The sequence below is a fragment of the Stegodyphus dumicola genome, chromosome 2 (assembly GCF_044657685.1).
Source record: "Stegodyphus dumicola isolate Sdum_Otavi_A_Nest chromosome 2, ASM4465768v1".
Taxonomy (NCBI): domain Eukaryota; kingdom Metazoa; phylum Arthropoda; class Arachnida; order Araneae; family Eresidae; genus Stegodyphus; species Stegodyphus dumicola.
The window spans coordinates 263,366,315-263,438,403 of NC_140769.1; the positions used below are offsets into that span (position 1 = coordinate 263,366,315).

The 72,089-nt window shown below is 33.8% G+C and overlaps 1 protein-coding gene across 1 annotated transcript; it reads left to right on the plus strand.

Annotated features, from left to right (window-relative positions):
* Positions 1-26,059: 26,059 nt before the first annotated feature.
* Positions 26,060-54,321, plus strand: LOC118184920 (uncharacterized). Its single transcript, XM_085812110.1, has 7 exons — positions 26,060-26,292; positions 35,093-35,357; positions 40,830-40,967; positions 45,648-45,731; positions 45,816-45,865; positions 49,683-49,821; positions 54,032-54,321. Exons 1-7 carry the CDS (start codon positions 26,204-26,206, stop codon positions 54,125-54,127), a joined length of 861 nt encoding a protein of 286 aa, XP_085668236.1. The 5' UTR covers positions 26,060-26,203; the 3' UTR covers positions 54,128-54,321.
* The last annotated feature ends 17,768 nt before the right edge of the window (positions 54,322-72,089 follow it).

Here is a 72,089-nt window from a genome sequence, read left to right on the forward strand (position 1 = left end):
GAGACGAATGGACTCGCCGTTGAACAGTTCCAATGAGAAACAAAATGTCACTTATTTGAATAGTCAATTTCAACACATGAATATTTCATAAGTATTTTTTCCCTAAAGCGTAGGGAGATCGGATCAGTAGTTTTTCCCTTTTCATCGTCGAAAAAGATTGGGAGGAAAAATCTTTCTCAGCTCTCTCAGAAAAAATTTTCAGCCTTAAAAAAAAAAAAAAAAAAAAAAAAAAAAAAAAAAAAAAAAACTTTTTGTTAATTTTTATCATGTCTTAGACATGATAAAAATTAACTCTACCCCCTTTTTGTCTGGGAATGTTGTCTCACACTTTCTAAAAATAGACCATCACTCCTCCTTTCCTAAAGAATAGAATTCCAAGAATGGGATCTGGTCTATTTTTAGAAACGGTGAGACCCTATTCCCAGACAAAAGGCGGGTAGAGTTAATTTTTATCATGTCTAAAGTTCAGGGTCCATCCATCTTCTTATGTGAAAGGGTGACCCTGACGAGATCGAGATAAACAAGTCCTGTGAGTTGTTTTGTAATCTTGACGCGATCCAAGAAAGACTTTTTATTTTTTTTTTGGAATAGGCAGGGGGTGGGGAGAGAAAATATTCTCACGACCCTCAGATATCTTTTCATAAATATATTTTTTATCAAAGTGTTTCTTTCATTCCGATCCTTTTAAGAGGTTGGAATGACCCTGACATTTAGATGGGGTCGCGATCCCGACAGATGTCGCGCGAGTATAAAAGTGTGTGTCCTCCACGAGATTTCTTCAGAGAACAGAAGAAGACGTGAACTGAGCTGGTAAGTCCCTTTGGTCCTATGAATATGGTTATCTATAAACTCGATTTGATTCTTTGTTTCTTTTTTTAATAATCATAATAATCATAACTTCATTTAAAAAGAACTCTCTTCTTAACCCTTTGAAAAGAAAAATGTCTCTTTCAAGACGACGACTCTAAAACGTTTTATTGTTTCCCCCCCTTTCTAGATCTTCCCTGTTATACATATATACCTTTTCGATTCTTTTTTTTGCTCCTGTTTGTGGAAGACATCACCGTATTCATCGCCATGGCGTGTTCAGAAAACTTTATCGTGCTCGATCTAGAGGGTTTCCAGTCCTACAACCACAAGAAGGGTGAATTTACCTACGTTTTAAAAGAATTGGGCTATGCGACAAAAGATTTTTTGACCGTGGGATCGTTGACGTTTGCTCCTCCTCACCCCTTCCACCAACTGAACGAAAAAAACCAAAAGACGAATGCCTGGCTGACGAGAAACCGGCACGGACTTCGTTGGAACGAGGGTCATATTCCCTACAACCATTTAGGACGCATTCTCCAATCGCTCACTCACAGCTTCTGCACGATTTATGTGGTGGGATGTCAGAAAGCTAAATTCTTTGCTAAAGCCTTGGATTAGCAAAAACCCGTGACGGAAATTTATGTGCCAGATGGAATCGTTTGGAAGTATCGGGAAAAATGTGCCCGACATCATCAAAGGATGAAATATTTCCATTGTGCCGAAAACAAAGTGCGCAACTATCGATGGCATATTACGGAAGGAGATTTTCATATCAATCACGTCTATCCAGACGGAACGGAGAAAGAGGAGAGGATTCAGGAGGAAGCAGACAATCCTCTGCAAGCTTTTGATAAGGCCTACGATCAGTTAGAGAAGGATCCGTCCCCAAAAGCGTACGATAACCTCATCCAGAAATGGGATAATCTGTCCTGTTTCCAAGTGATGGAACATCCGGCTGAGCATACGCCTTTAAACTTGATGGGCTCTTCTTCTTTGTCGTCAACTTCCTCCAATAACTCGAGGAAGACGGAGGGTTGGGGAGACATACCTGAAAATATTCCCCATTACGATCCAGCAGCCTGTTGGGACGAACCTTCCAAAGAATCTCATGAGACCCCCAAAATATCTTCAGAGGATCCAAAGACAAAATCCACTGAGTGTTGGGACAATGAACGGACGACTCATGCTCTAAAATCCACTAAGACTATGTCCACTGAGTGTTGGGACAATGAACAGACGACTCATGCTCCAAAATCTATTGAGACTATGTCCACTGAATGTTGGGACAATGAACGGACGACCCATGCTCCAAAATCGACTGAGACTATGTCCACTGAGTGTTGGGACGATGAAACCGAAAAGACGACAGAGAATTGGGATGACCGTTCTCAAAAGTATTTGAATTGATATATACATAAACTCAGGAGAAAAAAAAAATAAAGAAAAGATTTTTAGAAATAAGTAGAGAAAGGTTCTCCGCTTTCCCTATATTTATGGAAATGGACTGACGAGAGAGAAAGAGAGACGAAACAGGAGACCAAAAAAAATGGGTCTTGGAAGGAATGAGTGCAAATGCATTCGATTCCTTCCGAGACCAGTTTTTTTTGGGTCCCTCTCTCATCCAATCTTGGAAAAGAACTTTGTCCCATTTTTCTAGGTCCATTCAAAAAGAAATGAATCTATCCATAAATTTTCTTAAAAGAAAAAAAAACAAAAAGATCCTTTACCTCATGACGGTCCAAAGTCGAGAATCTTGGAAAAAGCCATCCACTCTCCATCCAGTCAAGCTTCTCTGTAGAAAATCTAGTAGGTGCATCTGCATTCTTGAACACCCGGCAGTTATTATTGGACGCGAAACGTCGAATGCTGAAATAGTTAACAGTGAGCCCATTCTTAAAGAAACGGGGATGTTTTATTCATCCAGTCGAGTGCGGAAAAATTTCTGAGAGCCGGAGAAAAATTTCTCTGACTGAAGAAAAAAAAAAAAAAAAATACCCCCCTTTTAGTCTGAAAATTGATGTCTTCAATTTTTCGAAAATTGAAGACATCAATTTTCAAATTTTCAGACTAAAAAGGGGGGTAATTTATTTTTCAGAAACTTTTCCCAGCCTACTCGATGTGAATAAAACTTTACTGTTTGTTAAGAATGTTATTTAATGGATCGATTTCAACCTATCGAGTTTCGCTGGAGTTCCGGCCGTGCTGTGGGCCCACCTGGATACAAGTTTTCCCCTTTTGGAATAGAATAAAACTTTACTGTTTTTTAAGAATGTTATTTAATGGATCGATTTCAACCTATCGAGTTTCGCTTGAGTTTTAGATGTGAATAAAACTTTACTGTTTTTTAAGAATGTTATTTAATGGATCGATTTCAACCTATCGAGTTTCGCTTGAGTTCCGGCCGTGCTGTGGGCCCACCTGGATACAAGTTTTCCCCTTTTGGAATAGAATAAAACTTTACTGTTTTTTAAGAATGTTATTTAATGGATCGATTTCAACCTATCGAGTTTCGCTTGAGTTTTAGATGTGAATAAAACTTTACTGTTTTTTAAGAATGTTATTTAATGGATCGATTTCAACCTATCGAGTTTCGCTTGAGTTCCGGCCGTGCTGTGGGCCCACCTGGATACAAGTTTTCCCCTTTTGGAATAGAATTTCCGTCAAGTTAGGCTACTTTTCCTCTTTTTGCATTTTTCATGTCATTTCATTTGTATTACAATATACTGAATACGGGCGTTCGAACTGATTTCTAGGCTATTTCTATACAAATGGAGCTCGATCCAAGAAAGAAATGATGTCTTTTTTTTTATTTTGTGGACTGCCAATTTGTATTGGAATATACTGAAAACGGGTGTTTGAGTCGATTTTCAGTATATTTCAATACAAATAGAGCTCGGTCCAAGAAAGAAATGATGTCTTTTTTTTATTTTGTGGACTGCCAATTTGTATTGGAATATACTGAAAACGGGTGTTTGAGTCGGTTTTCACTATATTTCAATACAAATAGAGCTCGATCCAAGAAAGAAATGATGTCTTTTTTTTTTATTTTGTGGACTGCCAATTTGTATTGGAATATACTGAAAACGGGTGTTTGAATCGGTTTTCAGTATATTTCAATACAAATAGAGCTCGATCCAAGAAAGAAATGATGTCTTTTTTTTATTTTGTGGACTGCCAATTTGTATTGGAATATACTGAAAACGGGTGTTTGAGTCGGTTTTCAGTATATTTCAATACAAGTGGAGCTCGATCCAAGAAAAAAATGATGTCTTTTTTTTTATTTTGTGGACTGCCAATTTTGTATTGGAATATACTGAAAACGGGCGTTCACGTCGGTTTTCAGTATATTTCAATACAAATGGAGCTCGATCCAAGAATGAAATGATGTCTTTTTTTTATTTTGTGGACAACCAATTTTGTATTGGAATATACTGAAAACGGGCATTCACGTCGGTTTTCAGTATATTTCAATACAAATGGAGCTGGATCCAAGAAAAAAATGATGTCTTTTTTTTATGTTGTGGACAGCCAATTTTGTATTGGAATATACTGAAAACCGGCGTTCACGTCGGTTTTCAGTATATTACAATACAAGTGGAGCTCGATCCAAGACAAAAATGATGTCTTTTTTTTATTTTGTGGACAGCCAATTTTGTATTGGAATATACTGAAAACGGGCGTTCACGTCGGTTTTCAGTATATTACAATACAAGTGGAGTTCGATCCAAGACAAAAATGATGTCTTTTTTTTATTTTGTGGACAGCCAATTTTGTATTGGAATATACTGAAAACGGGCGTTCACGTCGGTTTTCAGTATATTACAATACAAGTGGAGCTCGATCCAAGAAAAAAATGATGTCTTTTTTTTATTTTGTGGACTGCCAATTTTGTATTGGAATATACTGAAAACGGGCGTTCACGTCGGTTTTCAGTATATTTCAATACAAATGGAGCTCCATCCATGAAAAAAATGATGTCTTTTTTTTATGATATGGACTGCCCTATTTTGTATTAGAATATACTGAAAACGGGCGTTCACGCTGGTTTTCAGTATATTCTAATACAAGTGGAGCTCCATCCAAGAAAAAAATGATGTCTTTTTTTTATGTTGTGGACTGCCCTATTTTGTATTGGAATATACTGAAAACGGGCGTTCGAGTCGGTTTTCAGTATATTCAAATACAAATGGAGCTCTATCCAAGAAAAAAATGATGTCTTTCTTTATGTTGTGGACAATCAATTTTGTATTGGAATATACTGAAAACGGGCGTTCGAGTCCTTTTTCCGAGTATTTCTACACACATTCCACTATATTAAAATGACGTCATGGTTGAGTCCAAACAGAGTCGTCCGCGGACAGAGTCGTCTCCGGACAAAGTCGTCCCCGGACAATTTTATACCGAATTTGTATAGAGATATACTTAAAATGGGCTTGGAGGGAGGGCGCTTTCTAGTATATTCCTATATACATTCGGTTGCATTCAGAAACAAAAAGAATGTCTTTTTGATGGACAAAAAACTTTTTGTTAATTTTTATCATGTCTTCTAGACATGATAAAAATTAACTCATCCCCCTTTTGTCTGGGTATGTTGTCTCACCGTTTCTAAAAATATACCAGAACCCAGTCTTTTCTTGGAATTCTATTCTTTAAAAGGATGAGTCATGGTCTATTTTTAGAAAGTGGGAGACAACATTCCCAGACAAAAGGGGGGTGAGTTAATTTTTATCATGTCTAGAAGACATGATAAAAATTAACAAAAAGGTTTTTTTTTTTTTTTTTTTTTTTTTTTTTTAACATCTCAGAATTTTTTTCTGAGCTCTGAGAAATTTTTCCTAGCCGATCCCATTTCGTTTTTCGACTTTCACTTTCAACTCTTCACTTTTCCTATCCACTGTCGTTGGAATTGTGTTCACTGGAGGCTATTTCTTTTTTTGCAATCTCGCTTTTAGTTTTCTCTGAGATTCTTTAGAAATGGCTATACAAATTTCACCATCTATATAGAGATGATGTCCAAACAAAGTCGTCCCCGGACCATCTTGATGACCGAATATGTATAGAAATAGTCTGAAAATGGGCTTGAGGGCCGGTTTCTGGACGATTCCTCTACAAATTCGGCCGCATCCAGAAAAACAAAAATACATAGTTTCTTTTTGGGTGGACAGGAGATGATAAATTTCTTTTCTCTCTCTCTCTCCCAATATTGGAGGAGAGAGTGGCCCAAAAAAATGGGTCTCGGAAGGAATCGAATGCATTTTGAAATGCACTCATTCCTTCCAAGATCCATTTTTTTGGTCTCCTGATTCAACTCTCCAGTCTATGGAATAGGGAAAGCGGAGAACGTTTCCCCTTCTTTAAGCGACTAGAGACCATATCGCATCATCATCATCATCATCACCATCATCCTTTTTCTGATACTTTTCAACGAAGGCTTGATGTCTCTGGATGATTTTGGGGAGATGATGGATCCCGAATTTAGTGATGAAAAAGAGAGGACTCTTTTTCCTTTCTTGTTCGTCTTGCACAGTCTCTCGGATGGTGATATAAGTTTTCCCGTCCTCCTCAATTTTCGTCAGAGGCCTCATGAATATTTTACACATCCAAGGGAAGAGCGACTTGTTATGCAGGGATTTCGAAGCGACGAAGGCCGCTTCATTCGAAGTGAGGACAATCTGGTTCGGTTGACCCCATTCTTTGGAGTAGTTGTCCAAATCGCCTAGTCGAAGAAAATGGTGTCGATTAGGAAAAAAGACTTGGAGAACACTCGTCGTATGCGAGACGTTCGTAGGCAAGAGAGTCAAGATATCTTTGGCATTCCAGTACAGGAGTCCTAGATCCACATACGCGTGCACGTAATAGTCATCGTTATATTCCAGTTTGAGCAGCATGGCTTTTGTATTTTTTTTTCCGTTCTCAAGGCGAAATACTCGTCTGATATGAAGAAGAGCTCGCTGGCGATCCGTTTATATAGACTCCTCAGAGAGAGAGAGGGAGAGGGGAGGAGGAGGAACAAGGTTGATGAATTCTAAAATAAAAAAATGATAACGAAATGAGATCGGCTAGGAAAAATTTCTCAGAGCTCAGAAAAAAATTCTGAAATGTAAAAAAAAAAAAAAAAAAAAAAAAAAAAAAAAAACTTTTTGTTAATTTTTATTATGTCTTCTACACATGATAAAAATTAACTCACCCCCCTTTTGTCTGGGTATGTTGTCTCACCGTTTCTAAAAATAGACCAGAACCCAGTCTTTTCTTGGATTCTATTCTTTAAAAGGATGAGTCATGGTCTATTTTTAGAAAGTGGGAGACAACATTCCCAGACAAAAAGGGGGGGTGAGTTAATTTTTATCATGTCTAGAAGACATGATAAAAATTAACAAAAAGTTTTTTTTTTTTTTTTTTTTTTTTTTTTTACATTTCAGAATTTTTTTCTGAGCTCTGAGAAATTTTTCCTAGCCGATCTCATTTCGTTTTTCGACTTTCACTTTCAACTCTTCACTTTTCTATAAAAGCATTCCACGTTTCTGTTCAGAACAGTGTCTCTCTCTACCCAAATCTGAAACCCTAGTCACGAGAGAATATGAGACTAGAAAAATAGTTTAGCTTATTGATCTAAAAAATGTCCCATGCTAGAACTCAGAATTATAATCAGAGCGGGGCTTTCCAGTATCCACTTCCAAGATTTTAGATTTGTCATGGGTGACATGTTCCCAAATTCATAAATTCTTCAATTATAGTCCCCTTCTTTGACAAATGGCTAAGAAATTCTTAAAGAATATCATGATAAAGATTCAGCTATCTATATATAACATTATGTTTTCTTTTCAAAAAAAAATCCAGTCTTGATCGAAATGGACTTTACGCACAATTTATTGTATCCCCACCTTTCCAAGATTGGTTTGAAGAAGTGATCAAAAAAAATGGGTCTGGAAAGAAAAGGGTGCATTTCGAGAAAAGAAAAGAGGACCCTCTTTTTCTCGCAATGCACCCGTTTCCTTCCAGACCCATTTCTTTTGCCTCCTCAGAACTCTCTTTCTTTTCTCCTCCCTCTCTCTCTTAAGAGGGATTGAAAGAAAGAGGCTAGATGGAAAAGTTTCTTTTTTTTTTCTTTCGAGAAGATAAAAAAAAATTTGGAGGAGGAGCAAATTTTTTTTGGGTGGTGGTGGTTGTTTTTTTTTAGAAGGTGATAACTTTAGTGACATTTAAAGAGACCACCAGAGGATCCGTTTGAGTCTCGACGACCTTTTCTTGACGGGGGTCTGTCTGGCAATAAGCGCTGGCATATTGTTTAGGGTAAGTAGAAGAATCCGTCATGCCTGGATGAGGCGGTATGTAGCGCACTCCCAGATTAAAGAGGGTGATGAAGGGAAATTTCTCCCCCGGATAGAGCAGTCGGTAAACGGATTGATTGGGTACAACTCGAACCAGCGGCTGAGTTAAAATGCTATACACCCAGGCCAGAAGCTGATTATTTTTAGGATTATTTTCGGCCAGATGTAACATTGCTTCGCTGGAGAGGACATATCCCTCTTGAGAACTGCCGAGACTCTAAAGATCTTTTATTTTCCTGAAAACGTGGTGTTCGTCGAAAAACACGGAGAGAATGTCCCAGGTTCTTTTACTGGAAGTATGAATCAGAGGCAAAATGTCCGTAGCGTTCCAAAACAATCTTCCGTCATCCACATAACAGCGAATGCTCACAAACTCATTATATAAGACGCGGATCATCATCTTGAGTAGAAATATGGATACGCACAGCAGTCTCTCTCTCTGGGAAATAGAGTCTGTCTTCCACTCGCCTCTCTATATATACGAGAAGATCACGTGATGGGCGACGTGACGGTTGACTTCTAGGAAAAAAAATCAACTTTGTCTATCTCTCTCTCTCTATGACCTTCTATTTTTTCCTAAAGAACACCCCGTCACCTTTTCAAAGGTCATGGGATTGAGAGGAACGAAAGAAAAAAAAACAACCATCCTTTGTATACTACCTATGACCTTCTCCTAGAGACCCCTGTCATTTTCTTCTCGAGAGCTACGTGATGAAAGCTTTTTTTTTATTCTAAAGTTTATCAACTTTGTAGACACATGACCCCGTCACCTTCTCAAAGGCCATGTCGTATGGAATGGGACCCTTTTAGTTTTTTCTTTTGAGAAAATAAAAAATAAAACAACTCTATAATCATCTCTCTATGACCTTCACAAACACTCATGTTTTATCATTTTTTTTTATTTTAGAATTCATCAACCTTGTTCCTCCTCCTCCCCTCTCCCTCTCTCTCTCTGAGGAGTCTATATAAACGGATCGCCAGCGAGCTCTTGTTCATATCAGACGAGTATTTCGCCTTGAGAACGGAAAAAAAAAATACAAAAGCCATGCTGCTCAAACTGGAATATAACGATGACTATTACGTGCACGCGTATGTGGATCTAGGATTCCTGTACTGGAATGCCAAAGATATCTTGACTCTCTTGCCTACGAACGTCTCGCATACGACGAGTGTTCTCCAAGTTTTTTTCTTAATCGACACCATTTTCTTCGACTAGGCGATTTGGACAACTACTCCAAAGAATGGGGTCAACCGAACCAGATTGTCCTCACTTCGAATGAAGCGGCCTTCGTCGCTTCGAAATCCCTGCATAACAAGTCGCTCTTCCCTTGGATGTGTAAAATATTCATGAGACCTCTGACGAAAATTGAGGAGGACGGGAAAACTTATATCACCCTCCGAGAGACTGTGCAAGACGAACAAGAAAGGAAAAAGAGTCCTCTCTTTTTCATCACTCAATTCGGGATCCATCATCTCCCCAAAATCATCCAGAGACATCAAGCCTTCGTTGAAAAGTATCAGAAAGAGGATGATGGTGATGATGATGATGATGATGATGCGATATGGTCTCTAGTCGCTTAAAGAAGGGGAAGCGTTCTCCGCTTTCCCTATTCCATAGACTGGAGAGTTGAATCAGGAGACCAAAAAAATGGGTCTTGGAAGGAATGAGTGCATTTCAAAATGCATTCGATTCCTTCCGAGACCCATTTTTTTGGGCCACTCTCTCCTCCAATATTGGGAGAGAGAGAGAGAGAAAAGAAATTTATCATCTCCTGTCCACCCAAAAAGAAACTATGTATTTTTGTTTTTCTGGATGCGGCCGAATTTGTAGAGGAATCGTCCAGAAACCGGCCCTCAAGCCCATTTTCAGACTATTTCTATACATATTCGGTCATCAAGATGGTCCGGGGACGACTTTGTTTGGACATCATCTCTATATAGATGGTGAAATTTGTATAGCCATTTCTAAAGAATCTCAGAGAAAACTAAAAGCGAGATTGCAAAAAAAGAAATAGCCTCCAGTGAACACAATTCCAACGACAGTGGATAGGAAAAGTGAAGAGTTGAAAGTGAAAGTCGAAAAACGAAATGGGATCGGCTAGGAAAAATTTCTCAGAGCTCAGAAAAAAATTCTGAGATGTTAAAAAAAAAAAAAAAAAAAAAAAAAAAAAACCTTTTTGTTAATTTTTATCATGTCTTCTAGACATGATAAAAATTAACTCACCCCCCTTTTGTCTGGGAATGTTGTCTCCCACTTTCTAAAAATAGACCATGACTCATCCTTTTAAAGAATAGAATTCCAAGAAAAGACTGGGTTCTGGTATATTTTTAGAAACGGTGAGACAACATACCCAGACAAAAGGGGGATGAGTTAATTTTTATCATGTCTAGAAGACATGATAAAAATTAACAAAAAGTTTTTTGTCCATCAAAAAGACATTCTTTTTGTTTCTGAATGCAACCGAATGTATATAGGAATATTCTAGAAAGCGCCCTCCCCTCCAAGCCCATTTTAAGTATATCTCTATACAAATTCGGTATAAAATTGTCCGGGGACGACTTTGTCTGGAGACGACTCTGTCCGGGGACGACTCTGTTTGGACTCAACCATGACGTCATTTTAATATAGTGGAATGTGTGTAGAAATAGTCGGAAAAAGGACTCGAACGCCCGTTTTCAGTATATTCCAATACAAAATTGATTGTCCACAACATAAAAAAGACATCATTTTTTTCTTGGATAGAGCTCCATTTGTATTTGAATATACTGAAAACCGACTCGAACGCCCGTTTTCAGTATATTCCAATACAAAATAGGGCAGTCCACAACATAAAAAAAAGACATCATTTTTTTCTTGGATGGAGCTCCACTTGTATTAGAATATACTGAAAACCAACGTGAACGCCCGTTTTCAGTATATTCTAATACAAAATAGGGCAGTCTACAACATAAAAAAAAGACATCATTTTTTTTCTTGGATCGAGCTCCATTTGTATTGGAATATACTGAAAACCGACTCGAACGCCCGTTTTCAGTATATTCCAATACAAAATAGGGCAGTCCACAACATAAAAAAGACATCATTTTTTTCTTGGATGGAGCTCCATTTGTATTGAAATATACTGAAAACCGACGTGAACGTCCGTTTTCAGTATATTCCAATACAAAATTGGCTGTCCACAAAATAAAAAAAGACATCATTTTTTTCTTGGATGGAGCTCTACTTGTATTGTAATATACTGAAAACCGACGTGAACGCCCGTTTTCAGTATGTTCCAATACAAAATTGGCTGTCCACAAAATAAAAAAAAGACATCATTTTTTTCTTGGATCGAGCTCCACTTGTATTGTAATATACTGAAAACCGACGTGAACGCCCGTTTTCAGTATATTCCAATACAAAATAGGGCAGTCCACAACATAAAAAAAAGACATAATTTTTTTCTTGGATCCAGCTCCATTTGTATTGGAATATACTGAAAACCAACGTGAACGCCCGTTTTCAGTATATTCCAATACAAAATTGGCTGTCCACAAAATAAAAAAAAGACATCATTTTTTTCTTGGATCCAGCTCCACTTGTATTGTAATATACTGAAAACCCACGTGAACGCCCGTTTTCAGTATATATTGCAATACAAAATTGGCTGTCCACAACATAAAAAAAGACATCATTTTTTTCTTGGATCCAGCTCCATTTGTATTGAAATATACTGAAAACCGACGTGAATGCCCGTTTTCAGTATATTCCAATACAAAATTGGCTGTCCACAACATAAAAAAAAGACATCATTTTTTTCTTGGATCCAGCTCCATTTGTATTGAAATATACTGAAAACCGACGTGAATGCCCGTTTTCAGTATATTCCAATACAAAATTGGTTGTCCACAAAATAAAAAAAAGACATCATTTCATTCTTGGATCGAGCTCCATTTGTATTGAAATATACTGAAAACCGACTCAAACACCCGTTTTCAGTATATTCCAATACAAATTGGCAGTCCACAAAATAAAAAAAAGACATCATTTCTTTCTTGGATCGAGCTCTATTTGTATTGAAATATACTGAAAACCGACTCAAACACCCGTTTTCAGTATATTCCAATACAAATTGGCAGTCCACAAAATAAAAAAAAAGACATCATTTCTTTCTTGGATCGAGCTCTATTTGTATTGAAATATACTGAAAACCGACTCAAACACCCGTTTTCAGTATATTCCAATACAAATTGGCATTTCACAAAATAAAAAAAAAGACATCATTTCTTTCTTGGACCGAGCTCTATTTGTATTGAAATATACTGAAAATCGACTCAAACACCCGTTTTCAGTATATTCCAATACAAATTGGCAGTCCACAAAATAAAAAAAAGACATCATTTCTTTCTTGGATCGAGGTCCATTTGTATAGAAATAGCCTAGAAATCAGTTCGAACGCCCGTTTTCAGTATATTGTAATACAAATGAAATGACATGAAAAATGCAAAAAGAGGAAAAGTAGCCTACCTTGACGGAAATTCTATTCCAAAAGGGGAAAACTTGTATCCAGGTGGGCCCACAGCACGGCCGGAACTCAAGCGAAACTCGATAGGTTGAAATCGATCCATTAAATAACATTCTTAAAAAACAGTAAAGTTTTATTCACATCTAAAACTCAAGCGAAACTCGATAGGCTGAAATCGATCCATTAAATAACATTCTTAAAAAACAGTAAAGTTTTATTCTATTCCAAAAGGGGAAAACTTGTATCCAGGTGGGGCCACAGCACGGCCGGAACTCCAGCGAAACTCGATAGGTTGAAATCGATCCATTAAATAACATTCTTAACAAACAGTAAAGTTTTATTCACATCGAGTCGGCTGGGAAAAGTTTCTGAAAAATAAATTACCCCCCTTTTTAGTCTGAAAATTTGAAAATTGATGTCTTCAATTTTCGAAAAATTGAAAACATCAATTTTCAGACTAAAAGGGGGGTATTTTTTTTTTTTTTCTTCAGTCAGAGAAATTTTTCTCCGGCTCTCAGAAATTTTTCCGCACTCGACTGGATGAATAATACATCCCCGTTTCTTTAAGAATGGGCTCACTGTTAACTATTTCAGCATTCGACGTTTCGCGTCCAATAATAACTGCCGGGTGTTCAAGAATGCAGATGCACCTACTAGATTTTCTACAGAGAAGCTTGACTGGATGGAGAGTGGATGGCTTTTTCCAAGATTCTCGACTTTGGACCGTCATGAGGTAAAGGATCTTTTTGTTTTTTTTTTCTTTTAAGAAAATTTATGGATAGATTCATTTCTTTTTGAATGGACCTAGAAAAATAGGACAAAGTTCTTTTCCAAGATTGGATGAGAGAGGGACCCAAAAAAATGGGTCTCGGAAGGAATCGAATGCATTTGCACTCATTCCTTCCAAGACCCATTTTTTTTGGTCTCCTGATTCGTCTCTCTTTCTCTCTCCTCAGTCCATTTCCATAAATATAGGGAAAGCGGAGAACCTTTCTCTACTTATTTCTAAAAATCTTTTCTTTATTTTTTTTTCTCCTGAGTTTATGTATATATCCATTCAAATACTTTTGAGAACGGTCATCCCAATTCTCTGTCGTCTTTTCGGTTTCATCGTCCCAACACTCAGTGGACATAGTCTCAGTCGATTTTGGAGCATGGGTCGTCCGTTCATTGTCCCAACATTCAGTGGACATAGTCTCAATAGATTTTGGAGCATGAGTCGTCTGTTCATTGTCCCAACACTCAGTGGACATAGTCTTAGTGGATTTTAGAGCATGAGTCGTCCGTTCATTGTCCCAACACTCAGTGGATTTTGTCTTTCGATCCTCTGAAGATATTTTGGGGGTCTCATGAGATTCTTTGGAAGGTTCGTCCCAACAGGCTGCTGGATCGTAATGGGGAATATTTTCAGGTATGTCTCCCCAACCCTCCGTCTTCCTCGAGTTATTGGAGGAAGTTGACGACAAAGAAGAAGAGCCCATCAAGTTTAAAGGCGTATGCTCAGCCGGATGTTCCATCACTTGGAAACAGGACAGATTATCCCATTTCTGGATGAGGTTATCGTACGCTTTTGGGGACGGATCCTTCTCTAACTGATCGTAGGCCTTATCAAAAGCTTGCAGAGGATTGTCTGCTTCCTCCTGAATCCTCTCCTCTTTCTCCGTTCCGTCTGGATAGACGTGATTGATATGAAAATCTCCTTCCGTAATATGCCATCGATAGTTGCGCACTTTGTTTTCGGCACAATCGAAATATTTCATCCTTTGATGATGTCGGGCACATTTTTCCCGATACTTCCAAATGATTCCATCTGGCACATAAATTTCCGTCACGGGTTTTTGCTAATCCAAGGCTTTAGCAAAGAATTTAGCTTTCTGACATCCCACCACATAAATCGTGGAGAAGCTGTGAGTGAGCGATTGGAGAATGCGTCCTAAATGGTTGTAGGGAATATGACACTCGTTCCAACGAAGTCCGTGCCGGTTTCTCGTCAGCCAGGCATTCGTCTTTTGGTTTTTTTCATTCAGTTGGTGGAAGGGGTGAGGAGGAGCAAACGTCAACGATCCCACGGTCAAAAAATCTTTTGTCGCATAGCCCAATTCTTTTAAAACGTAGGTAAATTCACCCTTCTTGTGGTTGTAGGACTGGAAACCCTCTAGATCGAGCACGATAAAGTTTTCTGAACACGCCATGGCGATGAATACGGTGATGTCTTCCACAAACAGGAGCAAAAAAAAGAATCGAAAAGGTATATATGTATAACAGGGAAGATCTAGAAAGGGGGGGAAAAAACAATAAAACGTTTTAGAGTCGTCGTCTTGAAAGAGACATTTTTCTTTTCAAAGGGTTAAGAAGAGAGTTCTTTTTAAATGAAGTTATGATTATTATGATTATTAAAAAAAGAAACAAAGAATCAAATCGAGTTTATAGATAACCATATTCATAGGACCAAAGGGACTTACCAGCTCAGTTCACGTCTTCTTCTGTTCTCTGAAGAAATCTCGTGGAGGACACACACTTTTATACTCGCGCGACATCTGTCGGGATCGCGACCCCATCTAAATGTCAGGGTCATTCCAACCTCTTAAAAGGATCGGAATGAAAGAAACACTTTGATAAAAAATATATTTATGAAAAGATATCTGAGGGTCGTGAGAATATTTTCTCTCCCCACCCCCCGCCTATTTCAAAAAAAAATAAAAAGTCTTTCTTGGATCGCGTCAAGATTACAAAACAACTCACAGGACTTGTTTATCTCGATCTCGTCAGGGTCACCCTTTCACATAAGAAGATGGATGGACCCTGAACCTTACACATGATAAAAATTAACTCTACCCGCCTTTTGTCTGGGAATAGGGTCTCACCGTTTCTAAAAATAGACCAGATCCCATTCTTGGAATTCTATTCTTTAGGAAAGGAGCAGTGATGGTCTATTTTTAGAAAGTGTGAGACAACATTCCCAGACAAAAAGGGGGTAGAGTTAATTTTTATCATGTCTAAGACATGATAAAAATTAACAAAAAGTTTTTTTTTTTTTTTTTTTTTTTTTTTAAGGCTGAAAAATTTTTCTGAGAGAGCTGAGAAAGATTTTTCCTCCCAATCTTTTTCGACGATGAAAAGGGAAAAACTACTGATCCGATCTCCCTACGCTTTAGGGAAAAAATACTTATGAAATATTCATGTGTTGAAATTGACTATTCAAATAAGTGACATTTTGTTTCTCATTGGAACTGTTCAACGGCGAGTCCATTCGTCTCATTCTTTGGGGTAGGGGATGAAAGTATAGCGGTTTGTTGAAATCGATGATAGTTTCCTCTTTAGTCGGCGGAACTGTAAATCTATCCCGTCTTAACTCTTCTAATCTCTTTGAAAGTCTTTCCACTTGCTCTGCTAAGGTTTCCTCGGTACTCATGGTCTCTCTTAGTTTAGGGAAGTCTTGACGTATTGGCTAGAGAACAGAGGGTCTTTTTCTCTCTATACATATATCATGTGGGAGCGTGTGATTTATAAATCCTTGTGAAATCTTTCTGCGTCTTGTGTAACTTGGAAAATTCGTCTTCTTCTCGTCGATTGGGGGGGGAGTTATAGAAAAGAAATGGGATTGAAAGAAATCAACATATTACAAAAAAAGGAACTTTTTTTTTCTATTTTTTTTTCTCTAGGGATTTACATACCATTTCATTCATGAACATCCAAGGGTTCTCTCCAAGACCAAATTTTAGAAGAGGACCACAAAGAGTACACTTGAGGATCCTCTTTCAGGTCTAGGTGAGATAAGGGTTGAGACCAATATTCTTGGGTCTCTAAAGCATCCCAACTTGGACATTTATTATTATTATTATTAGAAAGTTCATCCTCCTCCTCCTCCTCATCGTCGCACGAGTTCTTCTGGGGAGATTCTTCCGCCTCCTCTTCGTCTTCGACAGCTTTGCTCTCGGAGGGGTAACAATGTAATTTCCGGAAAACGTAACTACCCTCCATCAAATGGTATCGAAAATTTCTCACCTTGTTCTCGGCACAATGAATCATCTTTTGGAAATATTGGTGTCGCGTGCATTTCGACTTGTTCCGCCACTCGGTTTTCCCTGGGATGTAAAACTCGTAAACGGATCGCTGGCAGAGCTTGCTGAAAAATTCGGCTTTATCGTATCCATTGACGTAGATCACCTCCACATTTTCGGTCAGCATTTTCAGGATCGTAGGAAGATGCTCGTAGGAAAGACGACCCTCGGTCCATTGCAGGCCGTGTCGGTTATTTGTAGTCTGGTTGACCACAGCTTGATTGCGGGACGATAAGTCATCGTAATGGACAGGAGGGAGAAAAATCATGGATCCGCATAAGGTTAAATCGCAAGTGATGTAGCCCAGTTCTTTCAAGATGAAACATATATCTCCCGTCTTTGGATCATAACAGTGAAAGTATTCCATGTCCAGAACAATGTAGGAATCTTTGAGAGGTTCGGCACTCAAAATGTCCATCTTCTTCAATTGAGAAAAAAAAAGAAAACAAAATTCTCTCTCTCTCTCTCGCTGTGTGTCCTGAAGGAAAAAATGGATAGCGTTCTCTCGCCGTCTCCTCTTTTATAGAGAGAGAGAGAAAAGGTTGCACTTGACAGGTCGTATGAATTCTGGGAAAGGTCACATTCGTATATGTATTTGTTTTTTGAATAATATCGTGCGTATCTCAATACACATCCATCATCATAATAATAAAGGTCACCTTGGAAAGAAAAAGAAATAAAAAACATGGAACTCGTGCTCGAGTTTGAAGGTTTCTACGATTCTCAAGGAGCCTTTATTGTGAAAGAATTGGGTTACGTCACATTGGACGGTACTTCTCGAGGGGTATTTGTTTTTAAACCCCCGTTTCCATGGCAAATGCTCACCGAGAAAGAAAAACGAACCGCTATGTGGGCGAGTGATTATTATCACGGCTTGTCGTGGTACGAAGGAGAAACTCCGTACAGTTATTTTCCATGGGTGTTAACGATGTTGACGGAACCTTTTTCCATGATTTGGGTGCGAGGAGAAATGAAACGGCGGTTTTTAGAGTAATGGTTGCAAAGATCCATTTATTGCATTTCGGGATCGACGCAAGAGATTCTCAAATACAATGGGATCGAACACATGAATTGTCCTAACCATACAAAAGGTTTTTTCCATTGCGCTCTACAAAAAGCGGTTCGGTATCATTATTATTTAAAGACACAGAGAAAAAATTCGCAAGGTCGATCCTGCACAATTCAATCTTGACAGAACTCATTAAAAAAAATACATATATCATGTTACTTCTTCAACAGCACAGATGGTTCTGAAGCGAAACTTGGAATTTTGAAATAATAGATCAGGGAGAAATCATTCTTAATAAAATGGTAAAGTCTCGAATCGGCTGGGAGAAAAAAAAATTTCTCAGAGCTGAGATAAAAATTCTCTAATGAGAAAAAAAAAAAAAACTTTTGGTTAATTTTTATCATGTCTTAGACATGATAAAAATTAATGACCCTCCGTTTTTGTCTGGGAAGGATGTCTCACCCTTTCTAAAAATAGACCATGACTCATCCTTTCGCTAATGGCAATCATTCCATGAATGAATCACGATTTGTTTATCAAAAGAGTGAGACAACATTCCCAGACGAAAAGGGAAGGGGGGTCGTTAATTTTTATCATGTCTAAGACATGATAAAAATTAACAAAAAGTTTTTTTTTTTTTTTTTTTTTTTTTTTTTTTTTTTTTTTTGAGTTGTAGAATTTTTCTCAGCTCTGAAAATTTTTTTCCAGCCGACTCAAGACTTTACCATTTATATTTACGAATAGTCTTTGGATTATTTATTTATTTTCTTTTAAAAAGAAAATTCTGAGCTAGACCTATCTATTGGCTTAACATTCTGGTCATAGAAACAGTCTAGAATCTCATTTTATTTTTCGAGGCTAATGCACGGGTTCTCCAATCAAAAGGGTTACTATAAAGGGATTGGTTTGAATGCATTTATCTGCAAATGTTGTAGGATTCTGTTGTTGAGAAGGGGGTTATTATTATTATTATTATTATTATTATTATTATAATGATGATTGTGGCAGATTCGTTTTCTACATGGAAGTCTAATCTCCTCCGAAGACCTTTTCTGGGGATCGTCGATAGATGGTTTTTCAATAGGAATCGTTTCCCTCGGATCCTCAAGAGATAGAAGGGGATCCTGTCTTGAGACATGGAACGGTCTCTCCTCCTCCTCCTCCTCGAGCAGTCTTGAGAAAGGGAGAGGATTTTCGGTTCCCTTATACTTGAGGGGTCTTGAAAAATTGAGAGGTCCCTAAAAAGAGGTCATGGAGATAAGATTTCTTGGAAAGAAGAGAGAGAGAGAAACAAAAAAAAACAAATAAAACGGACGTCATAGAGCCTCTATGTGTGTCTGTGTGTGTCTATATAGATATATAAAAAGACGAGAGTACTGTGCGAGATCATTTCTTTTCCATTGGGAGCCATGTCGCTATTAGACGTTTTTCCAACTCAACGGATTTCGAACGGGGAGGATTTGAAGACGCTAAAGCCAATCTCCAACTTGAAAATTTTTTTGGCGTGTCATTGTGCGACATTTATTCCGCATTTACCACCTCATCAAGCGATCGTTTCTTTCAACCAAGATGTCGAATCCTCCAATCTGCTCGTTCAGAATATATACAGAAATTTATTCGAATCGCAACAAACGAAAGAGGAATCTCCCTTCTCTTGGAATCGGATGGATCGAGATTTGAGACGGCCCATTCAAACAGACCGGCGATATACAGATCCGCGCACGAGTTTTCGGTGGAAGAATATTTTTCTCACGAAACGATATTTTACCTTTGGAGTGAAAACGACGGCTGAGGACGAAGTTCATATTGTTCAGACCACAGCCGCTCCTCTCGCCTATTACGAATCATCGTCCCCCAATCTGAAGGAAAGAAGTTTTAAAGTCAGCGACAGGATGAAATATAAGAAATATATTCTAAGACCTTTTCTAAACTATGTCGTTCCCCCGAAAACGCAATATCTCATCGTCACAACCCAGAAGAGTCTCTTTCTCGTCGATCGGTGCTCGTACTCGCTTTGGAAACAATTGAAAGAGGAGATTTCTTTCCAATCGCCGATGATGTTTCAAGAAAAAGAAGAAGAAAACCCTCCGCCACCTTTACCCATCCCTTCCTTAGATGATAAGAGGAGCTGGACCAAACCATCGTCATGGCCCGAAACAAAATCGACCCGGCAACGGAATGAAATTGAAGTCATCACAATTGAAGATGAGGAGGAAGAAAAAAAATTACCTCTTAAAAAACGGTCGACTTACCGGAACCTACCTGGCGTGCAAGATCCGCTTCAGATTCCAGAAGCTTCTTCTTCTTCTTCTTCTTCCCCGACTTGTTCAAACAGGCAACCTCTTTCGGACTCCTCACAGAAAGAACCTCTTCTAATATCCTCTTCTTCTTCTTCTTCTCCAACCTGTCCCGACATCGTAGAGGTAGAATGTCAGACGGGTCCACAAGCTTCAAAAAGTCCCGACATCGTAGAGGTAGAATGTCAGCCGGGTCCACAAGTTCCAACAGGTCCAGAAATCATGGAGGCAGAATCACAGCCGGGTTCACAAGTTCCAACGGGTCCAGAAATCATGGAGGTAGAATTTCAGCCGGGTAAACAAGTTCCAACGGGTCCAGAAATCATGGAGGTAGAATCGCAGCCGGGTCCAGACATCCTAGATCCCTCCACTCATCCCAAAGAGACTCCAAGTGTTTCAAGACAGCCTTGTGAGGATCCAGCCCTTCCCGTATGGAATGATTATATGGACTTACAAAATTTGGTACAACAGGAAGGAGAAGAAAATAATCATACGGATGGGTGGGTCAAAGACTGTTTAGATCATTTAACCTCGAATGAAATTGAACTGTTATGGAATTGCATTTCTGAAATCACATCGGAAATGGGATAAAAACCAAAACAAAAAAAACAATTTTTTTAATAAAAAATGGGAGGAGGGTCATGATGTCAATTAAAAAAAATATTATATAGAGTCCAATCTTGGTGGTTCACTTCAGTTTTCCAGCATGAGGTGATCCACGTTTCCCGAAATATGGATCCCATTCCAAGAGAGATTGTGTAGAGCCTTCACTTCAGTTCTTTTTTTTTCTACCAAGAGGAGAGGGTCCCCAAAGGGTTACCCATGTCCAAAGAGAGAAAGTGTAGAGCATTCATTTCAGTTTTTTTTTTCAAGTTTAGGGGAGGGAGGTCTCAAAATGACACCCCCCCCCCATTTTCAAAGAGAGATGGTGTAGAGCGTTCATTTCTGTTTTTTTCCAAAGTTAGGGAGTTTTTAAATGGCTACCCATTTCAGAGAAAGAGAGAAAGAGAGAGAGAGAGAAGGTGTAGAGCGTTCATTTCAGTTTTCCAACATTAGAAGGTCCCAAAATACCTTCTGAATTCAAAGAGAGATCGTGTAGAGCGTTCATTTCCAGTTCTCCAAGATCAGAAGAAGAGGGTCCGCTTTTCCCAAAAGGGCTTTCCGCATTCAGAGACAGCGAAATGCAGACTTCAGTTTTCTCCCTCCCCAAGAATAGAGGGTCCCAAAATGGCTTCCCATTTCAAAGAGAGAGGGAGAGGCGTTCATTTCCATTCTCCAAGATAGGGTCGTCTGCTTTTTCCCAAAATGGCTTCCCAATTCAAAAAGAGAGAGAGAGAGAGAGAGTAAAAGGGTGTGTAGAGCGGTCATGTTCATTCTCCAAGATAGGGTCGTCAGCTTTTTCTCAAAATGGCATCTCCCCATTCAAAAAGAGATCGTAACCAATTTTTTCCAGTTTTTTCCAAGATGGGGGGGAGAAGAAAACCTAGGATGGAATAACACGACACACAGAGAAAAAGAGAAAAAAAAACGCCATCTTGTCATTTTCTGATAGGGTACCGGTGTTCGAATACTTTTGTGACCGACTGTACAGGAGAACTCCCGGCCTTGAGAACGAGACAATGCAGAGGATATTCGCGAAAATTTTCTTAAATAAATGAAGATTTTCCGGAAAACACCTTTGAAAATTCAGGAGCTCTTCCAAGATCCTGCCTCCATCGTACGTGATCACAGCACCCTCCCTTGGAAACTGTTCTTAAAGTTGCAAAAACAATTACAATGACGGTTACATTATGTCTCTTAACTGCTGAGTCTGAGAGGCAGGATCAGATCGTTCCAGCAGGAAACTGCTTTGACTGCGTGAAATGGAAAAAATGTGCCCTTAGGCATTGGTTTTTAGGTAAATAAAGCGAAAATCGCCGCGCCAACCAAGGAGAAGCTCTATCCAGTACGAAAATTGAAAAGGTGACCATTAAAAATTCTTCGGGTCTAGCCGTCCAAGCTGGACAAGCGGCTAGACCCCCAAAACTCACTTTTGCTCATAACTGGTTTTTTCTTTCTTAGGAATGTGAAGAAGGGATTTTGAGCATAGGGAATAGCGTTGTGGAATTAATGTGAATATCTACTCAGAAAATATTACCGTGTCTTCTGAAATTATAAAATGGCTTGAATTTATTCTTAACTTTTTGGTTTAGACAGAACTTCTAAAATTTAAATATTCTGTCTCTTCTTCATACAATTACAATGGCAGAATCTGCATTTAAGATAATAACACGAAGCAACTGTGAAAATTAAAGAAGCTGTGCAGAAAATTTAAAAGGTTTATTTCAAAGAATCTCTTTGTACAATCTGTTAATGGCTGCACCACCAGAATGTAAAGAACGGAAATTATTTTTTTTCACGCATTCCTCATGAAGCTAGAGCTTAGTTATTCATTTAAAAGTAGTTTTCTTTAACTTACCCCAATAGAATTTTACATCTGACATTTAGAACTTTACTTTGAGATTTATTATCGCTATATTTCAAAGCTTGGCTTTAAAAATAAATCTGGCTTTCATTCTAGCAGACGATGACATGTGAATTTTAAAAGCAACTAACGCATGACTAATTTCATTAAAATTACAGCATGGAATAATTCATGGGAAAAAATACCGAAGCATTTTCATTTGTAAACAGCTCAAAATCTAAAACAAAACGATATTTTTCTTTCACGCTCTTAATAGTATATTGAAGTAAAACACATTATTATCTACCGATTTCGCAAACATCCGGAATTTAAGATTAAAATTAATCATACTCCTCAGAACACTGAATACAAGGCAAATATATATAATTTAATTAAAGAATATTTTAAACAGTCTTCTTATTTAATTCCACGAATAAAAAAACATAACAGATACCTAAAAAAAAGTAAATTTAAGCCTAAACCGTTTTTCAAATGTTAAAAGAAATGTAAAATCGAACATTTGATTACATTTTTTTTAAACTTCAATGATTTTTATATTTCAAAAAACGTTTTTAAAAATTTAGTGATAAGAAAAACTTAATCTGTAGGGGGCACCCGGGTTTGAACGCGGCCTTCGAGAACAAGGCCTTACACCTCAGAAATTCAAATTTGTGTTTTTCACATTACTCTTTTTTCAAACATTTTTTTTGTCATATTTTCAAAATTATTGTGAAAATTGTAATTAATATTATATTTTAAAAAAATATATAAACAAAACTTACACCTCAGATATTGTTACACCAGTTGCTCATAAATCTTAGAATTGTTTTTTCCCTAAAATTTTGCTGTTACGTTTTATAAATTAAATTTCATACATTAGCAAAATGCTAAAATTTTGAAAAGCTATAGAGTATATGATAATTTAAATGGATACAATAGAATAAACAATTAAAAAATATTAAATATACTGGGAGAACGAAGTGCTTTGCAAGGAACGTCCGGTATCCTATACCATCATTGCACTTTCCTGATATGATATAGGGTCTACCACGTGCGCTTCGGTAACGAGATGTGGGAACCTCGGCTAACTGCCTTAATTTTTTAAAATTTAAAACATAATTCTGCAGTGTGTTCCTTTCAAAATGTTGTCTAGTAAATTTTCAAAGAATTATTTTTTTTCCCCTTTATAATTCCTTAAGGATACATACAAGTGATCCAAAAAATCAAAACACACACATAGTTACAGGCACAACTTTCGATCTAGAGAGCTACGAAATTAACTATTATGATCATAAATTCTTACTTGGACATATCAAGATTTCGCTAAAAAGTAAAATATAGAATAGAATACTAAGAATTCATATCGCAATTAAAAAAGTGTTTAATAAAGACAGTCGGCAAAATTAAAGTAAAATGATTTTCTGTGGCAATTTAAAAATAGATCTTTGGTTTTTATTCGGTAAGAATCTGTATCACTACAAGTTTAATAATTATTTTAATAATAACAATAACACCATTTGACAGTTTAAAACAATGTTGACATTAAAAGTTACTATTAAAAAATAAATTTTAATGTATTTATATCCATAAATAAATGATGAAATATCCCATTTTAATATTAAGTTTTTTTATAAAAGATCTAAACTAAATTTGTTTAAAAAATAAATGTAATAACCGAAAATGCTAGTTTTTTCATTTTATCGCCATACTGAAGAAAATTATATATTATTTAAAAAAGTCTGTAAGAAAACGTTGGTTCTTGAAAAATGCTCTTTTTATTCATATTTTTCATGTTTACATATGAATGAAAAATAATATGCAATGTTTCGTTTGCAGTTCGAAAGCTTAACATTTTCGCGTTAGGAAGTGTTGGAAAGTTTATCCAATCAATGGAAAATAAAATGAGACTAATATAAGTAATTATTGATAATCCAGGTGAAAATTTTTATCAAGTGTTAAGAAAAATAAGCTCAAATATCTGAAATCTTAAAGCATGATATACAAGGAGGTTAGAACTCATGGAGATGCCCTCCACGCAGTCCAAGTGAAGCCAAAAAAGGGGGGAAGCATGCCCTTAGTAGTCGTGGCTTAGAAAGATTGACGTGCTCTAACCACACCCAATTTTGTTCCTGGTACTCGTAAAGGATAGCAGATTCTTCACGTCCTCTTTCCCTTACTTTTCTCGCCATTTCATTTTATTTCTACATTATGTAATTGAAATAATTTCTGCATTATGCAATTGCATCCTGTAATTAATGAATGCTAGCATTAAAAGTATTGTGAACACAGAACACTAACTATGTACTCAAACTATTATTTGATTATAATTTACTTATTCTATGTATATATAATTCTCAACTTTTACATGTTATAAATATTCCTTATGTTTCGAAAAAACTTAATTTGAATAAACAATGATAGAAATATGTAAACTTTACGTTGTTATTTTAAAACTCACACGACAAATGTGACTAAAAATCAAATTCAGTTATTATATATCTACTTGAGCACAAAATAAAATGTAGTTAAACACATAAAAGGTCAGACTGTAATGTAATTATGATCAGACATCAAAGTAAACTGTTTTCTTTTAGATGGAGAGCTAGCCACTTCCCCTCCCCTTGTTTACTTATCGTTTAGCTATCACATATAAGTTAATTACGAATATCGCTTTTATTATTATTATGAAAAGGTAAGTCTGAGAACTATATGTGTTTCCTCGTGTACTTTACACAAAGAAAATACTCAAACTCTTTCTTGAAGGCCATTGAAACACAAGTTTCGATTATTCTACTTGTATATGCACGTTCTAAAACATTCTTTTACAGGGACATGAAGTCGGAAATGTAGACATAATTTCGCTGTAACAATTCAGTGTCTTTTATTCCTTTCAGATCTAAGCATACAAAATCAGAAACACACTGAGAACTTGAAACCAGCTGCCGTTTTACCTCACCTCGCTTAGTAAGGTAATCGTTTTCTTGCCCTCACAAGGCGTGGCTTATTTTCTTTCCCCTGGCTTCACTTTCTTCCTACTGCAATAGCAGAGACGCCATCTCCCTGTATTCTAACCTCCTTGATGATATATAATAAATGTTAAGATAGTATCATTTACTTAATCTCCTATTTACTTTACATCAGAGTAACATAAAATTAGTTTCTCTGCAGGGGCGTAGCTAGAGGGGGGCAAGGGGGCATCTGTCCCCGGCGCAGAAACCAAGGGACGCCAAACTGATTTTACGACATTTTAGAATTAAATGTTTTCCATCCTTGGCAAGCAGTAGGGGGCGCGAAATCTTCAGTTGTCCCTGGGCGCTGAAAACCCTAGCTACGACTCTGCTTCTCTGATAAATTAGCGCGTTGTGGGTTCACTTAAGGCTCCTATATATTAGAGGAGCCTTAGGTTCACTCGCTTCGAGCACAGGAGAGAGATTTCTTCGCACTCCTCATCGTGACGTCACGAAAGAGCTGGACGGCCTTGTTTCTCGAAGGTCACGGTTTGAACGTAACCGTAACGGTAGAACCGTCAGTCTCGATGGTTTCGCAGATCATATTGCGCATGCGCGCTGCTAGTGGCTGTAAGCTAGAGGTTTGTGATTGTGAGCTCTTAGACGAAATCCCTTTTCCCTATCTCATTCGGAATGAGGTTTGGGATCTAGACGCTTCTCGCTACGGTTTGCACTACAGGGCGGGAAAATTAGGCGAAAATCAAGCAGTTTGCCTTTGTGATATTTGTAATAATTATTAAAAATGTTGGTTCGAGGTTCTTCTGATCAGACAATGAGAAGGAATAAACGTAAATATACCAGGAAAAGGCAAAGAATCTCTAAGGGTAGAAGGTTTGTTGATCAATTTTTGAAACATTTTTTTAGTGGGCTGAAATTAATCAACACTTTCTATGAAGAATTAAATTATTGGAAAGCGCACAAAAAATTCATGCTTTTTTACTTAATATTAAAGTTTGGAAGTAGTACAGGTTTTTTTTTATCTATATTTATTAAAAATAGGACAATATTAATAAAACATGAGTTGTATTGTATGTATTTGAGTAAAAACGTAATCTCAAAAAACTATTCGAATACTTAACACTTATGACGAATCATCAGCAAGTATTATTGTTAAAATAATTTTTATTTTCTTGTCCTCAAAGTAGTTCGTTAAATGCTAAAACGCCGCTAAACTTTTCTTCCTCTGAGACTTGATTTTGCTGCATCTCGCTTGATTTCGTCCTGCATTAGTAATTTCGTTAGCTGTTTTAAGAGAAATATTTTGTATTTGACTTGCGAAATATATTAGATAGACTTTAAATTTAAGAGGGAAAAGCCCTAAAGGGGGGGTCTATATTTAAAATGTTAAAGTTTATTGTGAAAATAGACTTTTCAAGAATCAGTCCTTAACTTATGTTTGGCACTAAAGACATAGGCATACATGAAAATTATATAAACTCAGAATCATGATTGTTCTTCCATTATATTCCACTGTTAAATTTCTATTCTTGAAATCCTTCTTTGGATCGTCCCTATAATTTAAAGTGATCATTCTAATTAAAAACAATAATTAACCCTTATTCCATTCTTCATATTTTTATTTCTCATAGACTTTCAGAAAAAAATTCTAAGTTTTTTTTTTTTCTGTGCACTGTCATGAAATATATTTCTTGTAACATGTGTAGTGAGTTAAGTAGATCAGTTAAAGTGGTCTAATAATTTCTATATGGAAAATCCATATAATACATGAAGTTCTGAATTCACCAACTTATTTTCACAAATAATTACTATTAGCTAATCTTATTATACAGAAGCTTGTAGAAAAAAATATTTTGTTATAAAAGTCACTTATCAGGAGCAGGTTGGTGACTAATCAAGAAGATTGCCAAGCTATCAATTTTTATCGTAACTTAGCAAACTTTATCAACATAACAGAAAAAAGCAATTTGAATTGTTAAATAAGAATTATATGTAATTATACAGAAATATGTTAAACACTGCATGTTATATGATACTATCCGTCCCCCCCCCTCCATGTATACAGTGATTTGTTTTCATGTAAAAAGAAAATTAGAAAGACTCAGCATTGTGCACCAGTAAGTAAGGTTACCAGTTAAATATCACCATTTAACAATGAGATCACCAAATTAGGCCTGCATCTTATACAAAAGACCCTTGTCTAGTTCAGATTTGCAGAACATGATCTCATATTTTAATAGGGTTAGAGTAGATGATACATCTTGTGTTATCGTCAAGTTGTTGTTTCATTTATGGTAGCTTGAGTAGTTGAATGTGATGGAAACCCTATTATGATGTAATCTGTTGCATGATGGCGGTAAATTTGTAAGGGCTTGTGGTGTGTATGTTAGTTAGGAAGTTTTGTTTTGTGGTTTAGATGGGAAAATTGCCGAATGTGGTAAGATTAATTTGAAATTTCTGTATGATTTGGAAAAAAAGGAGAAAAGAGCATTACTTGACTGGTGTGTAAATGAAGGTTTACTTAGTAGCCATTATTAGGTGTCCTGTTTGTAGGAAGGAAATGCGTATGGTTGAAACATCGGACGATAATGGCGCTATGGAGGATATTTTTTACTCTTATTTTGTGAATTTAATGTGGCAATGCCAGTATACAGATTCTAGTTCAGATAATTTTAGATTAGGTTAGGTTATATAATTACGGCAAAGCCTGGAGGGCTATGCCTAAGGGGAGGGATGCCTTTGTGGACGACTTTGTAAGGGAAACTGGCTCATATACACCAGATAATTTTAGGAAGTTTTTGGATACTGTTAAGGAATTTTGTTTGGCTGAAGACATGTTAATTCATAAATAAGGTAAGTGGATATTTCCTTTGTGTAGTGCAAAGATGAATTTCCTTTTTTATGTTATTTCATTGTTTGATTTAAAATGTAGTTTATTGAGATTATATATTTTGTGTTGGTTGCTCCGTTGAGTTTTTAAATGAATATAGATCTATGTTTACATGGACAAAGTCGAGGGAGTGCATAATGCCTAGTTTGTGCAATTCTCTAATGTTTTTTTAAGTGAAGATAGGTTGATGTGTACATGGATAAAGTTAAGGGAGTGTGCAATTCTCTGATATTTTTTTTAAGTGTTTTGAAGTGTCAATGTGTACATGGATACCGGTTTTGTGCAATTCTTTGCCTTGTTACTTTGGCTTTGTGTAGCCATATCGAATATGTGCGATTCTTTGTTTTGTTATTTTGGATTTTTGTGCCAAATATCGCTGCTACAGAAGCCAAAATAGCAAGGTCAAAGAATTGCACAAACTCAGTATACACATACCACCAAAAATCGCCAATTTTCGCAAAGGAGCACACATAAATATATTTTTACCTTTAATAGTTATCATATTCACTTTAATTTGCCTAATGCTAGAATTTTGAGGTACTTGTGTCTTAATGATGGAAATAGTCCAAATTTACCAAAAAAGAGTGATTAGTTGCAAACATTTTCCACCATAGGGTTGCAGCAAGACGTCATTTGAAATTGCACTTAATGGAATTGATTGAGGCGGTAGAAAGTTGTAGTTCAGTAAAAAACCGTCGAAATCTATTTTAAAGTTATTGCTAAACATTTTCCACCCAAAATGAGAAAAAACTAATTGCATTAAATTCCTTCCAAAGTTAGGCAAGCTTTCTTCGATAACATCTAAATACCAAATTTCGTTCAGTGTTATGCAGTTCAGTGTTCATTTAACCTGTAATGGTTTCACCTGTGCAGTCTTTTCATATAGCAATGAACTTCTAATTCTAGTTCTGTAGTGGTTCTTTTATACATTTTCTTTTTTATTTATTTATTTATTTTATTATTATATATATATATATGTGTGTGCAGTCAATGTTGATAAATCCCAAAACATAAATAAAAGTGTTTTTTTTTTTTTTTTTTTTTTTTTTTTTGTGTGTGTGTGTGTGTGTTTGTGTTCATAAATTAAAACTAAATATTTAAAAGCTAAATAAAAAGCTGATCATATTTTCCCCATGAAACTAATAAATTCCCCTCCCTCCTAGTTGAGAACCCTTGCTCTAGTGGATATTTTATATATGTGCAGTACTTTTGATATAGCTATGAATTTCCTTCACTGTAGTGGTTCTTTTACTTTTATGTACTGTTTTAATGTAGTTATTGATTCCTAATCATGTAGTGGTTCTATTTATTACATCTGTGTGCTTTTTTAAAATGGCTAGAAATTTCCAAGCCTTGTAAAGGCTTTTCCTTGTACTTATTTAATTTCTTGTACTCTTTAATTTCTCATTATGATTTTTTTATAGCCTGAAACAACATATGTTGCAAGGTAAGTAGTCAGTAATTCTTGGTGTGAAGAATTTTTTGGAGTGCAGCTAAATATCACAAATGACATTTTGGTAACCCTTATGAGTTTATCTTTAACTGGCTATTTGGACAAATTCTGTAAGTTATACGTGCTCATCATTATTAAATAAATGCTAAAAGAGTAGTAGAGTAAGTAGAGGAAAAAAAAAAAAAGGTATTGCAGAAAATGTATTGTACTAAAAGCTCAGGGGGGGAAAAGTGAGAATATTTGTTGCCAAAGAGGTCTCTTTTACAGGTAAAGTAGAGATAAGAAACAGGTAAAGGTTAGCAAAATGTCACTAAAGATGTTTTGTCATCAAAAGAATTATCACCAAGAAAATGTCATCTTTGCTTGCTGGTTGATAAATACCAATTTAACCTTAGGAAAACATTTTGCAGAGTCTATTGGATGTTACAGAAATTTCTGTAGAAGTTTGTAGGCAATCCTTTATAGAAATCAAAACAGAATTCTATAGAAATGTTGCTTTGCAATATTATATAAGAATTTTATAAAGGTTTTATACAGTCAAAAGTCGTTAATCCGGACTCATCGGGATTTCGGCGATTTCGGATTATAGATCATCAGTTTAAATCTGGTAAAATGACATGCAGAAATTATAAAATTAAAAATATGAAACCGTAATTTACGAAATAAAGAACAATTATGATCTAAAGGGTATCAAAATTTACAAAAAAAAAAAAAAAGCTAATATTTATTTGTTTACGTTATTAAACATTTCTTTCAATGTAAGTTCTTTAAGTTGCTTCGTTTTTTATGTGATAATACATTTCTTTAATTCTATAAACAGACATAATTTCTTGTTCAGTTACAAAGTTCCGCTGTTCAAGTCCTACAATTGCTGTGTCGAGAATACCGACTAATTTGTCAATCGAAATTTTTTGTTTTCAATAACCTCTGTCACTTTCTTCGCTATCGGAAGCGAATTACAATGACGAGACATTTGATTTAAATCGTATCAAAGACGGAGTACATCGCAATGAAATACTACATTGAGTAAGCAATTATAAGCCAAATGAAATAAAAACATCTGCCCTTAAGATAAGGATAGTGCTGACAGATCAACTTCCAATTCATTGCACGCCGCCCCGGCATTAAAGATAAACAAAGTTTAGATAAACAAAGGATATGTCTTTATCCATTTTTTGCAGCAATTCCACTTTTTGTTTAATGGACTCCGAAAGATACTTTCGCTTTGTATATCCTTTACATATTAGTAAATATATATCGGAAATTCTATTTGACATAATCGAAAGTTCAAGCTTACTTTTATAAAATTGCTCTAACAGTCTGCAAAAAATAATAATCCGGATCCAATTCGAAGATTAAGGAACAACGCAATCTGCAACATTAACTGAAATAGATAATTAGATAATTTTAGCTTAGCTTATCCCGTCCGTTATACATTAAACGCGCTTTCGTAAACGTATTTTGCGCACGCGTACATGCAAATTCGCAGCGGTAAAGGTCTTACGCGCGTGCGTCAACGTGACGCATGTGCAGAAAGTTTGTAGCTTTGATTATAGATCATTCCGGATTATGGGTGTCCGAATTAACGACTTTTGACTGTAGAATAGTATTGTATAGAAATGGGCAAGTTACCAAACTGTAATCAAAGCGAATTTTCAGTTTCTGATGTACTGATATAAAAAAGATTAACTGAGATATATCGTAGAATACAGAGATATACAGCAATAGGATAGGATATACAGAGATTGATAGGAATAAGTGGGATACAGAATATAAAGAAGATAGTACATAGAAGAGAAAAATAAACACTTTATTCATAAGTATTGAATCACTTTTTAACGGAAATTTTTTCAATTTTTCCTCTTGTATAACGTTTTTAGCTTAAAAGTTTATGTAACACTTTTCTTATACTATAATACAAAAATTAAATCTTGTTAAAGCATAAAATCAATTTAAATCTTAAAATTAATGGAAAGATTAAATATAATAATGTATGTATACTATTAAATATAAAATTTTAATTCCTGAAATAAATGCTTTTAATTATTGTTTGTGTACTCTTGGGAGAGAGATTTCTTTTAAATATTAGACTTACAATTACTTTAATTGTATTTCTTTTTATTTAAATATTTGGTACTGATATATTATCCTGTCGACCATTAAACTATTACCAAGCAGTGCGATTTAGTGCCAGTTATGGGTAAGCATGACATTACAATACATTCATAACATCTGTGCTTTCTTTTGATGTAAGTTAGATTGATTCTTGATGGGCCATGTTTTGTTTTTGATAAACAAAGGATGTAAATCAATAGTTACTTTTCTTGCATTTTAAGGGGATGGAAGTGATTAAAAATTGGAATTTGTGTTTTTCAGAACAGCAAACAAAGGATTATTTTTAAAGTCATGCAAAGCTACCATAAAAAAAAAAAAAAAGTGTGTATTAGCGGATATAATATAGTCAGGGTTTGATAATCCTTTCAGGATGTTTCTACTCATATCGTCCTAAACAGAACTTCCATTAAAATCGGAGGGCCTAACAAAATAATAAAAATCAAAGAAAGCCTCTTTGCAAAGCTCAAAAAACAAAAGCAGGCGCAATATTTATTGTTTATTATCAATTGAAGAGGAGTCTGTTTCTTAGTCAGCAAAACCTTGGTATCTCCACTAACTCTCATAGTTTGATGGTAGCCAACTTTTAATGTTGATGAGATAATATGCAAGTATCAATTTTTTAAAAAATCAAAATGATACTGATATTTATAAGGGGGAAAAATCATATTTGTTCCAAACACTTTTTCAACAAATCATTCCATATTTTAAATCTAAAAGTTTTTTTTTTTTTTTTTTATGTTGCTTTAAAATGCTCAAAAGCAATCTGTAAATCTGTAAGATCTTTTGGTACTGTTCTGCTGTCAGGAGTGGATTCAGAAGTGTTTGTATGTATGTATGTGCATATACATGTGTGTATGTACACAATTACATATGTACAAACACATATACAGTCAAAAGTCGTTAATCCGTACTCGTCGGGACTTCAGAGATTCCGGATTATCGATTTTTCCGGATTATAGATCATCAGTTTAAATCTGGTAAGATGGCATGCAGAAATTATAAAATTAAAAATATGAAACCGTAATTTATGAAATAAAGAACAATTATGATCTAAAGGGTATCAAAATTTACAAAAAAATATTTATTTGTTTACTTTATTAAACATTTCTTTCAATGTAAGTTGTTTAAGTTGCTTCGTTTTATGTGATAATACTTTCTCTTTAATTCTATAAACAGACATAATTTCTTGTTCAGTTACAAAGTTCCGCTGTTCAAGTCCTCTAATTGCTGTGTCGAGAATACTGACTAATTTGTGAATCGAAATTTTTTCGTTTTCAATAATTCACTGCATGCTGCGGCGTCCTCCCCCCCCCAGCCGCAGAGCAGCGTGAAATTGATAAACAGATTTCCGAATGGTTAGAGAAACAAAGGATATGCCTTTATCCGTTTTTTGCAGCAATGTTTTGTTTGATGGACATCGAAACATACTTTTGCTTTGTAGATCCTTTGGGAGTTCCAGCATCAAAAATTCTATTTGACATAATCGAAAGTTCAAGCTTACTTTTATAAAATTGCTCTAACAGTCTGCAAAAAGTAATAAACCGGATCCAATTTGAAGATTAAGGAAAAACGCAATCTGCAATATTAACTGAAATAGATAATTAGATAATTTTAGCTTATATCATCCGTTATACATTAAACGCGCATGCGTAAATGTATTATGCGCACACGCATATGCGCAGCCGTAAAGGTCTTACATGCATGCTTAAACGCCTGTGCGCATGCGCCGCATTGACGCATGCGCACAGGCGTCCCGTTGACGCATGCGCAGAAAGTTTGTAGCTTTGAGGTCTGGATTATAGATCATTCCGGATTAACGACTTTTGACTGTACATGCATATGAACACATCCATGCATACATACATTTCTGGACCCAGTCCCAGTAACAGAACAGTACCATCTTTTATAGAAAATGCAAAGCAAGAAGACTTGTGTGGAATTATGGCTCCATTATATATAAAATGGATTTGATATTTTCAGTAGAATTCTATTAACTGATTGTATGCACCAGAGGTTCTTAAGCTGTTTTGTCCTATCTACCTCCTTCCCTTTCACTAGAAGATCATTCCTCCCCTCCCTTTCAAAAATTTAAAAAATACATATATACATTTATTTACAAGAATATAGTAAAATAAAATTAAATTTAAATAATTCTCTTGCACCATTTTTGCAAGGAATGTAATTTAAACATATATTCTCTAATCGTATAAAGCTATTATAAATTTTTAATTTAATTAAGAAATTTTAATTGCAAAAATAGAAACTAAAATTAATTATTGCTGCAAACTAATTTACAATATCATTTAAATTCTAAGAGCATATGTAAATTAGGTGCACGTATCTAAAACCATGAAAAAAATTAATCTAAAAAAAAATTTTAAGGAGTTTTTAAGACCAAATTAAATTGTGTAAGTGAACAACTGTTGAGCAGGCAGAAAAATTCCTTAAAAAAGTTTTTGAGATTAATTTTTTGGAATATTATATATTTTTTATGGCATGAGATATGTGTTCTTAATTTACATATGCTCTTAGAATTTAAATACTGTAAATTAGTTCGCAGCAATAATTAATTTAAATTTTATTTTTTATTTTGCAATTAAAATTTCTTAATTAAGTTTTAAATTTATACTAGCTTTATACGAGTAGAGAATATTTATTATATACGTTATTTTAATGTATTTAATAAAATAAACAAAAGGTATGCAAAATGTTGATAAACGCCAAAACTTGAATAAAAGTAATTTTCTACTTTCATAAATTAAACCTAAATACCTAATAGCTAAATACAAATTTGGCAGCATTCCCCCTTAAACTGTTAAATTCCCCCTTGGTTGAGAAACCCTGCTTTATAAATTATATAAGATTTAATATGGGAGACCTTCAGAATTGTACAAATTGTTTTGAAATCTCTTCACAAATCTGTGTAGAATATCTATACATATTTCTATGGAATCTATAAAGGTAATTCTACAGAAGGTATGTCTAAAATTTTATAAAATTCTATAGAGTATCTCTCACCTAATTTATAGAAAATTAAGCTATAATTCTGAAGGATTCTAAACAAGTTTAACACTGGATTTTTTTATAGAATTCTATAAAGCATTTTCATAAGGTAACATCTGTCTATATGTTGTATTTAATGATGTAAATCTTTATTCTTTTTTTAAGCATAATTAAAAGAGTTGTTTTATTTTATCATGATATTTTAAATCTAGATACCCTGACTGTAAAATGTTTACATGGTTAAAATTTACAACCACTGAATTAGAAGAAGCTTGGAAATATAAATTATCAAGTAAAGATATTTTTGCTTGTAAGCAGCATTTGCATAATTGGCCTCATCGGAAGCTGTTACCTGTTCTAGCATCATTACCATTAGAAATATTACCACATCTTCCTCAAGAACTGTCTGATAGAAATTTATCTTCTGCAAAAGAAAACTTGGAACTTCTACAAAGAAAAAGCAGAAGAAGGCGTAAGGTAAATTTTTTTTAATATTTATCACTTCTGCTATTACTGTCCTTAATTTCAAATAACATTTTTATCTTTTCTTATATTTCTGAATGGCACCATTTTAGTTCAGTTCAAAAGGATTCTAAATATCTGGATCAGAACCACAGGTCGCCCAGGCAATAAAGAAAACTGGAGATAACTGTGTTTTATATATATACAGTCAAAAGTCGTTAATCCGGACTTGTCAGGACTTCGGCGATTCCGGATTATTGATTTTTCCAGATTATAGATCATCAGTTTAAATCTGGTAGGATGGCATGCAAAAATTATAAAATTAAAAATATGAAACCGTAATTTATGAAATAAAGAACAATTATGATCTAAAGGGTATCAAAATTTACAAAAAGAAAAAACTTAAAATTTGTTCACTTTATTAAATATTTCTTTCAATGTAAGTTGTTTAAGTTGCTTCGTTTCATGTGCTAATTCTTTCTCTTTAATTCTATTAAACAGACATAATTTCTTGTTTAGTTACAAAGTTTTGCTGTTCAAGTCTTATAAATGCTGTGTCGAGAATACCGACTAATTTGTCAATCGAAGTTTTTTCGTTTTCAATAATCTCTGTGTCACTTTCTTCACTATCGGAAGTGAATTATAATGACGAGGAACTTGATTTAAATCATATCAAAGACGGAGTACATCGAGATGAAATACTACATTTAGTAAAGAATTATAAGCCAAATAAAATAAAAACATCTGCCCTGAAGATAAGGATAGTGCTGACAGATCAACTTCCAATTCATTGCGTGCCGCATCATTTCCCTCCCCCTGCAGAGCAGCGTGAAATTGATAAACATATTTCGGAATGATTAGATAATCAAAGGATATGCCTTTATCCACTTTTTGCAGCAATTCCACTTTCTGTATAATGGACTTCGAAACGTACTTTCGCTTTGTAGATCCTTTACATATTAGTAAATATATATCGGAAATTCTATTTGACATAATTGAAAGTTCAAGCTTACTTTTATAAAATTACTCTAAAAGTCTGCAAAAAATAATAAGCCGGATCCAACCTGAAGATTAAGGAACAATGAAATCTGCAACATTAACTGAATTAGATAATTTTAGCTTAGCTTATACTGTCCGTTATACATTAAACGTGCCGTAAAGGTCTTATGCGCACGCGTAAACGCCTGTGCGAATGCATCAACGCAACGCAAGCGCAGAAAGTTTGTAGCTTTAAGGTCCGGATTATAGATCATTCCCGATTATGGGTGTCCGAATTAACGATTTTTGACTGTATATAATAATTTTTTTAATTTATATTAGCTTTATATGAATAGAATATTTGTTAAATTCATATATATATATATATATATCTGTTTAGCCAAATATTTAGTTATGTGATGCAAATCTGGATTTACAGTTCTAAACATTTTTATATAAAACCAAATGTGTCACTATCTTTTCAGATTTTCTGAATAATATTAGATTTCTAACAAATATAAAAAAGGGTACTTAGGTATTGACACAGCCACCTGAGTAGAAGTCGCCAGATATCTAGCATCCATGTTCATAACCATTCATCCACCAACATTGCACTTGGATGAATGTACTGATGTAACGAACTTTGTACAAGTATTAGTTTACATACGTTTCGAAGAAGATAAACAAATTGCCAAAGAGTATTTATTTTGCTAATCTCTTCATGATAGAGAAACTGCGAATGAAATTTTCAATGTAATTGACAATTTTATGTGTGAGAACGATTTTCCTTGGAATAAGTGAATAGCCGTAAGCAGTGATGGACGACGTGCTTTAACACGAATACATTCCAGCATTATTTCTCAAATAAAGAAAGTCACACCAGAAACTAAATTTACTTGCTGCTCCATTAATCGCTAATTTTTTTTTTTTTTTTTTTTTTTTTAGTAGCCAAAACAATCTCCGAAAACCTGAAAATCATTTTGAATCAAGCTGTGAAAATTGTTAATATAATTAAAAACCGAACTTTAAATTCAAGCATATTTACGATTTTATGCCAAGAAATAGGCAGTGAACATGAAACGCTTTTGCTATATTCCGAAGTAATGGGGTTATCCAGAGGCAAAGTTTTACATCGTCTTTTTGAACTCCGGCGATATGCCATAGATGGAGGGAGAACATTCTAGAAGAAATTCTTACCAGTTTACCACAGAATGTTCTCGAAAGCAGGTCAAAAGCTACATGAACCCTGTCTGTATGCGGAGTAGCAGTGTATCGTCAGTTTATCGTGAAGAGTATCTTGAGTGTTTTGAAATCCGAGAGCGATCGACTGAGTTGGGAGCTTGTATTTAGTGTTTTGCCATGAAGCTTTCTTCACCATTATACCCTGCAGGCTTTCTTGCTGATTGTTTGAGAGTGTTTATTGCAGTTTTTTGAAGACTGTAAACATGTTTTTAGGGACTGATCTGAGTAATACTGGCTAATAAATTGTGTTGTGATCCTTCATCAATCACTAAAAATCCATAAACTCATAGAGTGCAACAATATTTGAAGTTTTTTACCACTTTTAGAAAGTTATCTAAGCGAAAATAATTTGAAAATAAAAGAACTAGCATCCGACATTAAAAATCATTGTTTTTCATTCATAAATAATTTCAACGTGTACTTTCCAGAAGATTATGAAAACGAAAATTGGATTAGAAATCCATTTTGTTCAAATGCACCTGAAATTTTACCTGAAACATGCTGTTTATTCCAAAATGAGTCAGCACTTATGAATAAAAATGTTTATACAATACAAAGTCCATTATCCGGAATGATCTATAATCCGTACCTCAAAGCCACAAACTTATGCATGTGCATTTATAATGCGCGCATCCACTTCGCTTGCACGTTTAATGCGCATAAAGCATTTACCCATGCGCGCTTTTGATAGAAAAATAAAGTAAGCAAATAAATAGTAAGCTTTTTTTTGGGGGGGGTAAAGTTTGATACCCTTTAGATCATAATTGCTCTTTATTTCATTTCATAAATTACGGTTTCATATTTTTAATTGTATAATTTCTGCGTGCCATCTTACCAGATTTAAATTGATGATCTATAATCCGGAAAAACCCCTAATCCGGAATCGCCGAAGTCCCGACGATTCTTGATTACGGACTTTGTACTTATTTGCTTTTCTGTATACCATGTACTATGTCAGAAACTGAAAATCGCTTTGGTTATGGTTTGAAAAATTTGCAGACTTATATAATATATAATATATATTCTTCTATTCTATTCTATAGACTATTCTTCTTCTTTATATAATAGACATTATATAAAGCTTTATAAAAATGTTTATATGATTTTGTAAAGCAACATTTTTGGAGAATTCTGTTCTCTGCAATCTTTATAAAATTTCTATAGAATTTTATAGAGAATTATTTCAATAGAGAATCACCTATAAAATTCTACAGGAATTTTTACCTTGTACTATCAGCCTGTATGAAGTTTTTCATAAGGGTAAGTACAGTCTGTCACTGCAAAACGAGACTGGTAAAATTAGAAAAAAAGTGCATGATGCCAAGTGATGATAATTGAAATAACACACTATTTTTAGGTGATGTCAAAAAATGAACTTAAGAAATGGCACAATGCATTGTAGTCTTCAATGACTGTTTGGTGTGTACTATACAAATTTAGTTTGAATTCTAAAACTCTACAATACAAGCCATATTTAGTTCTTATACAAATGATGGGAAGTTTAAACCGGGTTAAAACATATGTTAAGTAGACAGTGAAATGATGGGACACTTTTATTTGCAGTGATGGGGCCTAAAATCTCACTGTTTGTTAGGTGATAGTCACTACCATAAAGTATTATAAAGAGAAGTTTCGTATCCTGATTACATTACGCTGTCCATGGAATGTCCTGTTAGTGTCATGATGTAGGATTTTATGTCATAAAAGGTATAGGCAGAGTTTGTGAAATTATTAAGAATCTAAATGCCAAAAATATGTAGAGGAAATACTCAAGCACAAAGTGAAGTCTTCTGACTTCATTGAACGCTTCTAACATAATGAAGTATTTATACTTGAACAGGATTTAACTTCATCTCGTATTGCTACTGTGTGTAAAAGTGGTTTAAAGATAATAAATATAGTGCCCGCCACTTATTAAAATAACTTCTGTTCCAAACATATTTCAGTTTATTAAGCGACTTTAATAAACGTGATTTGTGTATTGGAAATCTCGATATCAGTTTTAAACTTTTCAAGTAAAATAATAGCTAACAACTAATTCATTAATTAATCCTAAAATAATAATTATACTAAACTTTTTATGTAATTCTAAAATTCATTTTTTAATTTTTATAAAAAATATTTTTATGATAATATTATTGATGAAATTTTATCTCTTACAAAACTGTATTTTCTCTCTACTTGTTTTCTATTAATAAAAATTTTTCATTTATACTGTCAATTTTATAAAACTGCTAGTAGCTTTTTTCGATCAGCACCTTTTGGTTCAAGAGTTTTTTCTCGAAACTGCAGTGCTTTTCTAGATTTGATCGACATTGGCGTACCCCTCTTCTCTCTCTCTCTCTCTCTCTTTTTTTTTTTTTTTTTTTTTTTTTTTTTTTGTTGTTGTTGTTGTCAATTTTTGCATACATTGATTCCAAATTTTTGGGAAGTGACACCTATGATAAAAATTCTTCATAACACCTATGATAAAAATTCTTCATAACTTCCCACATTTGATGTCTCAAACATTAAATATAACTTGCAATTTCTCTCAGGCTTCTTCTACATAAAAGTCACATTTTCAAAAACAGTTAACTGATTTTAAGAGTCTGTGATGATTATGATATTATTATTAACTTATGCATTGTTTATAATATGCATGGCTTGTAGCAGATATGACTTATCTTCTTTGAAGTGCTTGCATTTTTGCAAAATTCAATTCTGTTCATCAAGAATTTATAAAAATTATTTAAAAATACAAATTTTAAAAATAAATCATAAGAAATTATGTAATTTTTTAAAAAATGAACCTAAATTTTGAAGTATGAAAGGGAAAATAAAATAAGTATAATAAAAAAAGATATTAACAAACATGTATCATATTCGATTAACACTGAGAAGCTAAAACTTTGAGAGCTAATTTATAAAAACTACTTGTGCGAATTTCACAAAACTTGGAGTTTGACATAATTTAATTCATAGAATCGAAATATGGAAAAGAATTGGCATGTCATTTAAAAAAAGTCCGATTATGTGTTAAAATACCTATTTTAGAACAATGTATATATAAATCTAATACATATCCTAAGTCGCACTTTCGAGACATGAAAAACGCAAGTTGATTTTCATCAGTCGGCCCAGTAGAATGGAAGATATAGAACTGCCCCCCTTCTTTTTTTTCATTATACATGTATGTTCCTTGCCTTTTATAATTATTTACTTTATGGATTCAGCTGCACAGATAAGTGAAAAACATCGCTATAATATGTGGTTAATATTCCTTAGGAAATTAATTATCGAGAAACCAAATCTGATGAAGAAAAGGAATCTGATAGTGAATATCAACCATCCAGTGAAAACTCGAATTCCTCTGTGAATGTAAAACATAAGAAAATACTAAAGAAGAAGAAAGAAATCCCTGAGGTGAGTATCTGTTAATTAAGCTGATTAATTTTCCTTACTTTAATCTTAGCTTAAAATGGTGTAGAAAAGTAAGGTATTACTCAAGTATGTCTGTTTACAAATGCTTGGCTCATTCATTATCTTTGGCAGATTTTTTAGATGGTGCTGAATTTTTCCTCTCTGTCATTTAACCTGGGTTTGATCACGCTGAATACGTCATACCCACCCCCTCCATTTTTTCGCTGTTTTTCTCCAATTTTTTTTTTTTTTTTTTTTTTTTAAATGGATGATTCTTCTTGTAGCTGCCCCCAAGGTCATAACCTTGGAAGGAAAGAAAGGGAAGAATAGGGAAAAGAGTTCTAACAATATATATCTCGAAATCACCACTACAGAGTATGTCACACCCAGCACGAGCATTTCTGTTACAATTCTGAGTGCTGCTAAATGCATTGAAATCATTCTCTCATTATGGCGCATTTTTGAAGTTATGATGAAGAAATGGGACATTTGAGAAATTTACTTGATACTGTTTCTTCAGGTGAAGAAAGTTTTGAGTAAAGTAATGAATTTTCTGATAATGAAAATGAGGATGATGAGATTTACAGTGAACACGAATCTTCGACTGAAATAGCATCTGATTTAAAGAGCGATCTTTCTGATTCAAATGTGAAAGTGGCTATTTTATAGGAAAGTATAATATAGCAAAATGGAGTAAAATGAAATTTCATGGAAATGTTAGAGTTTCTGCTAAAAATATAATTTTAAAACTCTCTGAAAACACATGCTTTTCAAAAAATGTCACTTCTCCTCTGGAAGCTTGGAATTTACTTTTATCTTCTGATTTGATTAAAAAAAAAAAAAAAAAAACTAGTGCAATGTACTAATATTTTTATTGGTTCGATTAAAGAGAACTTTTCTGAAGAGACTAATGAGGCTGAAATTAAAGCATTTATTGGATTGCTGTATCTCATTGGTTTGCAAAAATCATCCCATGTATATGTAGGAGATCTCTGGGCAATAGACGGCACTGGAATTGAAATATTCCATACAACTATGTCATCAAAACGTTTAAATTTTTTATTGAGATGCCTTCATTTTGATGATTCACAAGTCCACCAAGCAGGAAAAAATTCGATAAACTAGCTCCAATATGTAATTTTTTTTTAAGTGTTCGTAGAAAATTTCCAAAAATCATATAACGTGAGAGAGTTTCAGAGGTATTGCATTATCTGTGATTATGATGAATAATGCAACTATTTTGAACTTTAGAACATGTGCTACTTCTAGAAAACCTAGTTCTACTCTCAAACTTTCGTGACTGACAGCTTGTCAGTTTGCAAGCAAGATACCGCCTAATTCTATAAAAAAAAAAAAAAAAAAGGAGGGGGCTTCACGGATAATGTGCTGTTTGTTGCTCTATAAAAAACTGAAACTGGCCAATAGGATTTTTCCTGGAATCTTGTTTTGAAATCTACCATATTAAACTCAATTTCTAGTGTAGTTTGTATAAATATCGAATATTTTTGTCAATATATATATATATATATATATTGTACATTTGTATTCTATAAAATAAGTCATAATACAGTTAAGATTTATCTTCAGACATTTTGTTTTTGCATTGTTACTCTTAAAATTGATTTTTATGAAAACCTGTTCTTATGGACAAAATCAATTTAAAATAATCTTAGTTACAAAAATGTGCTACTTATTTTAATTATTTAGTATATGTAATTTTGAAATGTGTAATAAAAATATATGCAATTTTTGAAATGATTTTGATAAACTACAATATCTATCATATCTCTTTCGGTTGGTTTTTTAGGTCGTGAATCTGCTGATTTGTAAGATAATTTTCCCATGTTTCTTCTAATCCAATGACGTCCAATTAATTTTCTGCAGTAACAAACAGTGGGTGGAATAAACAATCTTTGTACAACTCTTTTGGAACAATAATGCTTGCAAAATATTCTATCAGAGTAAATATGTACTTCATCGCAAGCATAACAACTTAACTATTCTAGAGCTTTTTGAATTTTTATGAAACACAGAAAACAAGCATTATCACTTAATCTGCAATTACTTGTCGCACTTATATTTTTGGTACTTGCATATTATCCTGTCAACTATGAAAATTGCCTATCAGTGAATTACAAAAGTTGGTGGAAATCCCACCAAAGTTGTGCTATTGGTTCCTGTGGAATTCCAAGGCATGCTTTTATGTGCAACTTTTGCAGTAAAATATTCATCAGTCTCTGTATAATCCATCAAATGGTGACTGTTGCAAAAGTATTGGACCCACTTTACTTTTCCACTTTGTAAAAAGACTGTAATTGATTTTTACTATCTTGTTAGGTCCTCTGCATTTAACAAAAGCTCTGTATAGAGTGTTATGGGTCCGGACTTCTCACAGTTGATTGTTTCAATCTATTGTTATTTTGTCAGCCATATACAGCTGTTCTTTTTTCCCCATTCAACAGATATTAATTCTCTTGGCCAGCTGTAAATGAATCGGAGTGCAACTACAAATGGAATTCTGCAGCTCTACTTAAAAAATCTAAATTTAATGAAAAACATTTGTTTTCAAATGATTGTTTCAATCTATTGTTATTTTGTCAGCCATATACAGCTGTTCTTTTTTCCCCATTCAACAGATATTAATTCTCTTGGCCAGCTGTAAATGAATCGGAGTGCAACTACAAATAGAATTTTGCAGCTCTACTTAAAAAATCTAAATTTAATGAAAAACGGCAATAGCAGTTAATTTACCATATTTCCTGGTGTATAAGATGCAGTTTTTCTGTAAAAACATAGTGTGCCTGATACGACGGAAATAGCTAATGAAACTAAGAGTGAAAGAATGTTGATGGTGGCTTGCATGTTAATACTTAGAATAATGCTCACCTGTTTCTTAAATAATTTTTTTTTTTTTTTTAAGAAGTCTGAAATTCCTTCCTAACAAAGGAGCTTCTCCTGAGTGTATACTAAGTCATCTTTAACCTAAAGATAAGAAACCACAAAAGAATCCATTTAGGGCAAGACGTCTACAATAAGGATGAAGTGATACAGTGCATTTGAGGAAACTGCACCTTATTGTGTACTTAAGGGGGTACACGGATGAGGTTCAGCTAATGGATGTGAGTTCTGATAGTGATGACAAATTGTATGCTGAATAAATGTTGATTTCAATGACTTTAGATAATATTTTTTCCTATTAAATTTTAATCCAGCAGGCTAATAAAAACCAACTTGTCAATCAAATAATTCTCCCCCTCCTTTTTTAATAAAAATAATTAGAAGCAAATAAATAAAGTTATAAATGATGCCGAAGAATAATGTTTACAATCGAGCTGGAATAATGTCACAAAGTTCCAATTCTTATTAAAAAATAGGTTAAAATTTCTGTTTATACCTATATTCTATTTATATATTCCAAATTACATACAATTAAATTACACATTGTAGTCAATAGAAACATCTTCCAAAGAATTCCAATTTTTATGTTCCAAAATCAAGCTGCATGACATGAAAATGTCTTATACAAGGGGAGATACATGCTTTGTGTATGATGTTCATAAACATGAAAAGTTTCTTACTGAGAATTAATCTAACAATCGGGTTGCATCTAGTGCAGATGGTATACTTTGTCACATCATGTTTTTCTATAATTGGCGTTAAATCGAGCTTCTTGGTGATGGTTTCCTGGTTGACGGTTTAATTCGTGAATACAATAAGTTCTGAAAAATTACAAAACAAACTGCCAACTCTCTTATTCATTTTAGAACCATCTGTATAAATAGTATGATTCCTGTAAGACATACACACATTTTCCATTTACCTGAGTCGTACTAGAAACGATGTCCACAGTGAACTCAAAATCATGGTTAATACAACAGTAGTGTTAGAAGCAGAAAAAAGAGGAATTTCTCGTGTTCCCAGTAAACTGCAAAATGCTAATAGCATTTTGTTATTTGGTTATGTAAATTAAATAAATGTTAAAAAACACTGTAACTATCAAATTAGTAAAAATAATTAGAAGCAAATAAATAAAGTTATAAATGATGCCGAAGAATAATGTTTACAATCGAGCTGGAATAATATCACAAAGCTCCAATTCTTGTTAAAAAAAGGTTAAAATTTCTGTTTATACCTATATTCAATTTATATATTCCAAATTACATACAATTAAATTACACATAGTAGGCAATAGTAACATCTTCCAAAGAATATGATATCATTGCTGTTACACCGCACAATTTTCTTTTTCCCTTACTAAGTAAGTTTTACTAAGTTTACTAAGTCTTACTAAGTTTCCCTTACTTTACTATTTGAAAATGAATTCCTGGGTGAATTCATTTTCAAATTTAGGAGAGCTTGTTCTCTGAAAGCATTGAAAAAGAGTGGCATTATGCGAATATTTTTAAAATATTCAGAATCTGGCATAAAAAAACTAGGGGGAAAAAAAAAACTTCCACATCCCAGTGTGTTGCCATTTAGTAAAATGTAAAATATTGAATTTTTATTTTAAATTTAATCAGTCTGTTATTGATTAACAAAGTAAACTATTTAAAAGCAGTAAGTGCAGTTTTCAAATTATCCTGGTGGGACTCTTTAAAATTAATATATATATTCTGTGATAATGTCTTTCTAGTGAATTAAGTAGCAAAGTAATAAATGTTCTTTATACTTTTTTTTTCCCAGACATCAATGACTGAATATCAAAAGAAAATTCAAAAGAACATAGAAGAGAGGCTGATGTTTTTAAAGTCGCTGAAATTAGATGAGGTATGCTATCTAGACATTATTATAATCAGATAATTCATAATCAATAAATGAATCAGAAACTCAACAACCCTTTTCCTTCCATAGGCAAAACAGGATTTTCTGGAACTCATCAAGAAACCCAAAAGGGTTCATAGGTTGGTAATTCATTTATGTGTAATATGAAGCATATACCGTCAGAGTAAAATTTAAATGTAAAAATGTTTTATCCTGCTATTTTGTTTTTGAAGTTAGCTTGAAATTAAATTCAGTAAATGTATATTTTCTGAAAAATGTTTGTTTTGTTTAATCTTTCATTTATGCATTTATGTGCTGAAATAAATGTTGAATGATTGATCGTTTACTTATTAGATGATTCTAGGTTCATTAGGTTGTTCTATGCTAGAACTTGAAAAATATGCAATGCCTTCACCGTGGTTCGAACTATGGACCTTCCAAATACACATTGAGCATGCTAACAATTATACCACAAAAGCATGTAGAAAGGAGGGAGAAAATACCTTATACAGTCAAAAGTCGTTAATTCGGACACCATAATCCAGAATGATCTATAATCCGGACCTCAAAGCTAAAAACTTTCTGCGCATGCGCCGCGTTGGCACAGGCGTTTTACGCGTGCGCGTAAGACCTTGACTACTGCACATATGCGTGTGCGCAAGTGCAGAATACGTTTTCGCCTGCGCGTTTAACGTATAACGGACGGTGTAAGCTAAAATTATCTAATTATCTATTTCAGTTAATGTTAATGATTGCGTTGTTGCTTAATCTTCGAATTGGATCGCGCTTATTATGTTTTGCAGACTGTAAGAGCAATTTTATAAAAGTAAACTTGAACTTTCGATTATGTCAAATAGAATTTCCGATGCTGGAACTTCCAAAGGATCTACAAAACGAAAGTATGTTTCGATGTCCAACAAGCAAAAAGTGGAATTGCTACAAAAAATGGATAAAGATATGAAGAATGTGACAGAGAGGTTAGTGAAAACGAAAAAATTTCGATTGACAAGTTAGTCGGTATTCTCGGCACAGCAATTAACGGGACTTGAACTGCGGGACTTTGTAACTGAACAAGAAGTTATGTATGTTTATAGAATTAAAGAGAAAGTATTATCACATAAAATGAAGCAACTTACATTGAAAGAAATGTTTAATAAAGTAAACAAATAAGTTTTAAGCTCTTTTTTTTTTTTTTTTTTTTTTTTTTTTTTTTTTTTTTTTGTAAATTTTGATACCCTTTAGATCATAATTGTTCTTTATTTCATAAATTACGGTTTCATATTTTTAATTTTAGAATTTCTGCATGCCATCTTACGAAATTTAAACTGATGATCTATAATCCGGAAAAATCGATAATCCGGAATCGCCGAAGTCCCGACGAGTCCGGATTAACGACTTTTGACTGTATAATTTACCTTTTAAAGGAAGGTTGGGAATGAGGTGACACAGTTGCCAAATCTTAGTGGTGACAAATTATCATCCAGCAACTTTTAGTTTGGGCACAACTTGTAAAGTCTTTTTTAAATTTTTTTTTTTTTTTTTTTTTTTTTTTTTTTAATTTTGGAAAGCAAGAAATCTGCAATGCTCTCACCAGAGTGATTTGAACTCTGGGACCTCCTGAATTCATGTGGAGCATGCTTCCAGTTATACCACAAAGGCATGCAGAAAGGAGGAAGAAAATGCCTTATAGTATGATCATTCGATTCTGAATTAGAGATTATCATGTAATCTACTGTATTGAAATGCTTGTTTCATTTTAAAAACAATGTTTTTTCTCTGCTCTGTCACTAATTTCAAGGTGCATGTGTAATTTATTGTGATACGACTGACTATATGTGTATAATAAGTATATATTTAACTTTCATTTTACATATATTTCATGTTATTTAATTTTTAATTATTCATTGCTTCATGGGCATCACTAATGGATTCTCTAACAGAAATTGCAAATTCCAGGAACCTGTTTTGAGATCACAGCATAGTGCATTCCATGACCTGCTGGCAAAGTAAAAAGTATCAGTTACTCTTTTAATATTTAATGCATTGAATGGAGTATAGAAAGCTTGAGGTCCATGTTAATACCTGCTGATGTTGTCATGCATGTATGGCATTAAAGAATAATAAATCCAAAATTAACTTTAAATTGCGTTAAATTGACTGTTGTGAAGTTTACCATAACCAAAAAACCTGATGTGTACACCACATGACTTCCTTCTACGGAATATTAAATTATATGCATTTTTCCTGCCTTTCATTTAAAGCTATTTCCTCGAATTTCATTACAGATATATTTCTCATTCAGTTAATTCAGTTCTTACTAAGTGATGAGGTGACGATTCTCTTAACTTTTGGGCATCTGCATTATTTGGCACTTTGGCTAATTTTACCTCTGGTTCTTAACATCATAACCATACTCAAGTAGTCATGAGATTTTTCTCCATGTGGCTTTTACAAGTAAAATACAATTCTTCATTTCTCCTCTCAAGAGAAAGATACCTGTACTAAAAGTATGGCATGTTCTGCCACTTTTTAACTAAAAACTGTAACTTTTGCTAAGCAATACTATGGGTGGATCTGTTGATGATACTACCTATAACATAGATAATAATGACATCAGCTGTGCAGGGGAAGGTTGATAACATTTACACAAACTTGTCTCTAATAAATACTTCACATAATTACCATAGAATTTTAAAAAAAGTGTATTTAGAAATTTATTAACCTGTATTCATTCCCTTAAGAATATTTCTTGTGGAATTCTATTAAAAAATCCAGTGTTAAATTCCTTTAGAATTATGGCCTAGTTTTCTGTATTCTAGATCAGAGACCTTCCATCGAACTATCGAATCCTATAAAATTGTAGATATAACTCCTACATATTTATCTGTAGATATCCTATAGAGATTTATGCACTGTAAAAATTCATGCAGAGTTTCTCAAGATCCCACATGAAAAATATTATATAATGTGTATAAAATCAACTAAAAGAATTCTACTAAAAATATCAGATCTAGTTTATAGAAAATTGGGACATCATTCTAAGAAACTCTCTCCCCCCCCCCTTTTTTTAATACTATAAAAGCTCTGACAGAAGTTTTTGAGTATTTAAAGCATTATAAAATCAGCAGAATTTTCCTTTTGGAATGGAATTTTTTTTATCTTAAATTTAATGAAATGATCGTTGGCATGAAGGGAGGCTAAAAACTTTTCGTACAGATGACTTTTTTTCTAAAATAAAAATTTGTAATATCGTTTTGAGTTCAAAAAATATTTTCCTCTTAAATAATGCATAAATTTATTTTAAAAAATTAATAAATGATATCTCTTATCTGCAGTATGAATGCAATAATTAAAAGTGTGAGTTTTGGGAACTTAAATTTAATATTTTAATTAATTTTATGATTTAAGTTCATTTTACACTTTTATGGGGTTTAATTCTTGTATTCTGTAAGGAGCATGCTTCAAAAAACTAAAAATTCTGAAGTCAGAGTAAAAAAGGGGAAAATTTCCATTAAAAATGATTCAATACTTATGAATAGAAAGTTTATTTTTGCTGCCTATGTCCCATCATCAGAGTACATCAGAAACTGAAAATTTGCTTTGATTAACATTTGCAAACTTCATAGATTTTTATATAATACCATTGTAAGAAGATTTTATCAAATTTTTGTGAGGATTTTCAGATCAACATTTAAAGTTTTACAGGAATTTCTATATAGATCTGTTGGCCTCTATAAAATATTTTTGCAAGAGTTAAAATTAAGTAAAATAATATTATTTACACTTAACATGCACTATGGTTTTTATAATCAAATTATGTATAAATAATTTTTAACTGGTATATAACCTGACTTAAATTTTAGAAGGAAAAAAAAAATCTGCTAAAATGTTTTACTTTTTAGACAGAAATATATAGTAATTATTTTTAAGGGATTACTAATTTAATATCTATTCTAGGCCAGTTCCTCCACCTCCTCCTAGAGAAAAAAGTTCCCGTCTTCTTCAGAAAGAAAAGGTATCATTTAATTTGCAGACAATGATTAATGAAGCTCATAAAAAGGCAAAAGAGGAAATGAAAGAAAAATGGAGGAAGAAGGTGATGCATATATATTTTCATTTATATTCCCTAAATCTCTACAAATTTTTTTTTATATTTCTGCATTTTCTATCAGTTTTTAACATTATTATAAATATTTTTTTAAGAATTTAATTTATATTTCTCACTTACTTTTTGCAAAGTCTTCTCTTTTCTATGAAAGACCATACAAAAAATGAAATTTTGTAATTTTTGAAAAACTGATGGGTTGAATTAACAAAAAAAAAAAAAAAAATATGTAAGTATTTGCATCAGTTACCATCTTTTTGTAATTGGAAGTACAGTAGGTGCCACTTAATGTGATCACATTTTTGTCCTCAGCTATTTTGATAACATTCAAGAATGAGAAAAAAATATTCTTCGAAACAGAAATGTAATTTTACTAATTCATTATAAATGCAACAAGAAACTTACAGTGTACATAAAGTAAATATAAATAAGTACTTTCACAGAATTTTAATTAGGAAAAATGTTTTTAATGCAAAAGTAAAAACTGTATATATGTAAATATTATGAATGCCTTTTTAACATTTAAAATTTACATAAATTATGTGAAAAAGTTTTTCCCATAGCAAATATACCAAAAATAAATCTTGGTCAGTTTTTGTCCAACAGCAATCAACTTTTTTGTGTTTTATGTTTTGAGAATAAGTAAAAACATTTATATAGATACAACATTAGAAATTAATACAATTTAGACTCATAGTTTTCACAAAATTTATTTTAAAATTTAAAAACACCAAAACATGAATATACGTGTCATTTAAAATACTTTTTTAACTTGAAATATGCAGCCAACTGCTGTTAAAATAAATGTTGCATAGAAAGTTTTATGGACGCATCATGTATTACTTTTATTTGCCTCACTATTGCAATTAAAAGAAATTAGATTTTTATGCTATTTTTAGTTGTATTGTGCCATAAATGCATAAAATTAGTCAATTATGCATACTTAATTTGATGCCTAATTCATCGTAATTAGTCCAAGAAATTGTTCAATTTGGCCATGAACATTCAGGGAAATTAAAAGCTGGACTTCATTGGGAACCCTGTACTGAAATAAAAGTAAACAAAATTAAAACTGAATTTCAGTATGAATTCTTGTTCAGAATGTCAAAGAGTCAGGAAAATTAAAAACTGAATTTTGGTGGGAATATTTGATTGAAAGGTCCGAGAAATTAAAAGCTGAATTTCAGTGAGAACTGTTGCTTAAAAGACAGTCAGGGACTTTAAAAGCAGAATTTTAGTGAGAACTCTGTCTTGAATGGAAAGTCAAAATCTGCATTTTTTGGACAGCTGTCTAGAATGAAAAGTGTGGGAAGTTAAAATCTGAATTTTTCTGGGAATCCCATCTAGGCTAGAAAGTCAGGGAAGCTAAAAGCTGAAGTTCTGCGGGAACCCTATCTAAATTAGAGAGTCACAGAAATTAAGTTAGTTGAAATTTGGTGGGGATACTGTCTAGAATGGAAGGCCCAACAACGAAAAAGTAACTGAAGTCATTCGTAATTTTGCATTTCAGTTGCATACAGTACTTCGAGTTTCAAACAAGCATCACATCTTAAGTACAAACTGTTAATTTAGTGTATACTGTGATCTACATATTCATCAAGCTTTTTTTGCACAAATGCTCTACATGTACATTAAGAAATTGGCAGTTTGTTGCAATTAATAACACTATGTACCATCAATAACAGTTATAAATATCTCAAGGAGTAGAGGTACAGTAAATCCTCCACAACACATGAGAAGTATTGCAAATTAGCAATTTCAGTGATAATGCAATGTATTCAGTTAACTATTTGAGTAGCACTCTGAAGTAAGTGATAGCTAAAAGTGACTCCTCTGGCTCAAACATAGTTGTTTAGCGAGGTTTTCTTTGCTTCCTGCAAGCTTCCAGAAAAACCACTCCTGGAGTTTCAAAATAGCATTTTCCAAAAAGTTTTGGCAAGAAACTGCTGAATGGTATCAACTTGGCGAAAAAAATATCACCAAAATCCATTAGGAGAGTTTCTGGAAATATTTTAAATTCTTTTTTATCTATTTTTGCAATTTAAACGTTGTTGGATTCAGAATCACAAAGCTTACTATTTTATACTTCTCCAAAAAAATGTACAGCAGGTGCCACTCAATGTGATAACTTTTTTTTTTTTTTTTCCCCATGGCTTTTTTGATATCATCAAGCGATGAGAAAACACACTGCAGAACTGCAAAATAGCAGTGGAATTTAACTACTGTATACATAAAAAGAAGAATGTCTGTGTGTTTGTTCGTAATTAACTCTCACTACTATAGTTATCATCACCAAACTTTCAAAAAAAAAAAAAAAAAAAAAAAAAAAGCTTAAATCAGAGATATTAATTAAAACTCCGAAAACGCTAATTTTTGTCCTCATTTTTCCGAGTGACAACAGTCTTGTGCGCTGTAGATAAAAATCTGCTTTATTTCGAGAAGTGTTGCCACTGCTCACTTTCAAATCCAAGAGTTTGTTAATAAAAAATTTCTACGTTTTACGATGGAATAGAAATAGCATTGCCAAACATTAAATACATTATTATTCCAGTTCCAAAAATTCGTGGGAAGCCATTTCAACTATTCCCATCTTCGTACGACTTTAATCAGCCAAGATATTAATTAAAAACTCTGGTACAGTCAAAAGTCTTTAATCCGGACTCGTCGGGACTTCGGTGATTCCGGATTATCGATTTTTCCAGATTATAGATCATCAGTTTAAATCTGGTAAGATGGCATGCAGAAATTCTAAAATTAAAAATATGAAACCGTAATTTATGAAATAAAGAACAATTATGATCTAAAGGGTATCAAAATTTACAAAAAAAAAAAAAAAAAAAAAAAAAAAGCTTAAAACTTATTTGTTTACTTTATTAAACATTTCTTTCAACGCGCGCATGCGTAAAGCATACATTATGCATAGCCGAAATTAGAAAATTGCAACCAGAAAACTATTTGATTTGTATTCGTGATATTTATAATGACCAGGAATTTGATTTAAATCATATCAAAGACATAGTACATTGAGATGAAATACTACATTTAATAAGGAATTATAAGCCGAATAAAATAAAAACATCTGCCCTGAAGATAACGATAGTGTTGACAGATCAACTTCCAGTTCATTGCGCGCCGCCACGTACCCCCCCCCCCCCCCCCCGGCAGAGCAGCGTGAAATTGATAAACAGATTTCGGAATGGTTAGGAAACAAAGGATATGCCTTTATCCATTTTATACAGCAATTCCACTTTTTGTTTGATGCACATCGAAACAGGCTTTTGCTTTGTAGATCCTTTGGCAGCTCTAGAATCGTAAATTCTATTTGACATAATCGAAAGTTCAAGCTTACTTTTATAAAATTGCTCTTACAGTCTGCAAAAAATAATAAGCCGGATCCAATTCGAAGATTAAGGAACAATGCAATCATCAACATTAACTGAAATAGACAATTAGATAATTTTAGCTTATACCGTCCATTATACATTAAACGCGCAGTGAAAACGTATTCTGCGCTTGTGCACACGCAAATGCGCAGTCGTAAAGGTCTTACGCGCACGCTTAAAAACGCTTATGCGCATGCGTCAACGCGGCACATGCGCAGAAAGTTTTTAGCTTTGAGGTCCGGATTATGGGTGTCCGAATTAACGACTTTTGACTGTATATGTGTTTTTAAAGAATTTCTTTTTATTCTGCAGTCCTCCTTAAGAAGAAGGACTTGTGTGTGATCCCCTGAAAATCCATAGTTATTGAAAATTTTGTTTATTGTGCCAAGCTTTAAATGTTTAAAATCGAAACCAAGCTGCTTGGCAACTCAATCCATCACTTAGCAGTATTCCTCTGTAACTTAGTAATTCTTTTAATGCATTTTAAACTTATTTGATACCTTCAGTTTAAAAATTTTATTCTAACTAATCAAATCATTTATCACGACAGGCGGTATATTTCCCATGTTCTTGTATACAAATGGGTAGGACTTCAGTGAATGATAATATTAACCGTGATCACATCAGGTGGCATCTAACTTGTTTACAAAAAACATGGCCACAGATTCAGTTACACAAAATTATGCTGCAAAATGCAGCAAAAAACGATACAAAATATGATGATAATGCATTCAAATGTTTATTGCAAATTTTAGCAATATTTATCTTTTGTCTAGATATTGATTTTCTAATATAAGTTTTTGTAATTTATTTCTCAGGATCTCATAATTGAAATATTGAAATGGCATGAGAAAAAGCATAGGGAACACCAAAAAATATTACGAACTAACACCTCTAATCATGTATATTTATAATACCATGATGCGTAAATGTAAAAAGGAGAGAAAGATTTTACTGTTGTATGTAATTTACTTTTTTTTTAAATTATTTTCTACTTGTATCTGTTGTTTTTAATTGTAATTTAAATCTAACTGGAAAATTTTCTAATTATAAAATAAAAGTGTAATATTTTTAAAATAAATAATAATTTTTGTTGTTTGCAGTTTAATCATCTGTTTATGTTGTTACATATGGCTTTATTAGAAAGATCAATCCAAACATGTGAAACAGCTCAAGTGTCACACAAGAACAATGAAAAATAATAAAAAAGAACAAACATTTATAAAGTAAGAATCAGAATAAATGAACATGGGAACAAAAGTAAAAAGTTAAAAATTTAAACAACAAGGAAAGGAACATAAGAGATGTTGTCTTTAGAAGAAGTTCATGAAAGCTCTGGCATTCCAATATAGTTTGCTTATTTCCCCACGTTTCTGAGACTCTTTATCTAGTTCTCGGCATATACAAGGATGCTCTGCACTCATAATGCCAGAGCCCACCAGTGGCCGAGCAGTAAAGTCGCTGAACACTGGTAGTTCGGTCCGAGGTTCGAATCCCGCGAACGGGCTGGCTGCACGGGCGTTTTCATGGTTTTCCCCATGTGTAACGTGTATATGAACCAGTTTCCCTTAGAAAGTCCTCCACGAAGGCATCCCTTCCCTTAGGCAGATAGCCCTCGAGGCTTTGCCATAATCACACACACACACATAATGCCAGAATTTCAAATTTGGCATATACTAGATAGACGGAATTTCAATTTTATTAAGATGATGTGCCATGCAATTGGGACCTGTTTGCAGTCTGAAGTTTGCCACAGGCTCTTTACGGGGATTTTGACAAAACTTTTTCCATGTGTCTTGAATGATAGCCCAGGATTTACCTGGAGATTTTGCTGCCTGGCCAGATTTAAGGGTGTCCATTAATATCTCAAAAATATCCTTTATCCATTAATATATCAAAAATATCCTTTATCCCTCCAGTGACTCTGGAGGTAGGCATTTGCTGTCTTGTGGGGCAAGTGTTCCTCTCTTGGCTAGTGAGTCTGTCCTTTTGGTACCGTCGATGCCTACATGTGAAGGGATCCATTGAAAAACAATTGTTTTGGTTGTGTTTATAAAGAAAGTTCAAGATTTGTCTTATTTTTGAGATAATCTGGGTATCTGTAACTACAGCCTGGATGGCTGCTTTGGAAGTGACTAGAATAACTGCTTTAGAGAAACATTGATCTTTATCTTGAGGTTTTCCAGAGCCAGTGAGATTGCAAGGATCTCTGCATCAAAATTCGGCATGGTAATGTTACTCTCGTCCATGATATCCTTAATTTACATGTGCCTTCTGGGTGGTGCTAAATGAATAATAGCTATGGCTAAAATCATCTGTTTATATTTAATACCATTTGTATTGTCAGAACTGCACCAAAATATTGAATATGGGAGATTTTTGCCACTAAGAAAAACCTGTTAGAAGCTTGATATTTTGAGATAAATTATGTTGAATTGTATGAAACTGAAATATACTAGATTGTAGGAAAATAATTCATCAGTGTTCATCTTGAAAAATATGTGTCTCTGTCTTCTAGCATTATGAAGCATTGAGAAACAAATAAAAAACGGGAAATCATTGTGACAAAAAATTGCAGATATATATGGCTTTTGTGTATTGTTGACAAAAATAATAATTGAATTTGAATAAGGAATAACAGTAGAAATCTGGACATCCATTATCTGGAAAGATGTAATGTGTGAACAACCAGCAAAATTTTTTTTTTTTTTTTTTTTTTTTTTTTTTTTTTAACCTTTACAAGGTCTAGAAATGGAGAATATACCATATTTCCTTGTGCAGTTTTCCCCTTTTTTAAGCTAATTTTATTGTTTAAAAATCGGGAGGGAAAAATTCATTCAATTGAAGAATATGGTTACAGTAGGAACATACCGAGTGAATAGTAGTCATGGGTGAACTACTGATAACTATTGCAGTATTATTCCTTTAAAAGAAACCTACATTCCAATATAAATGCATAGTAATATTAACATAATACCTGATGGTAATTGAGCAGATACATTGCATTCTGGCTCAATCACCTCGTAAATCCTCAGGGGCATCTCGCATGATTGAGACCATAATTCTCAAGAGGGACATCTGACTTGGATTTTGAAAATCAGACCCGCAACAGCAGTAGATAAAGCTACAATGAGCTAGAATGTAAATAATAAAACATGGAGGTAGGAAGTTAGATGGAGTGGCCCTAAACCGGTTTCCCCATAGCCTGCTTTGAAGCAATGGCGATCCCTTTTTTGGTGCCCAAAACATTGAGTCATTTACCATTGAGTTCAATGGGCTTTGACACAATCAGATGTAAATATTTTGTAATTACATCGTAAATATGCATATAAATGTATATATTTTCTTTTTCTACAATACTTCAGAGTCCTAAGTATATGAAAAGAATACATTTTTGAACAACATTTCATTCTGAACGGAATTAAATGCTAACTTTTCGCAGAACAGTTTGCTGAGAATAGTTTAATTTGAATGAGATATTTTCACAAGATTTCGTTAATTACATTAGAAAGAAATTTTTACGTAATTCGATTTTACTCGGTTAAGGATTACAAAAATTAAGATCAAAGTTTACTGTATTATTAATATTAAAATTATGCATTATTTCTTTTCTATTTATAGAGCTTCTTCCTAAAATACTTTCTCAAATATGACATGATTTTTTAGCTTCTGAAGCATCTTTTAAAGTGAAAAATATAAGTCAATTTATAATTAATGCTCTATTCGGTCCATTAACATATTTGTCAACAGGATGTCAATTTATGTTTACAATTCAATGTTAAGGTTATTGTATATTTAGATATTTATAATTATTATAAATTTAGATACATTTAATAATTATATTTCTTCACAGTTATTTATGAAAGAATAAATCCTTTATTTCAAATACAGTTATAAATAATTTAATAAATATTTACGTATTTTGTTAAAGGCTGATACATGCTTTTTGGAAGCACATGTATAAATACCCCTACATATTTCATATTTTTCATTTCCGGCATGTGGAAATCTTTAATTTCTGTGCATTCACTATATTTTTCGAGTAAAGTAATTTACACTAATTTTAAAAAGTACATGTTACAATAATATGTGGATGTCAAAAAAAATTATTTTATTTAAAAACATTTTGGTGTTTGAAACATAAAATAAAATTAGCAAATACTGTATTAAGGGTATCGAAAAATGTATACAATTTTAAAGGTACGGTGAGGTATTTTTCATTCTTTAAGCATAACTTTTTTGCTAAAATCTATATTTTTGTAATTCAACAGCTTAGAATTTTATAAAACAAAATCGCTGTTGTTAGTTATCGAAAGATAATTAAGATGTGATTTTTGTGTAAATGTCGCTAAACTATACAAATTGCTATTATCCATCATACTATGAATGTTTCTTTTATGCGGAAGTGTCCCGTTTTTCGATTTGTATGGAACTGTCGTGTGTCAAAATACTATCAGAGCACTGTCAAGCGAGCTTCTGAATGTAAACAAAAAAACACCCCATCTGGTGACCGAAGCTTCAGAGCAGAGCTTCACTTCTAATGCCGGTTTGGCCACTCCTTCCTTTCTTACCTCCATGTAATAAAAGTAAGGTGAATTGCATGTTAAGAAAGTTTTAAGTGTGAGAACACTTACCTTATCCAAATAGTGTAATAACAAAATATTCCTCTCCCCAATAGGCCGACTTCGGCTTGGCCGCTACTATGGCCAGAAATGGTGGTCTTATTGTTGTGGAAGCACCTAATGGGTGGTCCACCTTTGCCTCCTATGAATGGACAGACAGTTACAACCATATTTTTGGAATTTTCTAAATCTAGCATCTGGAGTGGGGCATATGATAATGTTAAAAAAATAATCCAAGTGCACCATCAAAGTGATTTTTCTTCGGATTAACTGACATTCCTATATTACCACGGTTTCAAACTGGCAGATCCTCAGGCAATTCTTCTTAGCTCGTGAATACATTTACCATAAATTAAAAAGCATTGTTTGACAAAAATTTGAAATTTAAAAAAAAATCTTGAAGCCTTTAGAGTTTTTTACATTATGCCCAATTTTTTTTCTTTTGCCCCCCCCCCTTTCTTTCTTTCTCTCTCTCTCTTTTTTATTATTATTATTATTATTATTATTATTATTATTATTATTATTAAATATCATGTTCTTCACACTTAAACCATAAAATTCAGTTCAAGAGCAATGTCGCAAAATAGTTTTAAAATGAGCATATCTTTAGAATTTGCGATACATAGTCTTGCTGTATCGGAAACAATGCTGGAGATAAAAATGTTTTTTCTGTACAATGTTGCCATTGCTCACTTTGAAATCCTTGAGTTTGTTAGTTAAAAATTCGTTAAAGTTTTACAGAATATGAAATCGATAATAAAACAAATTTTGGCTTCAAATTTTGGTGGCTCTAGGTACTATTGTTTTATCACAATGTGAGAAACATACATACATTTATGCAGATTCTTCATTACTTAATTTCTTTAAATATAACATAGGGTGATAATATTTGGTAGCAACAATTTGAAAAGTGAAATGGACATTTAAAGTTTTTGATGCAAAATGCCAAAACGAAATTAATAGCCCTTCTAGGCTTTGGGCTAGTTTAAGATTTTAAAGGAGTCCCATTTTACATTATTTTCATTGCCAACAATGAATGTGTGTAATCGCTCGAAAAATCTACAAATGGCAATATAAATCTTATTGAGAAATTTGATTAACTTTGTACTCTTACTTGTGAAAAGATAAATGCCATCAATTACGAGTTTTTGGAATAAGAATAATTGCTTTCTACTAGATTACAAACCTTATCAAGATCGAAATGAGGTGTTGTAGTAAGAAATAAATAAATTTGTAATTATTTACATACAATTATGTATTTTTTCTGTATGCATCATAGAAAAATGTAATAAAAGATGCCAGCATTTTTATGCAAGTCGATGATTGTTTGCCAAAACGTATGCGATCATAATGGTGCCCTCACCCTGCCAAAAGGACTTTCTCAGTGTTGTAAAAGTATCAGCATATAAGTCGCTTTTTCAAGTTATAAAACTGAACTGAATAATGGTTTGGACTTTATAAGAATGTGCACCTTTATCCTAGGGCAGCGTTTCTTGAACTTTTTGACGCGTAGAACCTTTTTTAATGTCCACTTTTTTGGTGGAACCCCTAGTGTAATAATATGACAATTATTTTTTAGAATATTTATTTGCTTTGAATAATATTTTTAAATAAATTCAAAAGTTCTTAAAATAACGTAAAAAAGGTATTTAAACATAATTTATATTTTAATGCGATGAGTGATACTGCTTTCTGTTATCGCAAATATATTTAATATTTGGTTTTATGGAGGAAAGTTTAATCTTCATATCAGGTTTAGCATTCATCCTGTTGCTGTATTTATTTTTTGTCGACACATAAGTTGAGAATGCCAGTTCACTCATAAAGCTAGTTGCAAATGGTAAAAGGGCCAGTAAGGCCTTTTTTAACAAATAAATTACCAGGATATTAATTTTTTAAACTGCACCAGAATTCCACTCAATGGCATTACTTTAAGTTTTTCTTCCAACTATGAATCAGGTGTCATTTGAATAAAAATTTGTTCTTCTGCTGACATACCTACAGGTTTTGCATTGACAATAAATGGTGTATTAATCCACAATGAATTCTGACATTTAGTATGCTGTTCATTTGGAAAATATTGATTAAAGGTTTCACTCAGACCTTTCAGTTGTTTAATAATTTCTTCAATAAATGTTACTTGTATTTTATGAAGAAAGCCTCACGCTTATAATATTGATACACTATAATATAATAAAGATAATGCAGTATCATCTTGCTAAAAAAAAATTTAGCACCTAAAATAAATTATACAATTATAAATTATGTATCAAAATACAAGTAACATTTATTGAATAAAAAAGATGATTTCTTCTGAAAAGCTTTTTATTGTTGGAAAGCAATCAAAGTTGTTGGAGCTTACGCAAGTTGTCCAAAATTCTTTCTTTTTCTTCGTTCATTCAATTGAAGAATGTGGAAGAAACAGCAAGAATCTTTTCGTGAGCAGCAAGTGTATTTACTTGTTTACTCTGAAGGGTTAATTAATTGATTTTTGTAAAAATGTCACTAAAATAGAGAACTGTAACTAGCCAATTTCAACCAAATAGTCAGTTTTTGAATTTGAAATTATGTTCCAAAAGAAAAGCAAGCACCTCATCCTTTAGCTAGAAAATGCAGGTTAGTATTTTTCCACGAGATAACCATCAGCCTTTATGTAAAAGAAGAGATGTATCTTCACTTCCCAATCCTCACCTAGTATTTCGAATAAACAAACAATTATTTAGTGGTCAAGATTTTATGAAGTTAATCATTTAACAACCTCATCAAGAACAATTTTATAATTTGGGGGGGGGGACTTTTTTTTTTTAGCAGGTGCAGCCTATGGATCATACAGTGCCTACTAGAACAGTTTTAGGCAATATTTTTAATGAACTGTACAGCCCCATTAATGATGCCACTCATGCCTTTGCTCCATCTGTACAGATATCGATACAGTTGCCCCATGGTATTTGATTCTCTTCAAAAAACAGAATTGAGGAGATGAAATATTTCTGCTTTAGCAGTACGTTTTTATAAAGATTTACAGAACAGAAAATCCTCCAGTAATGTGTTTACATGCTGATATCTATCAATGAAAATTAATATTACAAGTCCTGCTATATCGGTAGTTTCATCCATTTGTAATGAAGACTTGATGATTTCAGATGGATAGTTCATGCTTTATATTCTCTGCTAAAGCTCTGATGTGCTGAGCTACTGTATCATTGGAAAGTGGGATCTTGGTATACATTTTACCATCTCTATAGCAGAAGGCCTCCCTCTCATCACCATCTTTAGCAAAACAGCTAGTTGTTAAGTCTGAAGCAGTCAAGTTCTGCAGTAGAATGCTTTAGAGTGCCTTTTTTTTTAAGCCACCTTTCCATCCTGCTACAAAATTTTTAAATGATGTAATAGCTACCATTTAATAATAAATGGTTAACACCAGAATATTAAACACAAAATACTATTAATATAATAATTTCTGTGTTTTAAAACTAATATGAAAACAGAAGCAATTCAATATGTAGACATTTAAAATAAGAAAGTATGACACACAACAACAGTTTATTTGTGGTCTGTATGTAGTATTCATTTAAATTTGTTGGGTAGATAACACCACATTGACTTTGTTTAAATGTTTATTAACATAAATTTTGTAATATATATATATATATACTTTGTATAAAACTTTTACATTTTTTATAAAAATTTATATATTTAATCATAGTTCATTATTTATTATTAATCAGTAATTAATATAAATGTTACTTTTCATTCTTTTCATATAAGCATAAGCATAATACTAAATATTAAAAGCACATGAACAACACACTTTAAGTAAACAATTGCATTTATTCTTAATTCTGCACTTTCTGTATATACATACACATAATGATTTTGAGCATCTTCAAAAGTAGTAAGTTCTGTTCATCTCTGGTTATAGATTTTTTATACCATTATTAAAATTTGTAACCAATGGCCAAAATCATTGCACTTAAATTACAAATAGCAAATTATATTTAAAAAGCTTTTCAAAGAATAGCACATAAATTACGACTGATTTTATTCTGTTAGTTTCATAAAATATTCAATACTTTTATTATAGTATATAATAATAGGAGATAAAATGCTTATCTTGGGAATGAAATCAATAGGCATTACAAAAACCTGGAAAGAAATTTTCTAAATAATTAATTAAGCTTGGACTTTTCATAGTTTTAATTTTGAAAAAAAAAAAAAAAAAAAAGTCTACTGAGAAATATTTAATCTGGAAAATTTCAGCCAGCTTAAAAAAGAAACAAATAAATACCATACAATAAATCATGAATTTTAAACAAATTCATATTTAATGCTTTACAGTTAAAATGAAAAAATAAATTGAAACCATAGAAATACATTATAATTAACTGACCACAACTTTAAAAAAACTGACATAAAAATCAATACATGATAAATATAATACAGAAAGAAATTACTAACATGCCAGAAATATAAACACGAAATGTGATGAATACTGAACAAATATTTCCGAGCTTCAGACAACACAGTCAAAGATTGCGAACATGACTGCTGAAATAACATCCTTCCCGCCATGTGGGTTTGTTGATTTCTTGTTATATCACACATGCGCAAAAAAGGTGCTGAGCTTGGATGGATTGCTTCTGTAAAATAAACTTCAGGAACATACAAAATGTGTTTCCTCAGTCTGATGGAGTACCATTTGCTTCGGGAAACATTTACTTTTTCTCTTAGAAGTTCTTTGACTTTAATTCCAGTACAGTCAAAAGTCTAATCCGGACATTCGGGACTTCGGCAATTCCGGATTATAGATCATCAGTTTAAATCTGGTAAGATGGCATGCAGAAATTATAAAATTAAAAATATGAAACCGTAATTTATGAAATAAAGAACAATTATGATCTAAAAGGTATCAAAATTTACAAAAAAAAAAAAAGGCTTGATATTTATTTGTTTACTTTATTAAACATTTCTTTCAATGTAAGTTATTTAAGTTGCTTCGTTTTATGCAATAATACTTTCTCTTTAATTCTATAAAAAGACATAATTTCTTGTTCAGTTAAAAAAGTTCCGCTGTTCAAGTCCTATAATTGCTGTGTCGAGAATACCGACTGATTTGTGAATCGAAATTTTTTCATTTTCAATAACCTCTGTGTCACTTTCTTCAGTATCGGAAGCAAATTATAATGACGAGGAATTTGATTTAAATCATATCAAAGACAGAGTACATCGAGATGAAATACTACATTTAGTAAGGAATTATAAGCCAAATAAAATAAAAACATCTGCTCTGAAGATAAGGATAGTGCTGAGAGATCAACTTCCAGTTCATTGCTTGCCGCTACATCCCCCCCCCCCTGCAGAGCAGCGTGAAATTGATAAACAGATTTCGGAATGGTTAGAGAAACAAAGGATATGCCTTTATCCATTTTTTGCAGCAATTCTTCCACTTTTTGTTTGATGAACATCGAAACATACTTTCGCTTTGTAGATTCTTTGGCAGCTCCAGCATCGGAAATTCTATTTGACATAATCGAAAGTTCTTTATAAAATTGCTCTAACAGTCTGCAAAAAATAATAAGCCGAATCCAATTCGAAGATTAAGGAACAACTCAATCTGCAACATTAACTGAAATAGATAATTAGATCATTTTAGTTAGCTTATACCGTCCGTTATACATTAAACGTGCATGCATAAACGTATTATGCACATGCGCACATGCATGTGTAAAGGTTTTACGTGCATGCGTGAACGCATTATGCGCAGAAAGTTTGTAGCTTTGAGGTCCTGATTATAGATCATTCCGGATTAACGACTTTTGACTGTATAACCCCATTCTCATATTACAGATATTACAAAAAATATAACTTAACGATAGCACCTGAACTGTCAGTCAGATTTGGTCGAATATAGCCAGTGGCTTTCCTTAGTCACCCATTGGAAAATGTAAAGAATTATCATATTCCCCCATGCAGGCTCTCGAGGTATAAATGGTTAGCACATTCAAATGGTAACTGGAAAATCGGTGGTTCATGTTTTGACAAAGGAATGATTGAATTTTTCTGTTTTAATTATATTTTTATCAGATAAATATATTTACTTAAAACAACAATTTCACGTTTTCTAATTTATGTGGCCACATTTGTTTTTGAATAATCTTTAGGAAATCATTAGCAACTTTATTTTCAAAGCAAAAACATTAACTAATCAATAATCAATTGCAAAATTCTACCAAATTTCTCTTTGACTAATGCAAATAAATAGAAGGACGTCAACATATAAATTCACGTATCATTTACACATGATTATCAAACCATATTGCAAAAAATCAAATAACCAGCATCTTTGTAAAACAATATAAATGCTTAATCTGCATTTTATCATTTTGCATATTAAAAATGTCATATATGTGCATGTCTGTATGTATATGCCTAACAATATAATAGAAAACTGTAATAACAAACAGTATTTATTTTACAATATAAAGCTGATAATTAGTACACTATAAACAGTTAATTCTTGTATAAAGTTTTTTTTTTTTTTAATCAGATAAGCAATTATTTTTGTAATACTAATACATTAAAAAATATTATTTCATGAAGAAACCCTCACACTTATGATATTGATACATTATAATATAATAAAGATAATGCAGTATCATCTTGCTAAAAAAATTCTTAGCACCTAAAAATAAATTATACAATTATAAATTATGTATAAAAATATTTTTTAGGCAGATATTTTAATCAAATGACAAAATTTGAAATTTACTGATATTTCTATAATTCATTGCTATTAATAAGTCTCATTTGTTTTATGTGAAATGAGCATAATCGATTTTTAAAACTCTCGTCTCTTTCATTGTTAAAAATTTTAATCAATTAATAATAAATAATTAATCAGTTTGAAAGATAGTGACCATTTATTTTCGTGGTTTTTATCGTTGAAAATTTTAATCACTTCATAATTTATTAACAATGTTATGGATTTTGTATTTATTTAAATATTTTTAGTAGAATTTATAATTAAAATTGTTATATATTTATAATTAAAATTGTTATATATTATTTAAAGAAGAGATGAAAGCGGGCCAAAATAGAAAACAAATTTGAGTCTATGAAAGGCAGAATAGACGTGGTTGAAAATAAAGTTGGACGAATAAAAGAGAAAGTTTCTTCTGTCACGGAACAAACAGAAGAGAGAGTTTCTGCCGTCGAACAACAAATCGGTTATAGAATTTCTTCTGTGAAAGAACAAATAGAAGAGAGAGTTTCTACTGCGGAACAACAAATTGATGACTGGATTTCTGCAGTTTCCAAAGAAATTCGTAGCAACAGCAGGGAGCAATCGCGATGGTTATAAATTCTTAGCCGTGTCTGCTCGTCCCTCACTGAAGCTATGTATGATGGAAAGACCTCTTGGCAAGTTTATGAGATGCAATTTTCAGTAGTGGCGGAGGCGAATGGATGGGATTCCCAAGCTAAGGCCTGCCATCTCGCCGCTTCTCTGAGAGCATACGCAGCGGATATTCTGCAGGCTCTTCCCGAAAACCAGAGATTAGACTGTGAAGCTCTATCCGGCGCATTGGAGCTACGCTTTGGGGAGAAATGTTTGAAAGACTGCAGTAGGCTTCAATTAAAATCCCGTCAACAGAAGCCCTCGAAAACACTCCAGGAGTTCTTTACGGATGTTGAAAGGCTATCTCATCTCGCCTTTACGGAGTGCTCGAGAGAAACAAGGGAAATCCTATCCCTGCAGTACTTAACCGATGGCATCCCGAAATACAGAAAGCCGTGAGAATGGCGGATGTGAAGGATTTAAAAAGCGCTCTTGCGTACGTCATGAAATTCAAGGCAGACCAGCAAGAAACTCGCAGAGACCGCCATCCAACCAGAGCAGCCGAAGTCCAGGAGCCAATGGATTAAGTCACTGCTCGTTTAGACGATTTAACCAGACAACTAAATGCCTTTAGACCCACCCTAAAGTGCTGGAACTGCGGTGCTGAAGGGCACATATGAAGAAACTGCAAAACACCCTAGGAAACGAATGTTAAGACCGCTCTTAGTAAGAAGGAGGGAAACTAATTAGTGGCCATCTCGCGGGACGGAGTTGGTCAGATAATGAGAAACCTCATTTTAAAGCGCTTTAGATTTCTACCATGAGGGGTGGCAGTAATGCACTCTTCATCATGGGACATATCACAGAAGTGCTCTGCAATATCACCATGGATACAGGAGCCAATATTACCGTCATTAGAAAAGATTTGCATTAACAAATGGAAGGTAAACTTACCTGAACGCCGCCTTGCGTTACCCTCCAACTGTATCCGGCGAGAAGATCGACATCGACGGAAAAGTAACCTTTAACATCACGTTTGGAAGTACTTCAGAATTTAAAAGAAGCCGGTCTCAGTAATTAGAATTTAGCGGGAAGTTGAGTCCCACTAAATTCAAATTATTGAGACAGGAAGTGACTTACCTAGGACATGTCATCTCTGCTGAAGGTGTGTGCATGGATCCTGAAAAGGTGTCAGCCGTTAAAGACTGGAAACGTCTCGAAAATGTCCATCAACTGAGAAGCTTCCTAGGAAGGTGTGCACCTACTATAGGAGATTCGTGAAGGACTTTTCTTCCATCGCAAGACCCCTTCACAAGCTGACAGAGAACAAGCAAAAGTTCTTGTGGACAAAAGAATGTGAGCATGCATTTAAGAACCTGAAGGAAGCTTTAACATCGGTCCCAATCCTGACGTATCCTCAGCTCGACAGGCCATTTATTCTTGACACAGACGAGAGCAATGAAAGTGTCGATGCTGTTTTGTCCCAAGAAATAAACGACCAAGAACATATAGTGGCTTACTGGAGCAAGTGCCTGTCTAAACTGGTGAAGAATTACTGTACTACCAGGAAAGAGTTGCTCGCCGTCAAAGCCGTAGAACATTTCCATCATTATCTATACGGCAGAAAAATCCTGGTCCGCATGGACCATACATCATTGGCCTGGTTTTTTAATTTCAAGAATCTTGAGGGTCAAATAACCAGGTAGATACAGAGACTCCAGGAATATGACATCACTATCCGTCATCGGAAAGGATCATCACACGGAAACCCCGACGGCCTGTCTAGGAGACCTTGCACAGAAAGCTGCTGATATTCTTCCAGGGCCGATGTCAAATACGAGCGGCTGAGTACTGTCGCACGACAAATTAAAACATCAATATCGGCTGATCAAGACCCATGGAGTGATCAAGAAGTCAGGAGAATCCGATTGGAAGATGGCGGCATTAAACCCATAATTGATTTAATGGAGTCATCAAACAGAAAATCTACCTGGCAGGACATTTCGAGCTGTAGTCCTACAACAAAACAGTATTGGGCACTCTGGAACACACTCCACATTCGAAACGGCGTTTTGTACCGGAAATTCAAATCGGATGATGAAAAGACATTCCGATGGCAGCTGCTACTCCCAAGATCCCGGATTCCGTACGTCGTTAAAGAACTACATAGCAGCCCTGCAGCAGACTACTTCGGAATAATGAAGATCTTATAGGGTTTTTCTTATTTTGCATAACAAATTCATTTCAAGTTTGATACCTATTCTAAACTTCTCAACTTCCCCTCACATTCTTTCGCCAGGATGTAAATTTAAAAGTAAGTGAAGTGCTTATTTAAACGTTTGAATATCTCAGATTATTCAGAGCGTGTTTCCCTAGCCCAGCGCACGTTTCGTTGTCATTTCGCGGTTACGCTAATCTTGGCCTTAGATTAGTATCACGCCGGTTAGATTCCTGTGAGTCCACCTCTTAGGTGCAACTTAAGTGCGATCTTGCACTATTTATTGCAGGTTTGACTTATATTCTACGTTTTAGTTTCCACCGCAAGTTGACGGTGTCTTTGTAACGCACGAAGTCCGTGCCTTTCTGTTAACTAGTAGTTTGAATTAATAAAGGGTTATTTTTACCCTTCGTCTGAGTCAGTAGTTAGCTCGCGCAGTTATATGATGATTCGATTCAATTATGCCTTGAATTTTGTCATCATCAACTTCAGAAGTTTGGCCAGAACGTTGGTCATATTCAAATGAAAAATGTCCTGAACGAAATTTTTGAACCAATTTTGATACATGCGTTCTGTTAAGCAATCAGTACCATATCTCTTTGTGAGCCTCTGCCAGTTTCTTGCCTTTATGAAAATAAGAAAGTAAAATAGGTCTAAAATAATTATATTTGCACTCCATGTTAAAATTCACTGTAAACTAACAGTTGTAAACAAAAATACACGAAATTTGTTTCTATAGCAACCTAAAAGTATCAGCTGCCAAATCCCAAAAGAATATATATATATGTAAGATTAAAAAATATGTGAATCAAAATCATATTTTAAACTAACGGTAAAACATTAATTTTCCCTCTCTGTTTTAAAATTCGTAATAACTTCTCTCGATTACGTCATTTCTAGATCATTCCTTTTTGCATGACCCGCGCAGCGCTGATGACGTAATAATTGTGAACTGAAACTTTTAACTAAAACCAAAATCTTTCTCTTCGTGTGCTTCCATCTTGGAAACTACGCACTTTAGCTTCCCTCTCTACTCTGCTAGGATGTAACTTCGCTGTTTTGCTTGCTGTTGCAATAATATAAAAAATGTAAATGCTCTATAAAAAGGCACGACTAGGGTGCCAAGTGATCTGTTGACACATATGTCAATTGGAAATAAAAATGGAATTAAAATCGCCTCGACTGCCAAGTTTTTTTTAAGAAGTCGACACATTAGCATACTGCGCAAATTTGCCTCTTCGATATAGGATAACTGCACATCAACACTGCTCCAGCTTTTTATTGTGCTTTCATTATATAAAAATTAGTCGAATAGGATAATTTCCTGCAGCCTAAGACTTCAATGGAAAATTTAGTTAGGCAAGTTGAAATTAGGCAAGTTTCTCTTCTGTGGCAACTTGCCTACTACAACTCAACGCTGCCAGTCTGGTAACCCGTAGCAACCAAAAACAAAATAATATTTATTCTATTGTTAGTATTATTAACGATCTGTCTCAAAAATTGTACTACCATAATAAAAATTGTACTACCATAATTTGTGACCAGTATTTATTACGAACAGCAACGTTCAATGTTACATGAATATGGAGTTTATATGTCAAAATTCTCAGCAACAGTAAGTTATCCACTGTGGTGAGATGCAAGTAAGACATTTCACTTGTGATTTCAAGCGTTGTGCCGTATTCGAGTGAGTCAACATATTTCTGTCATCATTTTAACGGATATATGTATCGTCTGCTGCATTTGAGCCGCCAATTTCTCTGATTTCAAGTACCAAGAAACTGTGTCACTATATACATAAGTGATAAGTGACAGAGGACGCGAGCACCACCCCTCTACCATAGCGGTTAATTGGTACACCGCCGCATCCCCCTTGTCTAGAGCACCCCAAGATGGTATGGGTAAGGGTGAGGGGCCACATGAACCCCTGACATTATTGTGCATATTCTATATATATTATTATTGTGGGTGCTACTTTGGTAGACGGTTGCATGGATTTTTGGCGATTTACGTTGGCGCAATTGTTGGCGCGTTTTTTACAATCGTTAGCCATTTTGAAAAACGCTGTTTTTGCGTATTTTACGCATAGTAAAGTATTCGAAACTTTAAAAAAATAAATATCGTTAAAAATAATGGATTAATTTTTTGTTGAAAATTTTGGCTCTAGTGTAGAATTGGGTGCCCCTTCGATTAGCGACATTTTTTTTTTTTTTTTTTTTTTTTTAAAAAATTCTGGCGATGAAACCTCACTTCTAGTTACCATGATAGTTTTAAATTTCTTTTAGCTTCCTGATTTTATTTCAATGAAATTAGATTGATGTGTACATGGACAAATTTAAGGCAGTGCGCAATGCCTACTTTGTGCAATTCTAGGATGTTTTTTTAAGGGAAAACAGATCGATGTGTAGATGGACACAAAGTTTGTGCAATTCTTTGACTTCTTATATTGGTTTTGTGCGGCGGCCATCTTGAAATTGCGCCTTCCTGCGCCGATCTTGGCGTCAAAAAAAAAAAGGGGGGGGCACCCAATTGTAAACTTTGACATGTCGTTTTTTAAGATGGCAGGCAGTAAATAAATACATTTACTATGAGTATAAAATACTAAAGTAAGCTTAAATTATAACTTTCATAAAGCAAAGAAATAGAATAAAAACACCGCTATAAAAACAGTGCGCCAACGTTTAATTGGATTAAAGTATTACTTAAATTGAATATCGAATTAGAAACATCATACCAACGTTTAAAAGACTTGAAATATTATTTTAATTCAAATACTTTAAAATAAGTTTTATAGGATATAATTATTTAACATTAAAACATATGTGGCAATAAATATCTCGGCAATTTTTTAAAACAGTATATTAATTTTTTAATAAAAATTGAAGTATATAATTATAAAGCAAAAGAAAAAATATGTACTTACATTTTTTTGAGTATTTTATCTGCCGTATATTCATAAGAACCACAAAAAAAATATTCGGAATCATAATTTATATATGAATGAAAAACATTTGCCGGTAAAAAAGGAGGAATGTCCAATACTTTTTTTACCGTTACAGCGGTTATTTCTACCACCGTGACCACAATATCATATTCGACCGTCCTCAGAATCGGCTCTTTTAACGAGCTTCATCTGTGATCCACATCTCTCGCACTTCATTGATGAAGCAATTAGCGAGGTTTCCTCCAAAAATTTAAAATAAATTTCCTCTGACTCTTGTAACAATTTATAAATAAATCTTTGATTAGGAAAGCCAGGTTGGCCAAAATAAGGTCTCAAAGGATAATTTTTTGATTTCCATACCAATAACTTCTACTAATTATCAATAACAACATTCATCTTCGAAACGGACATATCCATTCGCTTTGAAATCTAAGGAATTCGAAAAGATGAAGAATAAAATCATCGTTATGGTTTATTCAATTGGATGCGCAGTTTAAATTGAGTCACATTAGATAGATGCCAAATCATCGTTTTTGTGATAAATCCTAGGTAATATGAAAGAAGTGAACCATCAAATTTGTTTTTTCAGTGTTTAAAAATAACTGATCCTTCTGCTGTGGTGTTTTGCAAGTGCTTCAAAAAAATAATCACACGTAGTGTTTACAGATTGAAAGTAATCTCTCGATAAATTGAGAAGTTCGAATGATGCCTAGTGAAAAAGAATATTGAATTTGCTTCGCCGATCTCTGCAATATTTAGGGAAAAAAAATCAACAGTGTTCTGGCTTTTCCTTTTCTATTATTATATCATATATATATATGTGTGTGTGTGTGTGTGTAATAAAAATAAAGAATATGTGAAAGATTAAATTAGCAACGTAAATTTCCCTTCTCAATTCTAAAAATAGTACCCCCTCTCTGCACTGCGTCATTTCTAGATGAATCCATGTCATGTGACTCTTAGGTCCCAATCATGTTATGTTCGGCTACGCGGGACTTGGCTTCGAAAGGGACAATTCTCAGAACCCGCGCAATTCCAGGAAACACACGTAGCTAGGTTACCATTCTCACTTACTACAAAGACTTGAACGCCAAACAGTAATCGATTATCGCTCAAATTGGGATCACGTGATCCTTCAGAAGCAGAACTTTCGTCTGATTGGTTGTCTCTACCCGGGACCCGAGACATTTTCGGTGAGGTTTGAAAAAATCCCGCGTAGCCGCAACATTATTTCCGTAGCTAGGCGGGACTTCGCTTCCAGCGAGGTTCTTTTTTCTAGGAATCCTCCCATTTAAACCAGTGCTACCAGAATCTCCTTTCTCAGAAAAGTCCCGTCTAGCAGGGACTGTAGCCATACGTGATAGCCTCTTTACATAATTCTGATGATGTAAATAGAACTAAAATTCTAATAGTAAGCCAATAGTAATTTTATAGCAATATTAACTATCCAATCAAAATGCTTTGAGAACCAAAACTAACTTACTTTGACTTGAGATTTCCCCCTCAAGACTTGCTTTCTACGCTTTGGCCTGGCTGGACTGCTGTCTGTCTGTACCTCCTTTCTTACTGCAAATTTATCTAAAATTTAAGCTTTTTGGAATAGGCACAATTAATGTGCCAACTTGTTTGTGGCCGCAACATGCTTGCTGAAATAAAAAATGAAGATTCTATCTGCCTTTTCCTCCAACTTCCTATTCATTATGGATCAACACTTCTACGGCATCAAAATTTCTGCTCGTCATTACTTTGTTTTTAT

What these genes read in the sequence shown, in the direction of transcription:
- LOC118184920 (XM_085812110.1), top strand. Translation starts at nt 26,204, where the DNA reads ATGTTGGTTCGAGGTTCTTCTGATCAGACAATGAGAAGGAATAAACGT. An exon ending in AGAAGAAAGAAATCCCTGAG is followed by an intron (nt 40,968 to 45,647) that starts GTGAGTATCTGT and finishes TTTTTTTCCCAG; the next exon opens with ACATCAATGACTGAATATCA. An exon ending in AGTCGCTGAAATTAGATGAG is followed by an intron (nt 45,732 to 45,815) that starts GTATGCTATCTA and finishes TTCCTTCCATAG; the next exon opens with GCAAAACAGGATTTTCTGGA.